The following is a 72,089-nucleotide window of genomic DNA, read 5'->3' as shown; positions in this document are numbered from 1 at the left end:
TTCGTGCTGTGACATTGTAGTACATATTGTTAATGATAAGATGAACAACAACAACAAAAAAGATGGTAGTGAGTAAGGTTCATTGTAACTCGAATACCTCCTAAGCTGGGGACTACCTGTACTTCATTAATTTAACAAATATTATATTAAGCATTTTTTGTTGGCTGGGCACTTGCTAGACATTTGACACAAAACAATGTAAAAAAAATTGACATTGCCCCTACCCACATAGAGAGTCCGGTGTGGTGAGGAATCTGAGCGTTAATCAAATAGTAATTTTCATAAAGATAAAATATAATTTTGATATTTGCTGTGAAAGAAAGATCTATCATACTGTAAAGTGAATAATTTGAGATATTTGCCAAAATTTAGTGGGCTCCAAGAAAGCTAAGCTATTATTACTAAACAAAATTATGATTAAATGCTCTTCTGCCAATGGCATTTTTCACATAACCAAATAACTTGAGAATATGTCCCATAAGTACATGTGAATCTACCTCATTCTATTTAATTCTATGAGGTATGCTTCTCTTATCCACCGTAATTATAACATTTGGGTGTGAGCAAACTGTTACAAAATTTGATCTTGGATTACAACCTGATTATAAGGATCTACCTCACCTTGATCTCTACTACCTGAACACTACCTGGCTCCTTCCTATATTGTTGATTCTGGTGCCCAGCCTGGGTTTTGATTCCAGTGTCTGACTACCCTCTAAGTGAGCTTTCACGTGAGGCACTCCTATGTCCAGTGCTCCCTTTTTAACAATCTTGTTTTTCTTTTTTTTTTTTAATAGTCTTTTATCATGTTTTCAGTACAAGTTTACACAGCAAATTAGGTCCCCATTTGACAATTTCAACACAAATTGTTTGGCGACATTGGTTACATTTTTCACAATGTGTGAACATTCTCTTTAAATGTGTTCTGGCTGTTCCATTTCCAGTACTCTAGTTTCCCTGCCCCCTTATCTTCTCATCTTTGCTTTAGAGTAATTGTTGACCTTTCAGTTTGCTTTGTCTTTTAATACCCTATTTTTCAATTGTCCACTAGCTGTGTTTCAAGTTTCATGAAAATGAAAAAAGCTAAAAGCAGAGAGTTTCAGAAAAAGAAAAAAAAACAAGAAAACAAACTTCCGATTTAATTTGTAACAGTCTTCCACACTGAATTCTAACAGAAAACAAAGGAATAAATACATAAAGAAATAAATATCCCCATGTCTCCAGTGTCCTTGAACCACTGTTATGGGCCACCTTTCTTTGTGACTGCCCAGCGTTTCTAGTTCAGTGACCACCATACGACAACTTGCTAATAGATACCTGTGATTCATTTTAACTGACTGTTTAAAAAAATAATATTTATTGAAATCACTGTCCCTGCAGCCACTGGGATCAGAGACAAACTACATTCAGTGTAAACTTTTCGTAGAAATATAACTGTTGCTAAAATCCAGCGTATACCACATGGTGATATTTAAAATGCATCAAGGCTTTTCCTAAAAATTTCATTGACTTGAGATCCTGACATGAGTTCAGAAATCCTCGAATCATTTTTCAAAAGTTTAATAGTTTAAAAAACATGCATGTGCCTACTATGAGTCACATACTATGTTTGAGGCCAGTTTTTCAAAGATAAATATAAAATAAATCACGCCCTTGAGGCACAGTTTTAGTATATAAATAAGTAAATACAACACTGTATGAAGGATAATTAATTTTATCAAAACAAGATCCAGGAAAACTCAATCCAGGAAAAGTGCCACCTTATAGTTCCAAAACATTCAACTATATTAGCTATCCGTACAGCTGTGCCAGTTCATATCACTACCTTGTACTCATGTCGTTTCTTCTGCTTGGAATGACTAATCCCCTGGCCTTTTTGGAAAATGAGTATTCACTTTTCTAAGTTACAAACAGGCTTGACCTATTCTGTGAGGAGACTGGAGATGGAAAAGAATATGGGGGGGGGACTATAAAGAACATAGGAGCCGGATTTTGAAAGGATTCATATTCTATAACGAAACCCGTAGTTGTTGAGTCAGTTGAGGGCAACTCCATGAGTTATAGAGTAGAGCTGAGCTCCGTGGTGTATTCTTGGCTTTAACCTTTATGGAAGCAGTTCACCAGATCTTTCTTCCACAGTGCTGCTGGTTAGGTTCTTAGTGTGGTAAAGATCTAACAAATGTTTATAGCCTGCAAGTGATATTTTCCAAAGGTAAGCTTGGGGGTAAGATTGGACAACATTGGAGGACAAAATGAGACTAGAGGCAGTCTTCTTGCAGTGTTTCAGCAATGTTGACATTCAGTAATGTTTCAGTAGAATAGAAATGAGCTGATAAATTTAGTAGAATTAAAGCAGTGATGGGAAGTTTCAGACGGAACATCAAGAGACATTCAAGGATAGTATCTTCATATTTTGAATTGTTTGAATGAGTCGTGTAGTTGAGAAAGCCTTCAGATAAGCATAGTTTAAGGTCCTATAACTAAAGTGACATTTGAGCTTCAAATATATTATGTTTCCTATCAATCTTAGATTGATATCATAATAACATAAGAGTGAAGAAAGTGACATTATACAACCATGTTATCTGAAAGGTAAGACTTCTTTTCAGAGGTGGCACTACTATGACTAAATGATGACTGAACTCAGTAATACACTAAATCATTAATAGGTGCTCCAAGGACATCTTTCTTCAGTCAGTTACTTTCATTCAAGAAATATGTATTGTGTTTACAATACGTCAGGGACTCTTCTAGAGATTGTGAGTCATAGAAAAATGAATAAGATGTGATTTTTACCCTCAAGTAAATTAATATCTATTAGGGGAATACAAATTAAACAACAAATTTGGGACAGAAGGAACTTCTGAAGAATTCCTTAAAAGTAATTCAATTTTATGACAAAAGAAAAAAGTCAGAAGTCATTCTCATTTGAAAACATCGTATTTCTTTAAGGTGAGTTTTGCTGAGTCTTCAAACATCCGTGAGATTTCAGGGTCAATGGAACATAGCAAGTGCATGGAGAAGAAGAACTAGGACCTGTGTTGAGTAACAGTGAATTGTCCTCATCAAAATTAATGAAATAATGTTTATGTTCATATGATTGAGGTTATGGGGCATGGACTGTGGAGTGAGCTAAATCTAGGCTCAAATCCTGATTCTCAATTACTAGATTTTTTTTTTTTTTTAATTCTTTAGTTTGGACACATTTCTCAAAGTCTTCAAATCTTCATTTTCTAATTTACTCACAAGATAATAATGCATATCTTGTATATAATGGAAACCCTGGTGGTGTAGTGGTTCAGTGCTATGGCTGCTTAACCAAAAGGTCAGCAGTTCGAATCCACCAGGTGCTCCTTGGAAACTCTATATACTCTGTCGCTATGAGTCGGAATCGACTCTATGGCACTGGGTTTTTTATATATAATATCTGTTATTGTTGCTCTTGGGTGCCATTGAGTCATCTCTGACTCTTAGCAACCCTGTGTGACCGAGCAGAACTGTCCCATAGGGTTTTCTTGGCTATAATCTTAAGGAAGCAGATTGCCAGGTTTTTCTCCCACAGAGACTCTGAATGGGTTCTAGCCTCCAACTTTTTGATTAGCAGCCAAGTGCTTAACCATTGCACCACTAGGGCTCCTACATGATGCATGGTTAACACTAAGTGAATGTTATAATTATATAAAACTACTGTAACTTATAAAGCTCTAAATATTCCAGATAGTATTGTCGTTATTGACATATTAAAGATGATTGATTCTAATAAAAGATCATGCACTTAAAAATTGTTGCTCTCAAATTCAAGAAATACTAGAATTAATATTTTGAATTGACTACAATTGTTATATATTTAATGACATTCTCTCTCTTTTCTCTTTTCTTATTATGAAAATATTACAGACAGGGGAATAAAAATCTGTTAAACTGTTACAAAGACATAAATTCAAATATTTCAATCCTCCTTTCAACCTATTTCAAGATGTATTAGAAATATTTCAAGTTACTGAAAGTATAAAAAAATAAAATAAAATAAAATATGACTGCCACTCTAAGTTTTTTCAAAGGATATTTTAGTCAAAATAAATATTTTTTTCTTTATGAAATCATGCAGGAGGACTATGTAACATGTTTTCCTCCCTACAAATTCAACCTGAGCTTGACAGCAGCAGAATTATTGATTAGATATCATCAGTGCTGACATATACAGAGAGAACATAATTTCATTTTATGAGCTGCTATGCTGTTAGATAGAATTCATTTTATGAAATGGCTATTACTAGGCCTTTCATTATAGACACTTTGAAGAATTTTGTTTTACATTGGAATAATATTTTCTTATACCACATTGGTTTTCTAACAGCTTATCATTTGTAAATAATTTAACAATGACCCGTTTTATGTACTATAGTATGGGGCACTCTGCAAAATATATCTGCTCTGCTCAGGTATGCATTTAATCTCTGTACTTGAAAGATAGTTTGTCTTACAGCTGTCTATATTCTCAGACCCAAAAGTCACTACTTTGGGACTTGTATATCATTTGGCATCATTTTCAATCGAGCCCTACGTATAGTATCAGTGTTTTATTTTACTTATTTATATCCTGCCTTTCTCCCCTAAGCTTTTGAAGTAGACCATTGTTTTGGTGCTTGGTATGTGCCAGGCAATTTCACATTTGTTTTCTTACTTACACAGAGATGAATAAAACCTGGTCCTATGCTCCAAAAGTTTGTAAACTAACTAAGGAAAAGCCAAAATCATAACACTATTTGAAGCAAGAAATTAAAATTTGTTGTTTAATGCAAAGAAAATACTCACTTCAAACATCTTGGGAAGTATAGCAACACAACCCTGCAGGCTGAATGAACATCTCCCCCTTAAGTTATAATCAGGTGAAAGAATGGGCTGAGTCAGGAGAGAAAGGCATTGTCAGTCTGATTCTAACAATCCAAAAACATAGCAGTGAGGCCCTTCACCTTTTAAAATTATTTTGTATTTTTCACTCTGTAGGGGAGATTATCGAGTGAGCAATATCAACATGCCAATGCTTGGAGTGATTTTTTTTCTGCCTTGGAAAATGTAAATTTCTTTTGGAGCAATCTGCACCCAAAATTCAGGAACATTCTTTGCTGAATGACTTGCCAAGTCAAGGCTGACACTTTCTCTTGTTTGTTCTGTTCTCCATGTGGGAGATTTCCTTTTCATGTTTTTAAAATACATGTCTCTGATTCTAATTTTTCACCTTCTCCTCACTCTTCCCCTCCTCTGCCTCCTCCTCCTTTCTCTTCTCTTCTTTTCATCCGTTCTTATCCTCTCTTAACCTTCTCTCTATTAAGCAGGCATGCACAAAAGTTCCCTCCCTTATTGTTAGGTCATTTGAGACTAACAAGGTAACCACTGAAGTTGTTGCCATTTTCCTTAATGTCAATGCCCTAAAATATGCTTTTACATATATTTAATTGAGTATAGACGTTCAAAAAAGAGTCAGCTACTTGGCTCTTAGGAATTACATTAATTTCATATCTAGGAATATATTAATGGCACATTTTTAGAAAGTATTCTTTCTCTTTAAATGTATATACTTACAATCTTGTATGCATGGGAGATAAAACATACATTCCAGAATTTCTTTCTTCTGTTTATGTTGAGTCTTTTAAAGAAAACTAAGCCAAGAACATAATGTTCTCCCTTTTTGATGAATAGCTGATTTCATTTTAAAGGGAAAATCCTTACTTTCAAAAAGCTGTAAAATAGAATTATTTTCAAAAAATAACTCCATCTGGCTCATTGCGGAATACCATTTAAAAATGTATGCTGAGTCTAAAGTATTTTATTTTGTCATGAAATAAGAATGTGTTCATATGCTACATATCTAATTAATTTAATTCTTTGTTTTGGGGTCCTGAGCACGTGATTTTATGGTTACAAAAATACTGATACTGATAGTACTCTCAGGAATATCAGTTTTGGACACAGGTCATCAATGTAAAGCCAGAAAGTGATAACTAGCCAAAGATGGCATTGTCCTTGATGTTACAAACTATGCAATAATTTAATTTTTTTATACTCTTTGGACTCTTTATGCCTCAACTTAGCCTTGTTTGCTGTAGCCTTTAAGCCTTGTACTTTTGTTTGAAGTATGTCAGGTACAATTAAACTTGAAGAATAATATTAGAACCTTCCAGTGATCTTTGCTTCTCACTCATGATCTTATGTTGCTTTTTACAGATGGGAACATCACCAGCAACTCCCAATACATCCTTGACCTTGAGACTCATGTAATTGATGAAGGGATGGGATCCAGTAGTATATTTCTTGGCATGGTTATCTGTTGGAGATAATAGACCAATAAAAATATACTGTGGATTCTGCTGTCTGGGTCCCTCTTTGCTCTGAGCATAGGCTGTTTAGAACTCAGTTTTCTGTCTCTTTATTTCTCATTACTTGACATAATAAAGAAAATGAAATATATTGAGTGGATGCCTGTCTGTCTCCCCTGCTCCCTTTGTTTTTCAATTTCTTCTATAAAAGGGGTAAAATGAGAGCCCAGTAAATATAGCTGAGGGAATGGAGCCTGTGTTGTTGCTACACTGCACATATTCTTATAGCCTTCTAAATCGTAAAATGTTAACAGCAAAACTAAATCTTGACATGTTGATAGCTGAAACCATACTGCAATATGGCACATCAATTGCCTGTTATGTTTTTGAAAACCAAAAAATATTCTCTGCTGTACCATTAACATAAATCAAACTGGTGAAATCGCTTGAATACTCCAGGTGTTGTCCCCCCTCTTTTTTTTTTTTTCAGATGGCACGTTCATTGATGTCAGTTCAGAAGGGGGAAGGAATATCAGATAGGTGGTAGATATGCTGTGGGGTTTTGCATACAAATCAAACTCAATAAGCTTGTCAGATGAACATTTCACATTAGCTAAAATAATAACCTGTCACAAGACTTTAAATAGTTTATTTTTCCCATGTTTCAGGAGAGCACTGTAGCGCCATAAGTATCACAGCTGCGTTTTTTAAGAGAACAAATAGTTTTAAAAGATTTCCATCATCCTATAGCTTTCCAGATGTGAGTTACAGCACTGCCGTGAGCAAGGAAAAGTACTAGGTTTAACAGAACTTAGGAAATGGTTCGTCATAGATACGTTTTCGAAACACTGAAGAACTGGAAAAATACTGGGAGTAATATTTGGTCCCAGGTGGCAATATTCATTAATTTTTAAACATACACATAATTGACAATTTTCCTGTTTTTGATATTTGGAAGGCTGAGCATAATACCCGAAGCAAACAGGGTCAAGACCTCAGCATCCTCTCTGCTAACCACAAGTGGTTGATTTTGTTCAAAGCTGCTCTATCCTCTCACTGTGATGAATATTTTAATCCCTAAAGGTGGCAGCAGCCCATATTTGGAACTCTTTCGTTTTGTAAATGAACAGAGCTCTAAAAAACCTCATGAGTTCAAATGAGGTAATCAGACTCTGAATTTGTTTCTCATGAGATCGCTTTTATATGTTGTACTAGTCCACTGGATGACTAATGTTTATTTTTTTGATGCCCATCTGTGCCACCTGGCACTGTTCTCCTCCCCAAGTCTTATCCTTCTACATGCTCTGTTTTCTTTTGTGCTGAGACATCTTTTGTTGCTGGGTTTGGGTATCGAACGAGGTATTAATGAATAATTATATTGAAGAAGTAGATCCACCATCTCTTAATCATAGGTCACTCTGACTCTCCTGATGATGCCTGGGACTCCTCCAGTGTGTAAGTCTAGGTTGTGGAGATATAAACAAACACCCAGTGACTTCACTGAAAGGCTTGTAATCTCTAGTTACATAGGGCAAATCACTCAAATATTCAGAACCCAAGATCATTAACATAAACCAGCTGCTCTTGGTTGATTCCGACTCATAGCAGCCCTGTAGGACAGAGCAGAGCTGCCCCATAGTGTCTTCAAGGCTGTAATCCTTGCAGAAGCAGATTGCTACATCTTATTTCCACGGAGGGTTGGTGTGTTTGAACCATCAATCTTTAGGTTGGCAGCCTCGCACTTAATCATTGCACCACAAGGAATCCTCAGTTACCATGTAAAAATGAAAATAAAACAGGTGGAAAGAAAACAGAATCTTGAAGGTTCAGAAACACACAATATGGCAGAAATGTAACCAATCGTGCACCCTGAAGAATGAACTGATTTTGCCATAGAAAGGTGGAAGTCAGACAGGGAATTCCAGGTAAAGAGAATATGAATAAAAGGCACAGTAATTCATCAAAGTTCCATTTGAGGCTGTGCACATAACATATCTTTGAAACGTGGGGAGATGACAGCAGGAAGTAGGAGATAAGTTTGGGAAGGAAAGTTAGAATAATATACTATAGCAGGCAAATGGCTGAGTGCAGAATTTAGATTAATTCAGATAACTAATAAAGTTTGAAATGAAGGCTTTTAAGAAGAGCACTAATATGAATTCATATAGAATTTAGGAAGTTTTTTAATATGGTATAAAAGATTAACAGGTAGAAATTTTTTTTTTTTTTTTTATACAGGATGCATAATTCTGTTGTTTTTTCCCTGCAGAGAACTGAGTTCTAAGAATTGCTGTTTTTTTTTTTTTTTAAAGAGCAGTAAAAAATTTTTCCATCTTAAATTGTGTCACTAACTAGTTGCATCATGTCTTTGAGCAAGTAACATGTCTATATTTATCCATTCGGTACAACAACTGGTAATATTCACTGGCAGTTTTCTAAGCTTTTAAATGATATGCTTCACACTGTATCCCTATGTGAATGGCCTGTCTGCACTTGATAAATAGACGTGGATAAATATAAATGGATTTTCCAAGGTGTCTAAATAACAGCATACTTTAAGTAAAGAAAAATATGACCACTGACAAACACCATGGTATGAGGGTGATACTGGCTATGTTTACTTAAAAACTGTTCTTACATTATACAGATTTTGAGCTAAACAACAAACAAACAAACACAAAGGGTATGTCTGATGTCTGTAATTAGAGAAGAGGGTTTCTATTATTTTGGGGTAAGGGGTACTTAGCATCTACCTTGACTATCTTTAAAACTCTATGCAAATTGAAAGTTTTAGCTCTTATTACAGGTAATGTCATTTGCCTACACAATATCAATTTTCCTTTGTCTTCTAAAATACTTGCTTGGGTCAGCAATACCCCAAGCTAATTTTATTTAATTATTTTCTATACCTCAGCACTTCATGTATAGCTATGAGTGGCCACTTGATAGATTTTTGGCCAATGAGATTTAAGTAGGTGACTTGTGGGGAGACTTCTTGTTCCTTTAATAACAGTTTTACTGAGATTTAAAACACTGATTAAAATTTTAAAATTCAGTAGTTTTTAGTATATTCCCATAATTGTACAGCTATTAACACAATCACTTTTAGAGCATTGTCGTCAATCCAAAAAGAGAACCTGTGTCCCTTACCTTCAAACTCCCCACATCCCTAGACAACCAGTATAGGTTTCTAAGGATTTCCTTCTCTATGTATTTGACTATTTTGGACATTTCATATAAACAGAGTCATACAATATGTATAATGTTTTCATTGCATCCCTATTGTAGCATGTACGAATATTTTATTCCCTTTTATTGCTGAATAATATTCCATTTTAGGAATATGCTATACTGTATTTACTTATCAGTTGGCAGATATGTAAGTCATCTCATTTTCTGGCTATTAAGGATCATGCTACTCTGAGCATCCTTGTGCAAGCGTTTGTGTGTACATAGGTTTTCATTTCTCTTGGGCATATCTATAGGAATAGAATTGGTGGGTCGTATAGGAACGCTGTATTTAACTTTTTGAGGAGACGCCGTGAGGTTTCTAATTTCTCTACATCCTTGTCAACACTTTTTAATGTCTTCTTTATTATAGATACACAAATTGGTATCTCATTGTGGTTTTGACTTTAATTTCCTTGATGCCTAAAAGTATAGCACACCTATTCATGTGCTTATTGACAATTTCTATGTCCTCTTCAAAGAAATGTCTGTCACATCTGTGCCGTAAGTGGTTGGCTCAGCAGGTCTGAGATGTTCAAACCTTACCCGTCTCATAGGAAACTCTGGACCTTAACCTTATCCTGGGAGATAATCTCTAGGCCTTACAAATATCCTGACTGATAAAAGTATTTTTGTTTACCTGATGGCTTGGGCTACACCAGATTATATATGCTAAAAATATAAGTTTTGGTGGTGGACCTCACCCATTCTGTTGGTTCTCTTCTCACTTTTTTGGTTTTGAGGCAGTCAAATTTATTTTTTTTCTTTTGTCACTATGCTTTTGGTGCTGTATCTAAGAAGGCTGTTCCTAACCCAATGTCAGGAAGATTTATTCCCATATTTTCTTGGAATGTTTTAGTTTTAGGTCTTACATTTAGGTATTTGATACATTTTGAGTTAATTTTAGGGTATGGTGTGAGAAAATTTTCCAACTTCATTTTTTTTGCATATAAATGTCCAGTTTTCTCAGAAACATTTTTTAGAAAAACTATTCTTTCTCCATTAAATTATTTTGACATCTTTGTTGAAAATCAATTGACTGTAAGGCTTATTTCTGGACTCTCATCTGTATTCCATTGATCTATATGTCTATCCTTATGTTAGAATCACATCGTGTATGTTTCTGTAGCTTTGTAGTAAGTTTGAAATCTGGAAGTGTTAGTCCTCCAACTTTGTTCTTCTTTTTAATAGTGTTTTGGCTATTGTAAATCCTTTGAATTCCATATGAATTTTAGGATGAATTTCTGCAAAAAAATAAAACTGAAAAAGGCAACTAGGACTTCTATAAGAATTGTATTCAATCTGTCGATTGATAGAACAATTTAGAGACTATTTCCAGCTCAGCAATTTTAAATATTTCAATCTATGGACGTGGAAATCTTTACATTCATTTACTTCTTCTTTAAGTACTTTCAACAGCTTTCTTTGTAGTATGAGATTGCACTTCTTTTCAACAATTTGATCCTCAGTATTATTTTGACTGCTGTTCTTAGTGGAATCATTTTCTTAATTTCATTTTTGCATTGTTAATGCATAGAAATACCACTGACTTTTATATTGATCTTGTACCGTGAAACCTTGCTTTTCACTTACTTTCTGTATATGGTGTAAGGTAAGGGTCCAACTTTGTTCTTACTCAGATGGATATCCAGTTATACCGGCATCATTTTTTGAAGATCCTGTTCTTTGGCCACTGTATGCCTCTGGCACCCTTGTCAAAAATCACTTCATCACAGATGTTAGGGTTTACTCCTGGGCTCTCAATTCTATTTCATCAGTCTATATGTCTATCCCTATGTCAGTACCATGCTGTTTTGATGAATGTAGCTTTGTAGTAAGTTTTGAAGTTTAGAACTGTAAGTCCCTGACTTTATTCTTTGTTTTTACAATATTGATTTTGGTATTCTATTCCTTTAAATTCTATATGGATTTTAGAGTGAACTTTTCCATTTCTGCAATGAAAACACCATTGGGATTTTGATAACCATGTCATTGAATGCATGTATCACTTGAGGTGTTACTGTCATCTTAGCAATATTAAGTCTTCCCATCCATGAACACAAGATGTTTCCGTTCATTTAAATCTTCTTTAGTGTATTTCAACAATATTTTGTAGTTTTATTTGTACAAGGCATGTGCCCCTTGGTTAAGTTTATTCCAAAGCATTTTATTCTTTCGCATGATATGGTAAATTGAATTTGTTTCTTCATAACTTTTTAGAATTTTCTTTTTTAGTGTATAGAAATACAACTGATTTTTCATTTTCATTTTGTATCCTGTAATTTTACTGTATTCATTTATTAGCTCTAACATTTTGTGTTTGTGTGTGTGCGTGTGTGTTTGTCTGTATGTGTGTATTCTTCAGGGTCTCCATATATAAGATCATGCCATCTGTGAATAAAGATTATTTTATCTCTCTAATTCTAATTTGGATGGCTTTTATTTATGTTTTATCTAATTACTCTCACTAGAACCTCCAGTACTATTTCGAATTGTCATTGTTGTTGTTGGTTGATGTTGGGTCAATTCCAATTCAGGGCAACCCCATGTGTGCAGAGTAGAATTGCTCCAGAGGGTTTTCACACCTGTGATCTTTCAGAAGCATCTTGCCAGGTTTATCTTCTGAGGTGCCTCTGGAAATGGCAAAACCAAGCATCTTTGCGTTTTTCATGATCACAAGGGAAAATATTTCAGTCTTTCACCATTGAGTATGATGTTAGTGGTGGGTTTTTAACAAATAAGCTTTGTCATGTTAGGGTAGTTCTCTTCTATTCCAAGTTTATTGGGCTCTGGCCCCATGCAGTGAGTTAGGAAGTGTTTCCTCTTCGTTTACTTAATTTTTTTGAAGAGTTTGAGAAAAATCAATATTAACACTTCTTTAAATATTCTTAAGTATGTTTTGGTAGTTTCTGTGTTTCCAGAATTTTTCATTTCATCTAAGTTATCCAATTTGTTGACATACAGTTGTTCATTGTAATGTCATTATCCTTTATATTTCCGTATTACAGGTAGTAATGTACTTTCATTTATGATTTTAGACCTTCGAAGCTTTCTTTTTTTCTTAGTTAATCTAACTAAAGATTTTTCAATTTTATTGATCTTTTAAAATAACTAACTTATGATTTTATTGATGTTGTCTATTGTTTTCCAATTTTCTTTTTCCTTTTTCTCCACTCAGAGTTTTATTATTTCTTTCTTTTTCCTGTGTTTGGATTTAGTTTGCCCTTCTGTTTCTAGTTCCTTAGAGTGTACAATTAGTTTATTGATTTGTGATGTTTCTTTTTTACTGGAGATATTTAGAGCTATAAATAACACTTTCAGCATGGCGTTCACTACATTTTACAAGTTTTGGTATGTTGTGTTCTTGTTTTCATTCATTTTTAGGTATTTTCTCATTCACCTTGTGATTTCTTCTTTTAGCTACTTATTTTCAAGGCTATGTAATTTAAGTTCCAATATTTGTATAATTTCAAACTTTATAAGATGCTTTAAAACTTGTTTTGTGGTTTAACATATAGTCTATCCTGATGAGTGCTCCATGTACATTCAAGAAGAATGTGTATTCTACAATTTTCAGGTACAGTATTCTCTAACTGTTAGGTCTGATTGATTCATAGTATCGTTGTTGTTATTGTTAGGTGCCATCGAGTCGGTTCCAACACATAGCGACCCTATGTACCACAGGATGAAACACTGCCTGGCCCTGTGCCATGCCCACAATCATTGTTATGCTTGAGCCCACTGTTGAAGTCACTGTGTCAATCCATCTCGTTGGGGGTCTTCCTCTTTTCCACTGACCCTGTACTTTACCGGAAACCCTGGTGGCATAGTGGTTAAGAGCTACAGCTACTAAAGAAAAGGTCAGCAGTTCGAATCCACCAGGCACTCCTTGAAAACCCTATGGGGCATTTCTATTCTGTCCTATAGGGTTGCTATGAGTCAGAATCAACTCGATGGCAAGTGGTTTGATTTTTGGCTTTGTACTTTACTAAGCATGATGTCCTTCTCCAGGGACTGATTCCTCCTGATAATATGTCCAAAGTATGTCAGACATAGTTTCATCATCCTTGCTTCTAAGGAACATTCTGATTGTACTTCTCCTAAGACAGACTGGTTCTTTTGTCAGTCCCCGGTATAACCAATATTCTTCACCAACACCACAATTCAAAGGCATTAATTCTTCTTTGATCTTCCTTATTCATTGCCTAGCTTTCAGATGCATATGAGGTGATTGAAAATACCATAGCTTGTGTCAGGTGCACCTTAGTCTCCAAGGTGACATCTTTGTTTTCAACACTTTAAAGAGATCCTTTGCAGCACGTTTGCCCAATGCAATGCATCTTTTGATTTCTTGACTACTGCTTCCGTGGATGTTGATTATGGATTCAGGTAAAATGAAATCCATCACAACTTCAATCTTTTCTCCATTTATCATATTGTTGCTTACTGGGCCTGCTGTGAGGATTTTTGTTTTCTTTATGTTGAGGTGTAATCCATATTGAAGTCTGTAGTCTTTGATCTTCATCAGTAGGCGCTTCAAGTCTTCTTCACTTTCAGCAAGCAAGGTTGTGTCTTCTGCATATAACAGGTTGATAATGAGTCTTCCTCCAATCCTGATGCCCTGTTCTTCTTCATATAATCCAGTTTCTTGGAGTATTTTCTCAGCATACAGCTCAGCATACAGATTGAATAGGTATGGTGAAAGGACACAACTCTGACGCACTCCTTTCCTGACTTTAAGCCATGCGGTATCACCTTGTTCTGTCAGAAAAACTACCTCTTGATCTAGATACAGGTCCTCATGAGCACAACTAAGTGTTCTGGAAGTCCCATTCTTCAAAATATTATCCGTAATTTGTTATGGTCCACACAGTAGAATGCCTTTACATAGTCAATAAAGCACAGTTGAACATTCTTCTGGTATTCTCTGCTTTCAGCCAGAATCCACCTGATATCAGCAATGATATTCCTGGTTCCACGTCCTCTTCTGAATCTGGTCTGAATTTCTGGCACCTCTCTGTTAATATACTGCCCCAGCCACTTTTGAATGATCTTCAGCAAAGTTTTCCCTGGATGTGATATTAATGATATTGTTCGATAATTTCTGCATCCAGTTGGGTCGCCTTTCTTGGGAATCGGCATAAATATGGATCTCTTCCAGTTGGTTGGCCTGGTAGTTGCCTTCCAAATTTCTTGGCACAGACGAGTGAGTACTTCCAGTACTGCATCCATTTGTTTACACATCTCAATTGAAATTCTTTCGATTCCTGGAGTCTTGCTTTTCACCAGTGCCTTCAGTGCAGCTTGGACTCCTTCCTTCAGTACCATCAGTTCCTGATCATATGCTACCTCTTATAACGGTTGAATGTTGACCAATTCTTTATGGTATAATGACTCTTTGTGTACCTTCCATCTTATTTTGACTCTTCCTGTGCCATTTAATATTTTCCCCATGGAACCCTTCGCTGTTGCAACTCAACGTTTGAATTTTTTCTTCAGTTCTTTCAGCTTAAGAAATCCTGAGGGTGTTCTTCCCTTTTGGTTTTTTATCTCTAGCTCTTTCTAAATGTTGTTATAATGCTTTGTCTTCTCAAGCCACCCTTTGAAATCTTCTGTTCAGTTCCTTTACTTCATCATTTCTTTCTTTTGCTTTAGCTGCTCAACATTCAAGAGCAAGTTTCAGAGTCTCTTTTGACACCCATTTTGGTCTTTTTTTTTTTCTCTCCTGTCTTTTTAATGACCTCTTGCTTTCTTCATGTGTGATGTCCTTGATGTCATTCCACAATGTGGCTTGTCCTCAGTCATCAGTGTTCAAAGCTTCAAATCTATTCTTGAGAATATCTCTAAATTCAGGTGGGATATACTCAAGGTCATACTTTGGCTCCCGTTGACTTGTTCTAATTTTCTTCAGTTTCAACTTGAACTTGCAATAGTATTGTTAGAGTCATTTATTTCCTTAATTGCAGTTTGTATGATTTTTTTTATTGATTATTATAAAGTGGAAGTTCCCAACTATTACTGTAGAACTTTCTATTTCTCCTTCATTCTACCAATTTTTGTTTTATATATATATACATGCATGTATATATGTATACATATATATCTCTTTCTATATTGGGGCTCTGTTGTTAGGTGCATAAAGTTTTATTATTGTTATGTTGCTATATCATCTTGATGGAGTGATTATTTTATCAGTATATAATCCTACTTTGATTCTTGTCAAATTTTTGGACTAAAAATCTATATTGTCTGATAATAATATAGTCACCCCACCTCTCTTTTGGTTGCAATTTATTCGGAATATATTTTATTCATTCTTTTACTTCAAACTCTTTGTGTCTTTGTATCTAAAATGAATCTCTTATAGACAGCATATAGATGAGTCATGTTTATTTATCCATTCTACCACTATCTCTCTGTTAATTTTAGAATTAATTTATTTACATTTAAAGTAATTCTTGATGAGAAAGGATTTATTCTATTATTTAGCTGTTTTATGTATGTATATCTTATATATAATTTTTGTTCCTCAATTCCTCCATTACTATCCCTTGTATATGATGAGTCCCTTCTCTCTTGCCATTTTCAAGGCTTTCTCTTTGTCTTTTGCTTATGACAATTAGACTATAATGCACCTCAGTGTGGATCCCTTTGAATTTATTCTGTTTAGAGTACACTACACTGAGCTTCTGGGATATTTAGATTTGTGTCCCAGGTGGATGGACTGAGATGCTTGCTTTTGTTTCAGCCCTCTCAGTCTGAAGCAACTCCCCAACAGTATCTATTGGAAGATTTAGAGACTTTTTTTTTTTTTTTAATTTTTTTTTGTTGCAGGCATTTAAGAAAATCTCAACAAGTATCAGGCTGACTGCTGTTAATGAAACAGAAACTTTAGTGACCACACAGAAACAGTAATACAGACTTTGCAAAAATCATTTGGAAAAATCACTATACAAACTGTTGTCTGCAGTACTCAACAAGTAACAAAAGTGATCTCTGAGGAGGGAGGGAATCTCTTTTCAGAGTTACAACATTATAAATATCTAAATGTTCAGTTGTCAACAAAAACCTAAAAAGCACAAAAAAAACTAAAACACATGTCTCATTCAAAGTACAAAAGAATTTGACAGTTTATCTCAGAAAAAGCAAAACTTTATAGTTACTAAAGACATTGAATTAACTGACTTAAATATGCCAACTGAGCTAAATAAAGCCACAGAAAAAGAGCTAAAATATCAAAAGAAAAAGACAAAGAAAAAAATCTAGAAAACCAGCAAGACAAAATAATTCAACAGATACAAGGGAACTGCAATAAAATTACAACTAACTTCTGATCAGAAACAATTACGGTCAGAAGGCAGTAGAATGATATATTTAAATGCTAAAAGAATTAAAGTTGTCTACAAAGAATCTTACGTCCAGGAAAACTGTCTTTCAGAAACTAAGGCAAAATAAAGATATTCCCAGATAAAACCTGAGAGAATGTTTCCAGCAAGTTGCCTTTAAGAAATACTAAAGTAGGTTCTTCATTACTGAGGGAGTGGCCCACTTCCATTGGAGTAATACTGCTTTAAGAGAATGTTGCTTGGTTGAAGCAGCAGATGCTGGCATTCTCAGCTTGTCTTTCCCACTGTGGAACCTAACCTTATGGGCAAGTTGGGAAAGGTTAGTGAAGGCCGCCCCATTCCAGGATAGTCTAAAACAAAATGTCTCATCCTTGGTCCATATGACTGTTACTGTGCATTCTGAGCCCTGTGGATGGAAGCTTCCACATTTCTCTTGCTTAATTGAAAGTTTGTATTTTCTCCAGAAAAAATTGCTGATAGGAGAGCTTATTTTGCCCTTCTCAGCTGTCACTGTCTCCCTATCGTGCATAGAATGTTCAGCAATTGACCATTCTTAACTCTCACATTCAGGAGCCCTGGTGGCACAGTGGTTAAGGTCTAGGCTGCTAACCGAAAGGTCAGCAGTTCAAATCCACCAGCCACTCCTTGGAAACTATATGGGACAGTTCTACTCTGTCCTATAGGGTAGCTATGAGTTGGAATTGACTCAAGAGCAAGGGGTTTGTTTTTGGGGGGGTATCCTCATATTTGGCTTGCAAGATTTCTATTTCCTTCCCACTGGTTTGTGGGAGAATAAAGAAAGGGTATTAAGAGTCATCTGTTTTTATTACATACAATATAAATCTCTGCTTCTGTATAAAGTTCTGCTTACTGAGGGGAAAAAAACCTTGTGCAAGTTTTGCTTCTAAAACTAAAAGAATTATCTATTACCATATATACCTAAAGGCCATAACTAAGCTAAATATAAAGGGCAAAGAAGTATGGAAAAGAGTCATGCCTGAGTGTCTTGAAGGTTTCACAGAGAAGCTGACATATAAGAAAAAAAAAAAAATTTTTTTTCAAGCAAAGAACTGCAAGGAAGGAAATTCCAGGCCAAAGAAATGGCATGTTTCTTGGTGTGGGAGATTGAAAAGTCCTGGCTGGAGTTAGACCTCTGGGGACATCATACAGGAAAAGGAAAGGGGATTGAGGATTGAGCACATTCAGGCCAAATTATAACTACTGTTGTCAGAAGATTAAAATTTGATAACAAGAGTGCTTTTCGTAGATGTCATTTTCCAATTTTGCTCAGTCCACGAGAAGCAGAGGGCTTTGCTGGTTCTATGACTAAAAACATTGATCTTTATTTCTTAATTCAACAAAGCTTTTGCTTGCCTCTCTTCTTAAATATTTGCTTCCTGAAAAAAATATTTTAATTATTTACAACTAGGTAGTTTATTCCAAAGGTATTTTGGTGCATAACCTCACATTATCAGTTTTTTTTTTTTTTTAATATAACTTTCTCATAAAATTAGAGGCATACTGCAAAAACAGCAAAGTGCTCAAAACAGGAAATTCTTCTTAAGCCAATGTGTCATTAACTCATGATATTCACCACTGCCTGAGAACATTGAAGTGGATCAGAATATTTTTAAATGAGATCATAAATTCCCATGAAGTAAACTAGGTATTAAGGTTATAACTTTATAACAAACTCAAACAAAACATAAATCCTTAGGCAGCAATAACCAAAGTGACCAGTAAGTATATCATGGACTAAATAGCCTTCTGAAATCATAGTATAATTTTATATTGTTTGCATAAAAATTGAAAAATCTTTGAAACTCACTTATTTATGGTTCCTGGTTATCTTTTTATTGCTTTATTAAAATAGTCAGCATTTGCATTGTAGTGTTTATAGCCTGGAGCGTTGGTGGCACAGTGGTTAAGAGCTACAGCTATTAACCAAAGGTCAGCAGTTCGGATCTACCAGCGCTCCTTGGAAACTCCATGGAGCAGATCTACTCTGTCCTATAGGGTCTCCATGAATCGGAATCCACTCAACAGCAACAGGTTTGCTTTGTTTTGGTTTGGTTTTGGTTTACAGTCTACCATGTGAATTTTTTACACAGAACAATTTTTATCTTTACAGTAACTTTGATTTGTACAGTAGCACTATAATATTTTTTATCATCTCCCTTTTACTAATGATGAAATTAAGACTAAACATGGTAGTGACTTACTCAGATGTAAACATTAGCATACACTAATAAAATGAATGAAAATTTTCAAAACAACCTTAAAATCTTTTATTAAAATTTAGATTTTTTTATATAAAAAACAAATAAAATATTACAAGACATTTAGGATAAAAATATATAAACTGGATGTAGGTTATATATTTTAACTAAAACTAGAAACTCAGAAGGCTATATATGACAAACAAATGTTTAAAAATTGTATGCCAAAAGTCAATAGACAAAATTTGAATTTAAGAAAAAAATGCTCATAATACGTATAACAAATTAGGGATCCGTATCTATTATATAAATGTAAACTGAAAAGAAAAATATCTAACACTTTGTTTATACTCATTAAAGCGGCAAAATTTAAAAAATAAGAACAATAACATCTATTACATGTTGGAATGTAATGATGTACTGGGATGTCTTATGTTTAAGCTCTTTTAAGAACTCTATCGGTGACCATTAAAACTAAGAATACATATTCGCTTCAGCACTATAATCATGAGGCTGTTGACTTATTCCATAATAATAAAACCAAAATTGGTAGATACAGGTACATAATCCCTATCATAGTATTATTTATAGTGGGGTGGGTAAGTGGAAAAGTGAATATCCAATCAGCAGGAAATGATTGAATAAAACGTGGAGCATACGTAAAGTAGAATGTTAGGCATCTATTAATGTATAACCTAAACTATTGCCACTGAGCTGATTCCGACTCATAGCAACCCTATAGAACAGAGTAGAACTGCCCTACAGTGTTTTCAAGGCCATAAATCTTGATGGAAGCAGACTGTCGCATCTTTTTTTCCCACAGAGCAGCCAGTAGAGTTTGAACCACTAATCTTCCAGTTAGCAGCAGGATGCTGTGCCCCAGTGCCACCAGGGCTCCTTCTTGGTAGTCTGCTCCTGTAAATATTACAGCCTAAAAAAAACTGTGGAGAGTTATACTCTGTCACATGGGGTCCCTAAGAATCAAATATAGACTCAATGGCACCTAACAACAGCACATTAAAGTAAAAAAGTGTATTAATTAGGGCTGTCTCAGATGACTCAGAGGAGTTTCCAAGTGTGTCGTTCAATAAGAAAATGAAGATGTGGAAAAGTTTGTTTGATTTTACCTCATTTTAGAGAAAAGTAATATTTGTATACGTGAATATACATCTGTGTACCTCTGTATATACTATATGAAAATAGAGGAGTGTATGAACATATATTTATGAGGATGGTGACATGGAAAATAGGGAGTGTGAGGGTTAATTTTGTGTCAACTTGGCTAGACCATGGTGCCAAGTTGTTTAGCCAAATACTAGTCTAGATATTTCTGTGAAGATAGATAGATAGCTTGTTTCTTTTTCTCTGGAGAACCTTCACTAATACAGGGAAGAAGAGACTGATTTGGGTAAAACAGGAGGTGGAAGTGTCCAAGTAAGACAGGAAAATGTTAAACAGCCTGCTTAAAAAAATTAAAAATTTTCAAATATAAAGAAATTTTGTGAAAAAAGGTATGAAAAAAATTAATATTATAATGATTAACACCATTACCATTGTTTTTAGCCAATAATGTTTTGTCTACTACTTAACGTATAACAAAATGAGCAAAGTTGACTTTGTTCAGAACAAAACTTTAATATCAATGCTCAGTTATAATTTTTTATAGAAATAGTAGAAACATATGAAAAAGAAGTGTGAACATGATTTACACAACTTCAGAATATTTCTGTCATTTGATATGATTTTGTTAGTTTCTTGTTTCTATCTGATATTAGATCATTGCATAAGTTTACTTACTACAAAATTAATACCATTCCCCATGCCTCCATATATGTTTTTCAGTTCCTGAGTGGTAAAAAAAGTTACACTTGCAGCTGCTAACTGAAAAGAGATGAGCAACACATCTACATGTACATTTCACAAGAGCAAGAATGGTGCTCTGAATAGTTTTCTTAAACCAAAAATGATTCAAGAGCTAGGATTATGTGATCAAAGGTAAAGTCATAGAGCTATGAATTTAATATTATTGTTAAAATCTATATACTTAAACTATATTATTTTTCAAGTACCTAAAAGCTAACCTTATAAACATTGCCAGTGGAATTTTAAGTTAGGAAAACTGAGAATAATTGTAATATAGTTCAGAATTTCAGGAAGTAAATACTCCATTTAAATTTGCTTTGGTCATTGACATTATGGAAAGCTTTAAACTTGTTGAGAAATGCATTGTTGAATGTCACACAACCTCTGTCAACCCTCTACAAAAATGAAAAAGGGCAAAGAATAATGAGGCAGAGAATAAGTGCACGCTATTAGCTATACTTTGCAACCTTTTCCCTAAGTTTTGTCACAACCTGGATATGCCTGGGGGGAATGTTGTGTGGATAAACATCATCCTCTATATGTATCACGACAGAAAGAAAATTGAGAACTGGGCATGAAAAGACTCACCTCTTAACCTTACCCCACGTTTTCAATGCTAGCCCTCCTTACTTCCCGGAATTTAATTAAGGCAGTGGTATGATAAATCATGGAGCCCTGGTGATGGCAGTGGTTAAAGGCTTGGCTGCTAACCGAAATGTTGGTGTTTCAAAACCACAAGCAGCTCCTGAGAGAAAGATGTGGCAATCTGCTTCTCTAAAGATTTACAGCCTTGGAAACCCTAAGGGGCAGTTTTACTCTGTCCAATAGAGCCAGTAAGAGTAGGAATTGACTCAATGGCAGTGGGGCAGTGGGTTTGGTTTTATGATAAATCAGGCAGTGTTTTTTTTTTTAAACTGTACTAGATAGAAATCTGCACATTTATGTACTAATTCCACGTAGTTCAGTCACAAAAGTAGGCTCCTTACAAATTAGGTCTGAAAAGTTTATCCAGAAAGAAGTTGCAGACTTTGCCACTATATTTTTAAATATAGAAAAAAAAAAAGATGGCTGACCAGAAGAATGGATATATTAAAAAAAAAAAAAAATTATTGGATGGAACCAAATATTTTAGTAATGGAAATAAGAGCTCTCAAACTCCATGAAATTCTTTAACTCCGTGAAATTAATCTTACCACATCTCAAAAATATTGATTAAACTGCAGTCATAAATTACAGGAAAAATACCATTTTCATTAAAGGGAGTGAAGTGACTATATTGAAGAACTTCTATTCATAAAATAAATTAATAGAGGTCTCCAGGCTAAAGAACTTTGAAGTTTCTAGATATATGGTCACAGTGAGCAGCACTCAGTTAATTTGTTTATTGCACTAAAATGCTCGCATGAATCTCAATATAGCAAAAGAAAAAGGGCTAACAGATCCATTACCCTTTTCAAGTGAATGATTAATGCTTAGAAGAAGAATAATTTAGATTATATATATATTTTACACTGTTTCTAGTTTTTACAAAACATGTAAATATAGACTCTCTAGTTTTATACTATGCAATGAATCTATGAAAGCCATGGCAATATAGAAAAAGCCATCACCTTAATAACTCTAGCATAGTGATTTGTAATAGACGTTTAAGGCCCATCAATCTTAAAATATTTTGTCAGCAAACCTACTAAATGATTTTCTTATAAAATACTAAATAACTGTTTATGCACATATGTGCGTGTTTAGGAGGAAGGGATATGGGTTGTAAAGTACAGTAATTCAGAAACGTTGCTTTTTTTCTGGTGTGCTGACAGGACCAGTAGATGTAGGTATTAATTAAAAATTGAATTGCTCATGTGCACCTTGATTGGCAGCGAGGGAGCAGAAATTCTGGCTTTCCCTCTAGCACATGAAGTTTTGTGTTATTATCAGTTTACCACAAAGCTTCGAGTGGTAGTTAACACTCATTTGGAAGTCTGTATACTCTTGTTCAGATTTACAACACAGAAAAAGGACTGAACTTGCTGGGAAAGTATACTATTTCAACCTGATGTCCAGCTCAAGCTCTAGTCAGACACTAGACCCAACAAATTCATCAAATTCTTACCCACAACAAACAAAAAACACTGGATTCTCAGAGGGTTAAATGACCATATTAGGTAGGGTGCATAAAGCTAAATCTTTCAAATAAATGATTTGTTAGAGAGAGTTTAGGTTCCCCTCACAGGATCACTTGAGTCAAAATGAGAAGAAACAGCTTCAAACATCCAGTAAAAATGAGAACATAGGATGTACAAAATTTGAATCTAGGAAAATTGGATATTGTCAAAAATGAAATGGAACACATAAACATTCATATCCTAGGCATTAGTGAGCTGAAATGGACCGGGATTGGCCATTATGAAACAAACAATCATATGCTCTACTTATGGCGGGAATGTCAACTTGAAGAGGAATGGCTTTGCATTCATTGTCAAAAAGAACACTTCAAGATCTACCCTGAAGCACAACCCCGTCAGTGATAGGATAATATCCATAGGCCTACAAGGAAGACCAGTTAATATGACTATTATTCAAATTTAATCACCAACCACTAAGACCAAAGATGAAGAAAATGAAGATTTTTACCAGTTTTTGCAGTCTGAAATTGATTAAACATGCAATCAAGATGCATTGATAATTGCTGGTGACTGGAACAGGAAAGTTGAAACAAGAAGGATTGGTAGTTGGAAAATATCACCTTGGTGACAGAAATGATGCTGGAGAGTGCATGACAGAAATTTGCAAGACCAACGACTTCTTCATTGCAAATACATTTTGTCACCAACATCAATGGTGATTATACACGTGGACCTTGACGGATGGAACACACACAATCAAGTCGACTACATCTGTAGAAACAGATGATAGAAAAGCTTAATATCATCAGTGAGAACAAGGCCAGGGGGTGACTGTGGAACAGACTGGCAATTGCTCCTACGCAAGTTCAAGTTGAAACTGAAGAAAATTCGAACAAGTAGACAAGAGTCAAAGTATGACCTTCAGCATATCCTATTTGAATTTGGAGACCATCTGAAGAATAGATTTGATGTGTTGAACACTAAAGACCAAAGACCAGAAGAGTTGTGAAACGACATCAAGGACATCACACATGAAGAAATCAAAAGGTCATCAAAAAGATACGAAAGAAAGAAAAGACTCTGAAACTTGCTATTGAACATGGAGCAGCTAAAGAAAAAGGAAGAAATGGTGAAGTAAAGGAGCTGAACAGATGATTCCAAAGTGTGTCACAAGAAGACAAAAAAGTGTTATAATGACATGTGCAAAGACCTGGAGATAGAAAACCAAAAGAGAAGAACATGCTCGGCATTTCTCAAGCTGAAAGAACTGAACAATAAATTTAAGCCTCAAGTTGCAATATGGAAGGCTTCTATAGGGAAAATATTAAATGACTCAGAAAACATTAAAAGAAGTTGGAAGGAATACACAGAGTCACTATACCGAAAAGAATTGGTTGATGTTCAACCATTTCAGGAGATAGCACCTGATCAGGAACCAATGGTACTGAAGAAAGAAGTCCAAGCTTCACTGAAGGCATTGGAGAAAAGCAAGACTTCAGGAGTTGACAGAATATCAATTGAGATGTTTCAACAAACAGAGGCAGCCCTGGAAGTACTCGCTTTTCTGTGCGAGAAATTTGGAAGACAGCTACCTGGCCAACCAACTGGAAGAAATCTATATTTATGCCTTTTCCCAAGAAAGGTGATCCCACCAAATAAGGAAATTACTGAACAATATCATTATTATTACACACAAGTAAAATTTTGCTTAAGATCATTCGAAAGCGGCCATAGCTGTATATCAGCAGTGAACTGTGAGAAATTCAAGCTGGATTCAGAAGAAGACATGGAACTAGGGATATATTGCTGATGTCAGATGGATTCTGGCTGAAAGCAGAAAATAGCGGAAAGATGTTTACCTGTGTTTTATTGACTATGCAAAGGCATTAGACTCTGTGGGTCATAACAAATTATGGATAACATTACAAAGAATGGGAATTCCAGAACACTTAATTGTGCTCATGAGGAACCTTTATATAAATTGAGAAGCAGTTGTTCGAACAGAACAAGGGGATACTGTGTGGTTTAAAGTCAGGAAAGGAGTGCGTCAGGTCTGTATTCTTTTACCATACTTATTCAGTCTGTATGCTGAATAAATAATTCAAGAAGTTGGACTATATGCAGAAGAACAGGGCATCAGGATTGGAGGAAGACTCATTAACAACCTGTGATATGCGGATGACACAACCTAGCTTGCTGAAGGTGAAGAGGACTTAAAGCACTTAGTGATGAAGATCAAAGACTATAGCCTTCAGTATGGATTACACCCCAGCATAAAGACAGCAGAAATCCTCACAACTGGACCAATAAGCAACATCAGAGAAAATATTGAAGTGGCCAAGGATTTCATTTTACTAGGGTCCACAAATAACACCCATGGAAGCAGCAGTCAAGTAATTAAAAGAGGCATTGCCTTGGGCAAATCCACTGCAAAAGACCTCTTTTAAAGTATTGAAAAGCAAAGATGTCACCTTGTGTACTAAGGTGTGCCTGACACAAAAAGCCCTGGTGTTTTCAATAACCTCATATGTATGTGAAAGCTGGATGATGAATAAGGAAGATCCAAGAAAAATTGACAACTTTGAATTATGATATTGGCGAAGGATATTGAATATACACAATATTCAATGTATTTTTGGACAGCCAAAAGAACGAACAAATCTGTCTTGCAAGAAGCATAACCAAAATGTTCCTTCAAAGCAAGGATGCGGAGACTATAGCTCACGTACGTTGGACATGTTATCAGGACATCATACTGAGAAGGACATCATACTTAGTAAAGTGAAGTGCCAGCAATAGGGGGGAAGACCCCCAGTGAGATGACTGACACAGTGGCTACAACTATGGGCTCAAGCATAACAATGATTGTGAGGATAGCATAGGCCTGGGCAGCGTTTTGTTCTGTTGTACATAGGGTTGCTATGAGTTGGAACTGACTCAGCGGCAGCTAACAACGACAACACAGGAAAGCTAACTTTTAAGGGGAAAAATATTTGATGCAGATGATATCTCTTGGTGTATTTTTAAAACCACAGTCATTACAGATTTTTGCAGGGTGAAAAATTGGTCTGAGTCTCTTGCTAGAAATTTCTTTTTTTTCTATTCTTACTCTTATAGTAAGATACTTTTAAAAACAGGAAATTGTTATGATAATACAGAAATAATTTTTAAACTCATTTAAAGAATTTTAATTAAAGAGACAGTAAAGAAAGAAAAGATGAAAATACATGTCAGAAGAGACTGAAACTTGTTCTTAAACGTAGTGTAGCTAAAGAGAATGGAAGAAATGATGAAGTAAAAGAGCTTAACAGATGATTCCTTAGGGCAGTTAGAGAAAAAATATATTTAAAAAATGTACAAAAAACGAATTAGAAAACCAAATGAGGAAAACAAACTCCACATTTCTCAAGTTGAAAGAACTGAGGAAAATACTCAAGCCTCCAGTTGCAATTTTGGGAGATTCTATAGGAAAAATGTTGAATGACACAGGCAGCTTCCAAAAAAGGATTTCGATAGATAGAGCCATTGTAACAAAAAGAACTTGTCGATATTCAGCTGTTTCAGGAGGTAGCATATGATCGGGGACCGATGGTACTGAAGGAAGAAGACTGAGCTGCACTGAAGGCATTGATGAAAAACAAGGCTCAAGAAATTGATGGAATAGCAATTGACATGTTTCAACAAACAGATGCAACAGTGGAATTGCTCACTTTTCACTGCCAAGAAATTTAAAAGACAGGCACCTCGCAGACCAACAGGAAGAGATACATATTTGTGCCCATTCCAAAGAAAAGTGATTCAGCAGAATGCTGAAATTATCAAACAATATCTTTAATATCACCTGACAGTAAAATTTTCTGAAGATAATTAAAAAATGTTTGCAGTAGTGCATCAACAGTGGACTGCCAGAAATTCATGTAGGATTCAGAAGATAATGTGGAACTAGGGATATCATTGCTGACATCAGATGGATCTTTTTTGAAAACAGAAAATACCAGAAAGATGTGCACCTGTGTTTTATTGGCTATGTAAAGGCATTTGACTGTGTTGACAGAAACAAATTATGGATAACACTGCAAAAAATGGGGATTTCAGAACACTTAATCACGCTCATGTGTTATCTAGATCGAGAGGAAGTCATTCAAAAAGAACAAGGGGATACTGTGTGGTTTAAAATCAGGAAAGGTGTGCATCGGGGTTGTATCCTTTCATCACATTTATTGGCTCTATGCTGAGCAAATAATTGGAGAAGCTGGAATATATGAAGAAGAATGCAGTATCAGGATTGGAGGAAGATCCATTAACAACTGGTGATATGCAAATGATATAACCTTGCTTGTTGACAGAGAATAGGACTTAAAGCACTGACTGATGAAGATGAAAGACTGCAACTTTCAATATGGATTACACCTCAAATTACACCTCAACATAAAGAAAAGAAAAATCCTCATAACTGGACCGGTAAGAAGCTTCATGATGAATGGAGAAAATATTGAAGCTGTTAAGGATTTCATTTTACTTGGATCAACAATCAACACCTATGGAAGCAGCAGTCAAGAAATCAAACAATGTATTGCAATAAGCAAATCTGCTACAAAAGACCTCTTTAAAGTGTTGAAAAGCAAAGATGTCGCTTTAAGGACTAAGGTGCGGCTGACACAAGCCATGGTATTTTCAATCGCCTCATATGCATGGGTAAACGGAACAATGAATAAGGAAGACCAAAGAAGAACTGATGCATTTGAATTACATTGTTGGAGAAGAATACTGAATATATCGTGGGCTGCCAGAAGAACAAACAAATCTGTTCTGCAAGAAGTAAAGACAGAATTTTTCTTAGAAGAAAGGATGGTGAGACTTTGTCTCATGTACTTTGGGACATGTTATCAAGAGGAACAAGTCCCTGGAGAAGGACATCATGCTTGGTAAAGTAGAGTGTCAGTGAAAAATAGTAAGACCCTCAACAAGACTGACTGACAGTGGCTGCAACAATGGACCCAAACATAGCAGCAATTATGAGCTTGGCTCAGGACCAGGTAGTATTCTTTTCTGTGGTACATATGGTCACTACGAGTTGCAACTGACTTAATGGCACCTAACAACAACAAAAGGAATTTAGAAAAATGGTGATTTCACAATGGAAGTGATGATTATATGAAGGAAAACCCCTTCTCATAAGCTCAAAATGGTTTACGTGTTGTTATCGTTAGGTGTCTTTGAGTCAGCCCTGTCTCATAGCAACCCTATGTACAATAAAAGGAAACAATGACCAGTCCTGTACCATCCTCACAAAGGTTGCCATACTGGAACATTTATTTTTTTTTTTTTCCAGCCGCTGTGTCGATTCATCTCCTCTAAGGTCTTTCTCCTTTTCCCGGACCATCTATCTTATCAAGCATGATGTCCTTCTCCAGGGACTGGTCTCTCACGGTAACATGTTCAAAGTACATGAGGTGGTCTCATCATCCTCTCTTATAAGAAGTACCCTGGCTCTACTTCTTCCAAGACAGAGTTGTTCGTTCTTCTGGCAGTCCATGAATATTTTTCACCAACACTATAACTCCAAGTCATCAGTTCTTCTTCCATCTTCCTTATTATTGTCCAACTTTCACATGTATATGTGATGATTGAAAATATTATGGCTTTGGTCAGGTGCACCTTAGTCCTCAAAGTGACATCTTTGCAGTTCAACATTTTAAAGAGGGCTTTTGCGGCAGATTTGCCCAATGCAACTATGTTGTTCAGTTTCTTGACTGCCGATTCCATGAGCATTGATTGTGGATGCAAGTAAAATGAAATCCTTGACAACTTCTATATTTAATGGTCCAATTGTAAGGATTTTTGCTTTCTTTATGTTAAGGTATAATCCACACTGAAGGTTGTAGTCTTTGATCTTCAACAGTAAGTGCTTCAATTCTTTTTCTCATTCAGCAAGCAATGTTGTGTCATCTTTGTGTCACAGGTTAATGAGTCATTCTTCAATCCTTATGCTAAGTTCTTTTTCATATTGTCCACCTTCTTGAAGTATTTGCTCAACATATTGATTAAGTATGGTAAAATGTTACAACCAGGAAGCACATCTTTCCTGATTTTAAGCCAAGCTGTATCCCTTTGTTCTGTTCAAATGACTGCTTCTTGGTCTATGTACAGTTTCTACATGAGCACAAATAAGTGTTCTGGAGTTTCCATTTTTGCAATGTTACCCATAATTTCCTATGATCCACACAGTTCAATGACTTTGCATTGTCAATGAAATACAGATAAACATTTTCTGGTACTCTCTGCTTTCAGCCATGACCTGAGTCCTGTCTGAATTTCTGGCAACTCCCTGTTGATGTACTGCTGCAACTGCTTTTGAATGATCTCTAGCAAGATTTTACTTGCATGTGATATTAATGATATTATTTGATAATTCTGTTAGATCACATTTCTTTGAAATGAGCACAAGTATGGATCTTTTCCAGTCAGTTGGCCAGGTAGCTATCTTACAAATTTCTTGGTGTAGACAAATGAGCACATTCAGCACTCCTTCCCTTTGTTGAAACATGTCAATTGATACTCCATCAATTACTGGAGCCTTATTTTTCATCAATGTCTTCAGTGCAGCTTGGACCTCTTCCTTTAATACCATTGATTCTTGATCACTTAACCTCCTAAAATGGTTAAATGTTGACCAATTATTTTTGGTACAATGACTGTGTGTTCTTTCCATCTTTTGCTACATTCTGCATCGTTCAATATTTTGCCCAGAGAATCCTTCAGAATTGCAACACAGGGTTTGATGGTTTTCTTCAGTTCTTTCAGCCTTTGGTTTTCCGACACCAGGTTTTTGCACATTTCATTATGATACTTTGTCTTCTCAAGCTGCCCTTTGAAATCTGTTCAGTCCTTTTACTTCATCTTTTCTTCCATTCGCTTTAGCTACTCTATGTTCAAGAGCAAATTTCAGAGTCCCTTCTGACATCCATTTTTGTCTTTTCATTCTTTCTCATATTTTCAGTGAACTTTTGATTTCTTCTTATATGATGTCATCCCACAACTCGTCTGGTATTTGGTCATTAGTGTTCAACGTGTCCAATCTATTCTTGATGTGGGCTCTAAATTCAGGTGGGATATACTGAAGGTTGTACTTCTATTCTCATGGACTTGTTTTAAATTTCTTCAGCCTCAGGTTGAACTTGCATATAAGAAATTGATGGTCTGTTCCACATCCAGCCCGTGGCCTTGTTCTGACTGATGATATTGAGCTTCTCCATCGTGTCTTTCTAGCGATGTAGTCAATTTGATTCCTGTGTATTCCACTTGTCAAGGTCCACATGTATAATCACCATTTGTGTTGTTGAAAAAAGTTATTTCCAATGAATAAGTCATTGGTCTCACAAAAGTCTATCCTGCGCTCTCTGATGTCATTTCTGTCACCAAGGACATAGTTTCTAACCACTAATCCTTCTTCTTTGTTTCTAACATTCAAATTTCAGTCACCAGTAATTATTAATGCATGTCAAATGTATGTATGATCAATTTCAGACTGTGGAAGTTGGTAAAATTCTTTAGTTTCCTCCTCTTTGACCGTAGTGTTTGGTGAGTAAATTTGAAAAACATTCATATTAACTAATTGTTCTTCCTTTTAGGCGTATGGATATTATCCTATCACTGACAGCATTGTAATTCAGGATAGATCTTAAAAAGTTCTTTTTGTCCATGAATATGATGCCATTCCTTTCTTATTTGTCATTTGTGGCATAGTAGATCATATTATTGTCTGATTCAAATGGCCAATACTAGTCCATTTCAACTCACTAATGCCTATAATATCAATCTTCATATTGTCTGCTTCATTTTTGACAACTTTCAATTTTCCTAGATTCATACTTCATACATTCCATGTTCCGATTACTAATGGATTTTTGCAGCTGTTTCTTCTCATTTTGAGTCATGCCATATCAGCAAATGATGGTCCCAAAACCTTTACTCCACCCACATCATTAAGGTTGTCTCTACTTTCAGGAGGCAGCTTTTCCCCAGTTGTATTTTAAGTGCTTTCCAATTTGAGGGGCACATCTTCCAACACTACACCAGACAATGTTCTACTGCTATTCAAAAGGTTTACTGGCCAATTTTTTCAGAAGTAGACCACCAAATCCTTCTTCCTATTCTGTCTTAGTCTGGAAGGTCAGCTGAAACCTGTCCACCATGGGTGACCCTTCTGGTATTTGAAATACCGGTGATATAGCTTCTAGCATTACAGTAAAACGTAAGCCACTATAGCACTACACACTGATAGATGCCTTGTACGTGGTTTGAATAAAAAAAAAAAGAAAAATTGTTTGAATAGCTCAGATAATTCCGCTGCGAAACAGAAAACTCTCTCGAAGCATAGTAGAATCCAAAAATCTGTGACTAAGTTATTTCCTAAAAATAGAAGTGACTTTGTAAAATTCAAGTAGGATTAGTAATCATGTCATCAGAACCTCTCTAACTTGAGGCAGTGGGAGGTGGTGGTAACAACCAAGGCAAAAGGCCACATAAATGAAGTCATCTCACCACAGACTCCAATTAAATTATTAGAGAGGCAGTAAGTCAGAACATTCTTAGAGTTCATGCACATCATATGATTTACATGAAGGAATATTTTAAAAATAGAAATCTGGCTTAAGAGAGGCGAACTATTCCGAGCGTTTGTTTATGAGTTTAGCGGTGGTGAAAAATCTATCTTCTGCCCTCACACTTTTTACTGTTTTGTTCGTTGTGTACATGCATACATGCATGCAAATCTGTGTGTTTGTGTTTTAACCTGTGGATTTTACTTTGAATTACACAGATCAGAGATGAAGCGCTACTGGTAAACCTAATGGAAATATTTTGTTTTATGACAGCTACAAGATTAAAGACCAAAGCCCATCTTTTTCACCCCATCAACTGCAGCAGAACCCTTTACCAGTGACTGAAATATCCATGGCTCTTTAGTTGAAGCATCTGAAATATTCTTATTTTTGAGCATACTATTTTACAGTAACATCTGCAGTATTGCTGTATACTACTAGGCAAGTTAGCATGATCTTATGTTGAGATATCTGGATGGAATATATTTTATGTGTCAAAATTTAATAAAATTAATTCACTTTAAAATACACTGAAATATAATCCAGGTAGGATTTTGACCATTCCAAAAACCTACTGTCGTTGAGTCAATTTCTACTTTTATATAATTCTATATATAATTATATAATTTCTATAGGACAGGATATAACTGCCCCACAGGATTTCCAAGGCTGTGAATCTTTATGGAAGCAGACTGCCACATTTTTTTCCCATGAAGCAGCTGGTTGGTTCTACCTGCTGACCTTTTGGTTAGCAGACTAGCACTTTAACCACTGCTCCATCAGGGCTCTTTTCGATCATCAGATGGTACAAATTGTTTGCATTTGACTGCTAACCTAATGGTTATTGATTTGAACTCACCCATCTGTACTGCAAAATAAAAAGCCTAGAAATCTGCTTCTATCAAGATTACATCCAAAAAACCCTCTGGAGAAATTCTACTCTGTAACGTATGGGGTCGCCATGAGTCAGAATTGACTGAACAGCAACTAACAACAATAGATATTTCATGCTCATTCAAAATTGGAAAGAAGATTCTCCTAAGTGATGACTGTAAACATTATACACTGGCAGCCCCTGGGTTACAAACACCCAACTTATATGCGATCAGTAGTTAGAAGCCAACACGTACAAAGCCTATTATATGAAAAATTTGAGGTACACACAGTGGTTTCAAATAACAAACGGGTGCTACTTTACAAAGTGCATCAAAACATTATTATTATTATTATTGGATTGTTATGTTAAAGAAAATTTAGTGCATCTGGAAGTGTTTCTTTCATGTTTTTGATGCCTAGAAAGGTACACTGTATTCTATATACTAAGACAAACCTTCGACTAATTGACATTCGACACGAACGGTACCTAACTGTTCCGGCTTACATACAAATTTGACTCAAAGACAGACTTAGGAATGGAACTTGTTCGAAATCCAGGGACTGCCTGTAATTCACAGACAAATCCATTAAATTAAAAATCAGCTAACTCTTTTTACTGTTCAGTTTCCCATGTGTGTTTATTTTCATAATTAATTTGATTCACTCAAGCACACATGCAGTGTGACTTGTTGGGAATTGGAGCCACAAATTCTTGCTTCTGAGAGTACAAGTCCTGGGAAATAACATTATTTGAACTACATCAAACAACATTGAGAAAAAAATGTCTTGGGAAGATTTAGCTCTCTTTGAGGAAGAGAAAGCCAAAAACATTGCAACTTTTCTTTTGTGTTGAGAGAAAAATCCAAGTTGTAGAGCCACAGGAAAAAAACATTAATATAACCATTTGAAAACAAAACATATGCTCAACAACCACTTACATGGTGAGTGTTACAAGAATCTACTTAAAGATTCTCTCTGAGATGAGCCTGAGACTCAATACCATTAAAAACACATTTATTTTATCCACTTCCAACTGGCGTTTATCAGCAAAGGGACCTTTTGAGTTACCATAATTTATTTTTCAAACCTATAGAATAGAATTTGCAGAGATTGAATATCTAAATGAAGAATGATAGCTCTGAAGGAATGAATTTCAATTGAACTGTATTAGAAAATAGCTCCTTAATTTTCACTTTTCTTGGTTATAAAATATACTACTTAAGTATATAGCTAATTAAGCCTCAACTTCTTTGGGTTATTATATGACTTCCTTTGAAATTTCTGATGATTTCAAATTTAAAGGAAACACCAAACAAATATTTTACTGTTTTATACCTTGGTGTATTAATAAATCTCACTGAAGTTATTTTAAAAATTGATTTTACTAACCCATAATTTAGATATTCATACAGAGCAAGGTCTGTATAATGCTAGTGGTAGGATAATGTTAACAGGGACTGTTAAACAACTGTACTGAAAAATTCTGGTGAGGCAAGGCTTAATTTACTACGTAGAAATACTTCAACTCTACCGCAAGAAGAAATCGAAGTAGAAAAATGGGAGATAATAACTGAAGAGTTGTTTTCTAAGTGGTAAGGAGCCAGCTTTTAGGCAATACTCAAATGAGAACTATCAAGGAATTTAGGTCTCTCTCTTAAACCTTTTTCTTAAACCTGCCAAAGACATTTAGAGGTAGATACAATATTTTGTATGAATTGAGAAGACAGGCTCCAAAATCCACTGGATGTAAACTCCATAGGAGACACAAGCCTGCATCCTGATATCCTTGAATAATGCTTGGCACAGCTAAGGCCCTCACTAAATTACTACTGAACAAAAAGGACTGAGATTAAGTCCTGGCTGTACTCCATACCAGGTGTGAGATCATAGTCTGTACACTAAACCTCTCTAAAACTACATTTCATTATCAAAGGATTGCTTGGAGGATTAAAGGCGATATTATGAGTTTAAATTTTAGCACAGTGATTAGTTGCATACCAAGTACTGAATAACTATTAGCTAGTTTCACAGGTGATTTACACCTCCTGTAATTTCTGCCTTATGTGGACACTTGCACTGCCAGTTAACCACGGACACCTAATATCAAGAAAGAGGATTCATGCTGAAATGCAAAAATTTCAACCAAATTGTTGCTGTTGTTAGGTGCCATCAAGTCGGTTCAGATTCATAACGACCCTATGTACTACAGAATGAAACACTGCCATGTTCACAATCATTGTTATGCTTAAGTCCATTGTTGCAGCCACCGTGTCAATTCATTTCCTTGACGGTCTTCTTCTTACTCCATGACCCTGTACTTTACCAAGCATGATGCCCTTCTCTAACGACTAACCTCTCCTGACAACATGTCCAAAGGATTTAAGACATAGTCTCACCATCCTTGCTTCTAAAGAGCATTCTGGTTGTACTTCTTCCAAGACAGATTTGTTAATTCTTTTGGCAGTCCATGATATATTCAATATTCTTCTCCAACACCACAATTCAAAGGCATCAATTCTTCTTCGGTCTTCGTTATGCATTGTCCACCCTTTGCATGCATATGATGTGATTGAAAATACCATGGCTTGGGTCAGGCATGCCTTAGTCTTCAAGGTGACATCTTGCTTTTCAACACTTTAAAGAGGTCTTTTGCAGCAGATTTGCTCAACGCAATGCATGTCTTGGTTTCTTGGCTGCTGTTTCATGGGTGTCGATTGCCGATCCAAGTAAAATGAAATCCTTGACAGCTTCAATCTTTCCTCCATTTATCACGATGTTGCTTATTGGTCCAGTTGTGAGGACTTTTATTTTCTTTATGCTGAGGTGTAATCCATACTGAAGGCTGTGGTTTTGATCTTCATCAGTAAGTGCTTCAAGTCCTCTTCACTTTCAGCAAGCAAGGTTGTGTCATATGCATAACACAGGTTGTTAATGAGTCTTGCTCCAATCCTGATGCCCTGTTCTTCACACAATCTACAGATTGAACAGGTGTGGTGAAAGGATACAACCCTTACCTGCAGCTTTCCTGACTTTAAACCACGCAGTATCCTCTTGTTCTGCCCGAATAACTGCCTCTTGATCTATGTACAGGTTTCTCATGAGCACAATTAAGTGTTCTGGAATTCCCATTCTTTGCAATATTATCCATAATTTGTTATGATCCACAGTCCAATGTCTTTGCATAGTCAAAAAGAAAAAAACACAGGCAAATATCTTTCTGGTATTCTGTGTTTTCAGCCAGGATCCATCTGACATCAGCAATGATATCCTTCGTTCCACATCCTCTTCTGTATCTGACCTGAATTTCTGGCAGTTCCCTGTTGATATACTGCTGCAGCCACTTTTAAATGATCTTCAGCAAAATTTTACTTGCTCGTATACTAATGATATTATTTGATAATTTCTGCATTTGGTGGGATAACATTTCTTGGGAATAGGCATAAATATGGATCTGTTCCATTCATTTGGCCAGGGAGCTGCCTTCCAAGTCTCCTGGTATAGATGAGTTAGTGCTTCCAGTGTTGCACTGGTTTGTTGAGACATCTCAATTCATATTGTCAATTCCTAGAGCTTTGTTTTTCACCAGTGCCTTCAGTGCAGTGTGGACTTCTTCCTTCAGTTCCGTCTGTTCCTGATCATATGCTACCTCCTGAAATGGTTGAATGTCAACCAATTCTTTTTGGTGTAATGACTCTATGTGTTCTTTCCATCTACTTTTGATGCTTTCTGCATCATTTAATATTTTCCCCCATAGAATCCTTCACTATTGCAACTTGAGGCTTGAATTTTTTCTTCAGTTCTTTCAGCTTGAGAAATGCCAAGCATGTTCTTTCCTTTTGGTTTTCTATCTCCAGCTCTTAGCACAAGTCATCATAATACTTTGTCTTTTCTAGCTGCCCATTGAAATCTTCTGTTCGGTACTTTTTCTTTGTCATTTCTTCCTTTTTCTTTAGCTTCTTCTGTTCAAGAGCAAGTTTTAGAGTGTCTTCTGACATGCATTTTGGTCTTTCCTTTCTTGTCTTTTTAATGACCTCTTGCTTTCTTCATGGATGTTGCCCTTGATGGCATTCCACAACTCCTCTGGTCTTCAGTCATCAGTGTTCAACACATCAAATCTATTCTTGAGATGATTTCTAAATTCAGGTAGGGTATAGTCAAGGTGTTGCTTTGGCTGTCCTCGACTTATTTTCTTCAGTTTCAACTTGAACTTGCATATGAGCAATTGATGGCCTGTTCCACAGTCAGCCCCAGGCTTTGTTCTGACTGATGATATTGAGCTTTTCCATAGTCTCTTTCCACAGACATAGTCAATTTGATTCCTGAGTACCCCATCTGGTAAAGTCCACGTGTACAGTCACTATTTATGTTGGTAAAAGAATGTATTTGCGATGAAGAAATTGTTGGTCTTGCAAAATTCTATCATTTGATCTCCAGCATCATTTCTACCAAGGCCATATTTTCCAACCACCAATCCTTCTTTGTTTCCAACTTTGCGTTCCAATCACTGGTAATTATCAATGCATCTTGATTGCATGTTCAATCAATATCAGACTGCAGCAGCTGATAAAACTCTTCAATTTCTTCATCTGTGGCCTTACTATTTGGTGCATAAATTTGAATAATAGTGTTATTAACTGATCTTCCTTGTAGGCATATGGATATTATCTTATCACTGACAGTGTTGTACTTCAGAATAGATCTTGAAATGTTCTTTTTGACAATGAATACAACGATATCCCTCTTCAAGTTCTTATTCCTGGCATATTGGACTATATGGTTGTCCCATTTAAAATGGCCAGTACTGGTCCATTTCAGCTCAGTAATGCCTAGGACACCCATGTTTATGCATTCCATTTCATTTTTGATGATTTCCAATTTTCCTAGATTCGTAATTTGTGCTTTTCAGGTTCCAATTATTAATGGATGTTTGCAGATGTTTCTTCTCATATTGAGTTGTGCCACATCAGCAAACAAAGGCCCCGAAAGCTTTACTCCAACCATGTCATTAAGGATAACTCTACTTTGAGGAGGCACCTCTTCCTCAGTCTTCTTTTGAGTTCCTTCCAACTTGGGGGGCTCATCTTCTGGCACTATATCAGACAATGTTCTGCTTCTCTTCATAAGGTTTTTACCAGTTAATTCTTTTCAGAAGTAGACTGCTGGGTCCTTCTTCCTAGTCTGTCTTAGTCTGGAAGCTCAGCTGAAACCTGTCCTCCATGGGTGACCCTGCTGGTATCTGAATACCGGAGGCATAGCTTCCAGCATCATAGCAACAGGCAAACCCCCACGGTAGGACAAACTGACAGACACGTGGGGGTCAATCAAATTGTAGTTAAAAAAAGGAAGAGAAAAAAGAAAGACCAATGTACAAGAATAAACTTTTCTAATAAATGTAAATAACCCTGAGGACTCAAGAATTTCGTCAAAGCCCAAGCATAAGAACTACAAAGAAAATTATACTATGGCATATCATAATTGTGGATTGGAAAACTCGACATTGTTAAGATGTCATTTCTCAAAAAAACCCAAAAAACCTCGTCTATATAGTTAAGATAATTCCAATAAAAATTCGAGCTAGATTTGTAGAAATCAATAAACTGATATTAAAATTTGTGTAGAAATTCAGTGAAGTAGATTAGCCAAAATCATTGGAAAAAAATAACAGAGTTTACAAACACAAAATCTGATTTCAAGATTTACTATAACAGTCTATATAAAATGTCTGTAGTGACTTTATTTGTAATCACCAAAAACTGTAAACCACTCAAAAATCATTCAGTTGACAATGGGATAAACTGTGGTATATGCTTTATAAGGGAACACTACTCAGCAATAAAAGGAACTCATACATGATTCACACAACAATATTGAGGGATCTCAAATGAATCATTCGAAGTGGAAAAACTCAGTCTCAGAAAGCTGTGTAACATGTGATTCCATTTATCTGACATCCTGAGACAAGGGAAAAGTTAAGTATGTAAACTACAGTTCTAGAGACATAATTTCATATGGTAAATTAAAAATAATAGTAATAAAATAATAATAATACCACTTTAAGTGTGTGTAATATTACATGGTTTTCGAAGTCATTTTATTTTAATCCTCTCATGTACTACCCACACCCCTGGGAATTTGTGTGCATGTCTGCATTCAGGCTATAATCATTCGTGCCATAACAAGGTCCACTATAATTCAACAAGTTGCCTCCATTGCTTCATTCCCAGGCTTGTCTCTGTAATTTATCACTTAGTAAAATCTCATGTCATCATTAATGATTAAAGTAATATCAGGGATAAAGATGGAAAGAATTGCTATGCTCAATATGTCTTCTTCTCTCACTGTTTGCACACCAAGTCAGGGGAGTGCCGATGCATTACAAATAAAAGTTATCTTTGCACTTTGAGTGAATAATAGAAAGTCACACACACACACAAAACAGCAAATTCAGTATTGCTGTCATAAACAAGTATTAAGACTAGGAAAATAATGCGGTGACTAAAGTAAGGTGGAAAATAAAGAACCATTGCTTTTTTAAAGTCCATAGATATGGGCTAACCTCTGACTGACCTATTCCCTGAAGCCATATGCATCGTAATATATTTTCACAATGTCAGATTTTCAATATCATATGGGTTATTAGACATTGTGTCTGCAGCAATCCAAATGTTTGAGAAAATACTAGATGAAATACTTTAATGAAGAAGTAAAGAGAGGCCTTTATCATTTATGATTATAACTGGTCCTTTTTTCAGCTATTCTCAGCTACTGTGTTTGTAAGATTTTAACCTTCCCTCTGATTTTTAATTTAACTATACTTTTCAATATAGTTCTCACAGAAAAAAAAAATATTATGCATCTGTCTTACATTTCTTCAACAAATGAGTTTCTGGCAAAAGCTGGAAAAGTGCCTGAATGTAGACATCTGGATGAACATAAACACATGGTATTATATGTTTTAAGTACTTCCATCTATTTTTTCCATAAGCTTCTATAGGATTTATAGAAAGGCATTGTTTTAAGGTTAGTAATAAGCAATGCAATGAAATCGCCAAATATGAAGTAACCTAACCAACAGAGTATTGCTACGAGGTAACTCTTCCAACATCTGCAGCTCTGAAGTTAATCATGACTCCAGCGAGAACATCTTCCTAATGTGCTGCAGAAGAGAGGCACCAATTAATCATTAAGTGGCTTTACATCATTCAGGGCTGCTGCTTCTGTTTCAAATCAACTGGAGTGACAGAGAGCAGCAATAGCAGTAGCAACAGCAGCAGCTCCAAACACTAAACATGACAGGTAAAGTGTGGGTTACTGAAATTCAGAGACGGCTGTAGTTTAGAACTGATACTTGAATTGTTTAATAAATAAACACCCAACATCCTGTTACTGATCGACGGGCTGTATTGGCCACTTGCCAAAAGTGTTTTCTAATTTGCACCAATAGGAGCTACATTTTCCTTGATGATGGAGATGTGAGCCATTGAGATTTTCCTCCTTGTATCATGATGAAATGTGATACGCTAAGACCATACTTTCCATCTACCTCACCTGCACAATAAAGGGCACAATTCAGTATTCAAGAGGTCATATCCAATTATCCTACACCGTAGCTACCCTCAGAAATATTTAATTGATTGAATCATCTATCATGGTGATAATACACTCTCTTAAAAATATTCTCACTTACTCATTCTATGTGCCTATTGCTAGAGATTTAGAGAATATAGAAGATATCTCATATGAAAGCAAAAATTTCAATAGCCACCAGTCAAAGAAACCCAGTGTTAGCATCTCAGTGCCATGGAAGAAAGACCTGGTGATCTGCTTCTGTAAAGATTATAGCCAAGAAAACTTATGGAGTTCTACTTTGTAACACACATGAGGTCACCATGAGTTAGAATCAACTTGGTGTCAATGGGTTTAGTTTTTTTTTTTTTTGGTTCAGTAATAGAATTCTCATTTCCATGCAGAAGACCCAGGTAAATTCCCAGCCAATGCAACACAAGCATAGCAATCACTCCTCTATCAGTGGTTGTTTGAGTGTTGCTATGATATTGAACAGATTCCAGCTGAGTTTCTAGGAAGAAAGTGATCTACATCTGAAAATAAGCCAACAAAAACCCTATAGATCACAACTACCCCATTCCCTGAGTTGTTTATGGGGTCACCATGAGTCAGGGTCTGACTCCATGGCAGCTAACAACTATAGGTACAGATATAGACAGAGCTATAGATTTTCTTTATAGAAATATAGATATATCCAAGTAGGACACAGAGAAGATTAGCAATTTTCCCAAGAGCATGTGGTTATTAAATGACAGAACTTGGATTTGAATTCACATAGGGAAGTCTTGCTATAGAATCTCATATAAATATAGATCTACATGTAACAGATACAACTAACCTGAGAACCACCAAGGCCAACATGGCAATGAATCTATCATTTTCCAGAGTTCCCCTGTGACTGCTTAAAGTGCTCCATTGAATTAGTCCTCCTTGATGTTACTGCTTCTACATGCTGAGAGACTGCAAGAACTCAGGTTTTGTTTCTGCCATTGTTGACTGCTGCACAGCTGTGCCTACTCTACTGGGTTTCATTCAACACCATCCTTGATTATTCTGTAAGTGGACCTATGGTTTCACCCATGAAAATTCTGAGATCAACCATACCACTCTGCTAAAGTAACTGTTGCAAAATCGGATGAAATCAGAGTAGCCTGGTAGTTTCGTCCAAGACCCTTTTCCATGAGCCTGCGCATGAAGCAGCAGGTCCTCAGGAAGTGAGCATATGTACTCGTTTCTTCTGGGTGAGCCTCACTTACTTGTGCTCCTTGCAAAAGGTGTCATGTCCCCAATATTATCCTTCTTGGTGACATGTGAGTTTACTTTGGAAAGAGATAGTCTAAAATATTGCTCAGCAAACTGTAGCCTGTGGGCCAACAGCCTACTGCCTGTTTTTATAGGGCTCTAGCTAAGTATGTTTTTTATATTTTTAAAGGCATGAGGAAACTTTGGGGTCAATGGCTATATTCACTATCTTGGTTGTAGTGATGGCTTCACACATGTATACGTATACTTAGATTGTATGTTGTAAATACGTATTGTTTATTATGTTTTAATTATACCTCAACGAATTTGTTTTAAAATATTTAAGAGGCAGAATTCATTTCATCCTTGGCTTCTCTGTCACTTATGACCCTGTTACACATCATTCCCTTGATATTTTCTTTATTTCAATGTCACAGCACTGGTTTAGTTTTCCTTTTGTTTTGGTTATCTCTCCTCTGCTAATACCTTTTATGCCATGCCAAGGCAGGCTAACAGTAAAGTTCATTAAGATTAAATTTCAAATATCCCACTTGAAAAAAATGCCCTCCAAATAACTGCACCTAATTTGTATTTATAGTTTTATATAGTTTTATTCATGAACTTCCCCAATATTATATAAGCTTAGATGTCAAAAATCCTGGATCTCTTCCTGGTTGAGCTTCTCTTGAATATTAGAGTGCATATTTAAATCACTGAGTCAAACGGAGTATTAATGCCTAATTTTATAAAATAATGACAAATTGTTTTTCAAGGTAATTTTTTTCAATTTTAATACTAATCACTGATATGAAAATGTATGAGAGATTTCATTGTTCCATATCTTCTCTAACTTTTGGTATTTTTAGACACAATTTTTAAGTCTATACCTGATAATTACCTGGATTCTCTAATAGATTTGTTTATGTAGTCTGTTGTTTCTTTTTATTATAGGGAACATTGCTTTGGCTCTTTTTATGCCTTTATTTTAAAGTGACAGGCATTGCAAATGAACATTTGTAGATAATATGAGGTTCCATATAAATTTACTCTTCTTAAGAGAGGATTCAATTTGCCGTTTGCAAATGATTAGTCTATGGGCATCAGCAATGGCAGATCACCTTAACCTAATCAGTATTTAATATGGTTCCAAGCTGAGCTTCAGTAACTTGGAGAGCTTGTTTATTTCCAATTCACCTTAATTCCTAATGTGCAGCCCATCATGCTCTGAAACCACAGCCAGAGATGTGTACTAGGGCCTCCTCTTATGCTAACTCTAAACTCCAATTTTTAACTCTAGTTTTCATCCTTAGTCCAGTGAGACTGTTGAAAGTTCTACTTCTCATTCTCTGTGGTCTCTTTAGGAAAAAATATATCTCATATTCTATGCTCAGCTCCACGGTTATTTTCTTCTCCAGTATGTTGTTGTTGTTGTTGGGTACCGTCGAGTCGGTTCCATCTCATAGCAACCCCATAGGACAGAGTAGAACTGCCCCTTACGGTTTCCAAGGAGTGGCCAGTGGATTCAAACTGCTGGCCCTTTGGTTAGCAGCCTGAGCTCTTAACCACTTAGTCACCTGGGCTCCCTTCTCTAGTATGTCTAGTGTATTGGTCTGCAATTCTCCATTGCTTTGTTATCTAAATTATGGCTTCTAATCGATGGCCACAATTCTAGTTGTTCCAACTTAGAAAATCAGTCTGAATTAGCTAGCCTGCCAGTAAAGAAAGATTAATTTCATTTAGTACCATTTTTGCAAGATTTTGTTTTTATAGAAGGATAACATATACATAAATCTGTCTTGGAAGAAGTATACCCAGAATGCTCCTTAGAAGTGAGGATAGGGAGACTTCATCTACATACTCTGGACATGTTATCAGGAGGAACCAGTCCCTGGAGGAGGACATCATGCTTGGTAAAGTAGAGGATCAACGAAAAAGAGAAAAACACTAGATGACATGAATTGACACAGTGGCTGCAACGATGGGCTCAAATATAGTAACAATTACGAGGATTGCGCAGGACAAGGCAGTGTTTCATTCTGTTGTGCACTTGGTCACTATAAGTTGGAACCACCTTGCCAGCACCTAACAACAACATATATACAGAAAAGTACTCAAATCATATACAGCCCTATTAATTTTTACAATGTGAGTATACCTGCACCTAAGAAATCCCCCTCATGTTTCCCCCCCACCATGGTCTCTACATCCCTACCTACCAAGGTGACCACCACCCTGACTTTTAATACCAAAGATTAGTTTCTGAAATTTTCAGTTCAGGGCAAAATATGATTGGGAGAAAACTTGACACTCTCAAGGTAACTCTCTTTTAATCAAGAGGTGTATATATACTAAGGCAGAAAGGCAGAAGAATAGAATCGATATGAGAATCATGGTTAGGAAAGTATTGTAGGGTTGTTACTAGCACATAGAATGGACTGGAATCATAAATAAAAAACTTATTATGTTTTTGAAAGAATTGACCTGCCAAACAAAATACCAGTCTTGACTGAAAAGTTCTGTGACTGCCAAAACTTAACCTTCTTGTAACAGGAAAAGATCTGAGAAGGCTGCTCAGTTCCCAAGGAGCTCATTTTCCCCAATGCTGATTTTAAATGGGACCAAGAAGGATAATGGAAAAAGAAACAATACTTCTGCAGTAGAAGCAGAGACCATTAAGAGCAATGGAGTAGTGACAAGACACTAAATATTTTCTACCCCCTAGTAATCCTCACAATATTTGACCAGCGGGATTTCAAAAAAATGTTTAACCAGTGACTACTTTGTGCTGTTCATTTTTCCTCTTCCCAGATGGGAATGTTTATTGTGGATCTTGTCATTATATTATCACATAACATAATCCACTATTTGGTGGAAAGATAACTTGTCTTTGGAGTTCATAGGGATCTAGACGTGGAGACACCAGTTCCAAACTTGGTATAGAGAACGAGGCACATCACCTAGCTATCCTAGACTTTGAGCTGAATTTTTTTACTGGGTTGGCTTTGGGATGTTTCCTTTAGGGAAGATTGAACATGTTCTAAGTGTAGAAACAAAGGATCTAAGGAATAATTTGTAATTAAAAGAGTAGTTTTTTTTTTTTGCAGAGACCATTGTTCTTACCCAAATTGCCATCTGATGTCCTAGTTTCTTTAGCCCTTATAAGATTAGATGGAGCAATAGACCTAGGTTTGGTCAATGTGATATAGGTGGAAGTGACAGATTACTTCCAAGCCAAAGTGTAAAAGGTCCTTATATCTTCTTCCATGCAGAGGTGATCCAGTAATCTCTGTGTTTCATATGATACAATTTCAAAATGATGTTGCCTATCTCAACCTGGGTCACTGAGGGAATTTAAAAGCACAGTCTTTTGTTAAGACAATGGGATTTGTGAGCTCTGTGTCACCACAGTACTATTTAGCCTATTATTTCTAAAAAAAAAAAAAAACTAGCACAGATAAAATACAAAACATGTCTCTCATGGCTGTTACAATTCTGCCTAGTGATTTTTAGATATTTCCAAGAAAGTATTTTTACAAGATATTTGTAATCCAAATGCCAGGCGAATGTAGATATGTAAAAGCTGTCTTTAAAAAAAAAAAGCAAAAAGTAAAAGCTGTCCTTCTACACAAATGTTACATATACTGAGAAAGTGACCAGAGTAAAGTGATATAAAATATCATTTTAAGGGTGTGAAACGGAGAACCACCACATAAAATCACAGCAACTGTTCAGGTATCCCCTGGTTTGTCTTCCTGTGCTATCAATGTGATGCTTTAAGTTTTCCCCAGAATAGAATTGCTTTTCCTAGTTCTAATGGTCTGCAGAGTTGGAAAAATTCTTAAGACTCAGGATTAGAAACTTATTTATTTATTTTTTTATTTCAAACAACTGTTTATCTACTTAACTTTTTTCTTACTTATTGTCATTGCCCCACTAGAATTTAAGCTCCATTGTGTGCACAATGAGAGATAGGGTGGTGTAGGAAAAAACATGGGCTTTCTATCCTGATGTCAGGGTTTCTATCCAGGACTCATCACTTCCATACCCTGGAGCACGTTGTGGAAACTTTTGTTGACTTAGTTTCAATATTCATAAAATAGGGCTAGTGTTAACACCTACTCCATAGGGTTGTTCTGAAGATGACACGAGTTAACAGATTTGAGGCATTTCGATCAATGTCAGGCACATGTTAAGGGCTCTATAAATGCAGCTAACTCAACAGACCTTGGATTTTCTCTTATCTTGTTCACTAAGGTCTCCCTAGTGACTGGTACGTCACCTTGCGTGTGGTACCACAAAGAGGCTCAGAGAAATAATGAATACATATCACCCTCAGAGTAAATAATCTTTGTCCACAAACTTGAAAATGGCTTCAGATACGTGTAAAAAACCATGAGAACCATAAATACATTCATAAAGGCTGTTCGATAACTGCCCCAGTAGCCTATAACAACATACTACAAACCAGCTATTTCAGAATAATTTACCTGGCTTATCTTTACAAGGATATTCTGGTATTAAGAGAAAAAAAAATTCAACCGACTATCTATTGCCTTATGATGTAAATAGCATAGTGTAAATATTTGTTTTCAAGACTATGAATGAGGAATAAGAGCAGCTCATCAGCCTGACGAGTAATAACTGATAATGATTTCTGCTACCTGTTATGGAACTGAAATGTCATTGCATTGTTTGCATAAGGCACGTGAAGTACACGGTGTTCACTTGTCCCTTATGTTTTCTACCTTGCTTTTCTCTAACCGGGTAAAATATTAAAAGCAAATCACGCACACACACACACAAACATGTCAGTGTTATTATCAGTGTTGTACACCACAACAAGCAATGTTTTATGCTGACATAAGTTAAATAAGGAAATCTTCATTTTCTGGTAGTGAATTATGCATTACATAAAAATGTATACCTCATATTTCACTTACTCCTTGCTACCACCACTCTGCTACTTACGCTCAATTAAAAAAGAGAGTGCTGAAAGAAAGGAAGATAGAGCAGGCCAAATGCTCTGCATTATGCTGCTTGTTTCAAGCTCTTGAAATCTGGGGGGAGAGGGATGAAGAATTGAGAGTTAAATCAGATACAAAGTGAAGCTTCAGGTTTTCTCTGGCTTCAAATTACCTGGCAATGCAAACCTCCATTAGGACAGACAATTAAGAGTTTCTACAGTGGGGATTCAGTTCATTTGGTGTGACATTTAAGATTTCTCAGGCTTTAAATTCTCCGATCTATACGTGCTCCTAAATGAGGAGAGAATGCAGTCTATTCTGTGGTAACAATTTGGGGTTTAGCTGGAAGACAAATTCGGAATGAAAAAATCATTTTCTCAATACTGCTAATGGCTTCAAGAAAAGGTGTAATTATAAGAACATGGCTGAATGTAAACATTGTATATGAGGCTTCTTGGCCAGGGCAACAGCAGCTTGCAGAAAACACCGTATTCTAATAGCCCCTGATCTTTATTGAAGACAGAAACTAATGTTAACTCAAAAGAAAATCTTAAGCTATAGTAAAACTGTAATTATAGACTTCAAGGCATTTGCTCTGAAACACAGTAACGTCTACAAGCTTTGGAAGAATTAGGTGTCTGTCTTATTTTCTGAGCTTTTATAACAGTTACGTCAAAGTTGACCTCAAATGACACTTTGGCACAAAAGGATTTCTCTCTCATTTCAATTTCCTTCTAAAAATTAAAAGTTTGAAAAGTCCTGAAATTGAATTTACAGTTCAATAAAATGGCATATTTTTAGTCAGAACTGGAAGAATTAGAGGGTGATTTATTTCCATCCAGGGAGCATCCATTCAATGTCTATGTCCTAAAAGCTCCCCTTTGCTGCAGGGACGATTGTTCTGAGTAACCAGACACGAGTCAGTTACAGACGTACTAAATTACCTCACACTATAACAATATCTAACATACTCCATTTTAGAAGAAAAGGATAAATCAAACAAAAATAACCAGGTAGGAGATTTTACTAATAATAATCACTTCCAGGTTCAGGAACGGTTCAGGCGTGACGGGATCATATAGGGCGTGTACGCGTGTGGTTAAAGTCTGGTCGCTGATACTGAAATGATGAACGACCTTCTCAGTCCAGTGAAAAACAAGCTGAGTCATGAAAAAAATACATTCAGAAAATAAAATGTACAAAATAAAAATACTACTATTTAAAAAATAGTAGCATTTTTTATTTTGTACATTTTATTTAAAAAAAGGAGCTACTATATACGTTTTAATTGAGCAAAACACTCAGTTGAATAGATCTTTTTTATCAACATGTGGTTAAAGTATTTTGTTGTTAAAGTACTAATTCCTATTTGTTGATTAATGAAACTCATTTTGAATTTCAGAAGTCACTTTTTTTACTAACAGCTGAGTTGACTTTAATTCAGTCACCATTTCATTCATTCTCACATTGAAAAAATAATAATAATCACCAGAACAAGGCAAATATTCTGCAGGGAACGAATCTAGTCCATATTTTTAACTAATGTCTAGCATTTTAATTTTTTTATTATAATAATTATATCATATCATTATTATAATACAAATGTTCAAATATTCACACAAGTGTGAAGAATAGTATAGTGAAAGCATCAATAAACTTAAATATTTACTGTTTTGCCATATCTTCTGCATCCACATTGTTTTACACAAGTATTTTAAATTATAGACATCATGTAGTTCCAACTTGAAATATTTCAGTAGTAATAGAAGACATTTTCAAACACAACCACAATACCATTGTCATATATAACAAATTAATAATAATCCCTTAATATCATTGAATGCAGCATCTGTATTCAGATTTTCCCAGTAGTTATCAAAATGCCTTTGTAGGTTATTTTCAAACCGGTACAAATCAAGGAACACACATAATATCTATATGTAATGTCTCAAGTATTTTATTAAAATTTTTATTAAAATAGAACCTACATACAAAATAGCACACGGTTCATTTTTGCAGAACCAATGAGCTATCACTAATTGAAATCTTTTAATTGCTACTTATATCAACCCTCCTACTTTGCTGCTGTGTGACAATGTCTTAGGCTAGGTTCTCTAGAGAAGCAAACCAGTGAAGCATCTCTCTCTCTTTCTCTATATCTGTTTTTCTGTATATATATAGAGAGAGAGAGAAGAGAGAGATTTGTATCAAGGAAATGGCTCACGAGGTTGTGGAGGCTGGAAAGTCCCAAGTCCATGAGTCAGGCTGGAGGCTTCTCCTGATGCACATAGCTGCACCATGCTGAGTTTCTTCCTTGTTCTTCTTCAAAAGTATCTTGTCTTTTCTTGGCCCTTTTAATAACTACATAAATTTTAAAACCAGCTCTTTTTTCTTTCATACTCACAAACAAAGCAAAAAAAAATCTCCTGAAATTTACATTGTTACTGTATTGTAAATATAGATTAACCTGGGAAAATAATTAAAAAAAAAAAACTTGAATTCTTACCTTTCCATCAATACAATATATTCCTCCATTTACTCTGGTCTTTTTAAAAACATATTTTTTTAATAATGTTTTGTACTCTCAGTATAGAGGTCTTAGATATATTTTGTTAGAGATATCCTTACATATTTGACTATTTTTATGTTAGTGAGGTGTTAGCATTGTTTCATTTTCTAATTGTGTTTGGCTAGTATATAAAAATACAAATTACTTTTTGTCTAACCAAACCAAACCCACTGCCATCGAGTGGATTACACCTCATAGTGACTTTACAGGACAGAATAGAACTGCCCAATAGGGTTTCCAAGGCTGTAAATCTTTACAGAAGGAGGCTGCCACATCTTTCTCTCCTGGAGCCACTGGTGAGTTCGAACCACAGACCTTTTGATTAGTAGCTGAGCACTTTAACCACTATGCAATGAGGGCTCCTATTTTCGTACACCAAACCAAAAACCAAACCTGTTTCCATCGAGTTGATTCCAACTCATAGCGACCCTACAAGACAGAGTAGAACTGCCCCATAAGATTTCCAAGGAGCAGCTGGTGGATTTGAACTGCTGAAAGCTTAACCACTGTTCAACCAGGACCCTATTTTTTTTTTTTTTGTATAGTTACCTTAAATATGCTTTTACTGATACTAATAAATAGCATATTAGTAGGCTTTTTTGAATTTTTCACAGTTTACAAAAAAATTAACATGAAATGAGTGTTTTATTTCTCCCTTTCCAATTCTTAGATCTTTTCTTTCTTTCTCTTGTCTTGTTGCAACAGCTGCAACCATCAGTACAATGCTGAAGGAAAGTAGCCATAGCAGACAACCCATTTTTTGCTGTTGTTTTATCTCAAATGAAATCTTCCAATTTTTTTTTTATCATTAATTGGTATATTAGCTGTAGGTATTTTGTAGTTATTCAGTATCATATTGAAGTTTTATTCCTGGTTTGTGAAGAGATTTTAGATATGTTGAATTGTAGCAACTACTGAGATAATCATATTATTTTTTTCTTTTATCCTGTTAACATGGGTGTTATTATCTGTATGTATTTTCAAACATTAAAATAACTTACACCGCTGAAATAGACTCAAGTTTCGTTGTGGTATATTATCTTTTGTCTATATCATTCTGTTTAATTTGCTAGTATTCTATTTAGTATTTTTTAAGCTATGTTCATAGATTCATTGACCTTTGCTATTTTTCCTTCTCATAAATTTCATGCCTTATTTTGTTATCAAGATTACGCCAGACTCATGTAATAAGGTGGGGACCGTTTCCTCTTTTCTTCTAGTCTCTGGAAGTGTTTGTGTGAGATTGCTAATGTTTCTTACTAGTGAATAAATATTTAGACCTGGAAAAGCCATCTGAACCTGGAGATTTCTTTGTGGGAAAGTTTACAGTTGCACATTTAATTTAATTAACATTTTAATTAATTTCAATATGAATTGAATCAATATGCCTAAGGAATTTGTCTAGTTTATCTACATTTTCAAAGACATTGGCATAAAGTTGTTCATGATCTAATTCTATTGTCATTTTATTATTTAGAATCCATAGCTGTATCTTTTTTCCTATTCTTAATATTGATTATTTAGGGATTCTCTCTCTATTTTCTTTTTTTTTAATTTCTTGATGTGGCTTATAAAGAATTATCGATTTTGTAACTATTATTAAAGAAGCAGCATTTAGCTCTGATGGTTCTCTCTGTAATCTGATTTTTGTTTCAATAAATTCAGTCCTAACATTTACCTTCTTCTTTCTTTGGGTTAAATTTGTTCTATTTCTAGATTTTTGAGATGACTTCTTATATAACTGCATTTTAGTCTTTCATCTTTATTAATATTGGCATTTAAGCTATAAATTTTCCTTTAAGCATAAGAGTAACTTCATCCCGCAAATTTGATTAATAGTAATTGCCATTATGATTAAAGTACTTTTCTACTTTCCACTGTGATTTATTCATTGACCTGTGGGTTATTTAAAAATATGTTTCTTAATTTCCAAAATATGGGTAGTATCCCAATATCTTTTTATTGTTAATTTCTAACGTATTTCAACTGTGTTAAGAGAATGGACTCAGTAATTTTTCAGTTTTGTGGAATTTTTGAACTTGCTAATATTAGTTCAAATTCATTAATAGTGTTATTCAAATCTTCTATATCCTTACAAGTTTGAGTCTGCTAATTCTATCCATTACGGGGAGAAATGTGTTCAAATGTACAACCATAATTGTGGATTTCTTAAATCTCTTTTTGGTTCTGTCAATTCTTACTTTATGTATTTTGCTTTATATATTATCTTGTGCATAAAAATTACTAATGATTTTAGCTCCTCAACCTTTTATCATAGTGAACATTCCCTCTTTATCTCTAATAATGCTTTATAATAATGTAGCTACAGCAGTTTTCACTTGGTTAATATTTTCAAGGTGTATTTTTACATTCTTTTGTATTCCATTAAAAAAAAAAAGACATCCACTATGATATTAATTTTGAATTTTTAATTGTTGCATTTAGCCTATTTGTATTTAATGTAAGTGTTGATACATTATGTTTAGAATTATTATTTACTTATAGTTTCATTTAAGTCTACTCAATTTAACTTAGGTTTCTTTCTATTTCCTTTCTTGCTAGGCTTTACTTTTACTTTCTTTTAATTTTCAATCTCTCCTTTTATTAGAGTATGAGTTATACATTCTTCTATATTTCATTTAGAATTTTATTCACCATGAATCCTTGAGTTATTAAATTCTAATATAAATTATTACTCCACATATTTACTTCTTAGATAAGCAAAGATTTTAGAACATTTGAATTCTTTGACCTAACCTCAACTTCTACTATTTTTACTGCACATTTTAATTCTATATGTATATTCTAAACCCCATAGTATATTATCATTTTATACAGTCAATATTCATCCAGATTTATTCATATAATTTCCATTCCTTTGGTCCGATTATTTTATGACTCTTGAAGCTTCCTTTTGGGTTCATTTTCCTTCAGTCTGAAAAAAAAATTAAGAAAAACAAAACTTATCTCAGTAATTTAATCAGTGCAATTCTACTGGTGGAAAATTTTCTGTTTTGTTAGTCTAAAAATGTCTTAATTATACTTCTATTTTTAAGTGGTATTTTTTATTGACGACATAACCTCGTTGGGTGTTGTAGAGTTGATTCTGACTCATAGGGACCCAATGTGACAGAATAGAACTGTCTCATAGGGTTTTCTTCACTGTAATCTGGACCAGAAGAATACCAGGTCTCTCTCTTACAGATCCAATAGGTCAGTTCAAAACATCGGTCTTTACGTTAGCAGCCAGTACTGTACTACCAGGGTTCCTTCTAGAATCATGTTGTTGTTGTTATGTGCTATCAAGACAGTTCTGACTCATAGTTACCCTGTGTATAACAAAGCGAAACATCACCTGGTCCTGTACCACCCTCACAAACATTGCTATGCTTGAGCCCATTGTTGCAACCACTGTGTCAATTGATCTTTTTGAGGGTCTTCCTCATTTTCGATTTTAGATTCTAGGTTCTTAGATTCTAAAGATTTTAGAATTTTATATAGGCATTTTTTTTTTCCCCTAACAACTCTGAAGATATTCCATTGTCTTTTGTTTTCAATTTTTTTTTTAAGCAATTAGATGTCCATTTTGTTGATGCTCCCATGAAGGTAAAATATCTTTTTATTCTCTAGCTATTTTCAATACTTTCTCTTGGCTGAGGTTTCAGCATTCTTACTGCAGTATGCAGAAATGTCATTTTTCTTTTTATGTATCTTGTCTGGGATTCCTAGTGATTTTTGAATTAATGGCTTGATAGACAACTCTCAGTCATTACCTCTTGAATATTTTTCTTGTTTCATTCTCTATTATCTCTCCTTCATGGGCTCTAATCACAGATTTTTAATGACTTTTTTGTACTCTCTTCTGAAGTTTCTTTTGCTCTTTTATATGTCAAATTGTACATTTTTTTCTTACCTAGATTTTAGTTTACCACTTTTTTTCTTCAACTCTGTTGGATATTATATTGAACTTATATGTTGCATTATTAATTTTAGAAATTGCATTTCACTGTGATTATTATCATTTAGTTAATTTTTATAGCTTTAATTTCTCTGCTGAAAGTTTCAATCTTGTCTTTTAATTCTTATAACATACACTTACGTGACAACACAATTGCCCATATCCACAAGTGGCACGCTCACTTCATTGTTTTCTCCTTTTTTTAAAAAAATAACAAATTGTTTTCATGTATATCTGGTTGTTTTAAATTGAGTACTAGAAATTATACACACAAAAAAATTACATGTCATTTAAGACTCTGGGTAATGTTATCTTCCTCCAGAATGGACCTAATTTTAATTTTAGTATTTACAAACAGGTAGGCTGATGACACTAAAAATCTTGATTGAATTAATAAAATCAGGAACTGAGAAAGTTCTGAGTTGGGCTTAGTTAGGACTGATCTATTTATGGTCTATTCTTAAACCTAATGTTCTCGCTTCCTGAAAACTCTGAGGTATTTCCCAAGGCCTTTCCTCCTTGGTGAGTCATGGGCTCCAATTTTTTTTTTTTTTTTTCTCCTCAGGATCATGAATTTTCCAAAAGCCCTGCTCAGTTTCTCATCCTCTTAGCTGTCAGCCTTCCTTCTGATCCTGCAATTTTTCTTTTTGTTTATAGCTCTCAGATACCTAAAACATTTTTTAGTGCATTGTTTATGTTTTCTAGTTGTTGTTAATGGTAGGATTAACCTGAACCACAGCCATCGTGATGCAAGTAAAACTACTGCCTTAAGTATCTCTTAGTCTAGAATCATTGTAAATCACCTTTTTTTCCAAGATTATTAACTTCCTTATAACTCTACCACAGTTGTCTTATAGGATGCCACCACTTCTGCATTTGTCAGATTGTTGCATTTTGGTAGAATTTATTTAGTTAAAGTATTGAATATATTTATATACAGTTAGTTCTCAAGTCTTTATTATATTCAGATTAAATATTTTTGGCAAGAAAACTTCATAGATAATTCTATATTCCTCACAATTCATCATGCTAAGAGAGAAATAAAGTTAATTTTGATCACATGGTTAAAGAACTGACAGCCATATCTTTTCATTGTAAAGTTGCACCAACCTCCCTTCAATCAGTAAGGAACCTGTCAGTTGCTACTCTGATATCATTAAATATCCAATTTCCTATCAATCTTTCGTTCAATGTTTTGGCATCAGTTGATGCTCTTTGCCTAAATCAATTATTTTATTAAGATTGCATAATGGAGATTTTCTGATCCTATCATTTCCTCTACATTTATTAGCTAGCATTCTTTGGAAAAAAAGAACATTTACTCATCAATTGGTGCTATTTTCTTATCCTGAAATACATTTCTTACGGCAACAGGAGTGTAAGTACTTAATTCATTCCCTTTGTTATCATTTTTCTTTAAAAAGAAATCAGTGAAATAGGCATTTCCAATAGTGATAAATCAGGTTTTATTTCATGTGGGCTCATGATTGTTGATTTGATTGTCAACATGGGCTCATGGATTTTTATATAATCAGCATGCTTCAATCTCAATGTGTTACTCCTTGCTTTTATGAAGCGTACAGTTCAGGCGAGAGGGTGGGGCAGAGAAGACAAAGACTAAAACTTAAATAACAAGAAAGATAAACTCAGATATTTATTAGCAATATGTAAATAAGTGCTCTTTGGGGTATGCTAATTGCAGCAAATAGACCTCAGAAGATCTAATGAAGACTCTAAACAGTATAATGTCTCAAACACAAAATTTATTTCTTACTCACATACCAGGACAGTACAGGTAAGAAGTTTGGTAGAGTGACCTCTTGCATGTGTCTTCCCTCATTCAGGGAACTAGGTTGACTGGGCTCCTTCATCTTCAATGTGTGGCTTCCAGTTCACCATGGGATTGTCTGCATTTCAGCCAGCCAGAATGTGAAAAGACTGCAAAGGACTCCCTCATGGAAGAATTTAATAGGCCAGCTTAGAAGTGGTGATCATCATTTTCACAATGCTCCATTGTCCTGAAATACATCACGTGGCTCTAATAAATGAAGAAAAGCCTGGGGTCCAGCAAGAAAAGAAGAAAATAAATTTAAGACAATTTCTTCCAAAAATATAAGTAAATAACAATTATGTGAGAGAGTGAGCTATGCAAAATTCTGGGGGAAGAACATTTCAACAAAAAGGACAACACTAATTCTAAGGAATGAACGAGCTTGACCCATTCAAGAAATATCAAGAAGGCAAGTGATAGCTTAAATAGAGCAAACAAAGAGGACAGAGGTTGGATAAAAGGTCAGAGAGTTATGCAGTCAGATCGCATTTTCCTTTTTTACCTTAAACCCTATGTTAAGGATATTACTTTTTTTTTCCCTAAGTGTAATGAGCAGTCATAGTAGATTTTTAACAATCTATGTTTTAGAGTACCCTACCTACTGTAAGAAGCCCTGGCTGCACGGTGTTTATAAGCTCAGCTGCTAACCAAAAGGTTGGCCATTTGAATTCACCAGCTGCACCTTGGAAACCCTATGGGCTAGCTCTACTCTGTCCTATAGTGTCATTATGAATCAGAATCTAATCTAATCTACTGTAATGAGGATAAAATATAGGGGTGTAGTAATAGAAGCAGGGGGAAACATTAGGAAGTTTTTCAGCATTCTTGGTAACAGATGAGAGAAGGTTGATCTAAGATAGTTATTATGTGTTAGTGAAAAGTGGAGATGGAATATTAGGTTTCCATTTGAAAGGGAAGCTAATAGTATTTACACATGAATTAGATATCAAAGACCAGGTGCTATGAAGGCAATTCCAACTCACTCATGGCAACTCCATGCATGACAGAGTAGAACAGTGCTCCATAGGGTTTTCGATGGCTTATTTTTCTAAAGTAGATCTCCAGGCCTTTCTCCAAGGCACCTCTGGGTGGACTCAAACCTCCAACCTCTCAGGTAGCAGCTGGACACATTAACCGTTTGCACCACACAAGGACTCCACTGGATATCAAATGTGTAGAAAAGAGAAAAGCCATACAAGACCACAAAATTTTTGGCTTATGCTTCTAAGTACAGACTGGAGCCTTAATCCGATATCAGCAAGTTTAGGAGTACAGCAGGTGTGTACAGGGCTTCATGAGGTGGGCAATGAGCTCCGTTGACCTGTCAACATTGAAATTTCTTTTAGACAAACAAATGGAGAAGTTCAGAACACCATTTACAGTTCAAAGGAGAGCACAGAGCATTACAGCCATCCAGAATTGAAGACCTTAAAAAGTAACATTAAAAGTGATTGCATATATAAATATAACTCCATAAATTTCATGATGCCTAATAGACATTGCTAATTGAACTTTTCTGATACTGAAATCATCTTCATCCCAAACCTGATCTGTCCACGCCTATCCCCGTTTAAACAGAAGGTAATTCTATTCTTCCATTTGCTCAAGTCAAAAAGCTTGGAGTCACCTTTAGTTTCCCTCTTATTCACAGGTCTCATATCCACTCTTTCAGGGAAATCCTATAGTCTCTAACAGATTCAGAATCCAACCACTTTTCACCACTTTGAATAACAAAAACGGGTGAAAATCTTCTCATCCCTCCCCGGTCCTCTCATAACAACATCCTTGTGCATATTCCTTGTCTCTCTAGAACCCATTCTCACACAGCAGCCAGAGCAAGCCTCACAGAGCTTAAGTTGGATGATGTCGCTTCTCTACTTAACACCCTCTGATTGTTCCCCGTTTTATTCAGAGCAAAATCCAAAGTCACTGCAATGACCTACAAGGCCTTCGATAACCTGACCCCTTTTACCTTTATGGTTTTACTTTCTTTTCAACACTTCTCCCTTACACATTCTATCTGGCTTCCTTGCTACTCCTCTGACATACAAATCATGCTCCCAATTTAGGGTTTTTTTGTTTTTTTTTTTTTTTCTGTTCCCTCTGCTTGGAATTATTTTCTCAACAAATCTACTTCCTTGCCTTGTCCTAGTCTTTTCTGACATCCCATTCTCAACTATTAAGTGCAGTGACAGGTGCTACCTCTCCCAGTTCACACTCACTCCTCTACCGTTTATCATTGTATATATTCACTTTCTAACATTCTTTATAATTTACTTGTTAAAAAATGTTTACTGTTATTGTATATTTTCCCCTAATCTCTCTCCCTACCCTTGGTAAAAAGTAAGCTCCATGAAGGCAGTGACCTTTCTCTGTTTTGTTCATTGTTATCTTCAAGTGTTTAGGATAGAGTCTAGCACACAGAAAGCAAAAAAAAAAAAAAAAGCGAAATTGGCTGATTGAATGAGTGAATGAAGGCAGGGAGCTATGAGACAGTTTAAGGGACCTAATTACCTCATTGAGGATGTAGCATTTTATCACAGATAATGAAAGCCAAGTAAGAGTTTGCTAGATGAAGAGTGGAGCAACGCGCTACAAAAGAAGCCTAACAGACATTATTGGCCAACATGTTTATCAGTCTGTAGTCATTCAAGAACCTCAAATTTAGAGTGAAAAAATATCATTTTATTTGATGCTTGCCTAATAGCAGAAAAGATGGAATGTATCCAAGAATTAACTAGTAGGTGATAAAGAGCTTCTCACTAAAGTGTTGGCCTAGACAATTCATGTGCAATTTTTTTGTAAGTCCACCATTTAGCCTATATAATGGCTAGCTCTCAGTTGTCACACTTTACATGAAATAAGAGCAAGGTTGAAGATACAAATATAAATTAAATCTTTCATTTGTATGAATTCTGTGCATGTGTAATTAATCTCTAGGTATGTTTTGGTGGTTGGCATGAAAGGAGTATGTTGTGTGTTCAAGGGTGAGAATTACTCCACATAGAGAACAACAATGATTATGCCCCTTGTTCATGCCCAGTTCTGCCAACTGGTATTATCAACCCATGGAAGGTAAGGAAATTGAAAAAGATTTCATCAAAATGACTGAACCAGAAAGGAACTGAGTACAAAGTGAAAGGGCCCAGATTCAGAATCAAACCTCTCTTTCTGTTTACCTTATGGGCATCTTCCTGTCCTACTCTTATCCTTCTTTTTTTTTTTTCCATCTTTTTTTATCAATAATCCAAAAGCCAAAATACCATGAGTATTTTTAGATCCTTACACTGAATGCAGTAGGAGTTGTATTCGTTGGAGTATTCCTTCCAGTATTCACTCAGGAACTTTTTCTGCTCTAAAAGTTTGAAGTTTGGAATCTTTATTTTATAGCTGCAGGACATTTTAGTCAATAAAAAAGGATGTCTTTTCTTTCTACCTACCATTGTGATCAAACAATAGAAAGAATGACGATGGCCAGTCTAACCAAGACTCACTCACAGTGTATTTGAGATTTGGAATAGAAAAAGTGACTGAAAACTTATTTCTATAGCTCTGTATAAAGGATTCACAACACATCCCCAGTCATTCATTCCTTAGCATTTAGTGCTATTTAAGCAATAGAGTCCATATAAATTTGACAATAGGAAATAAACATACATACAAAACATATATAATTGCAGTCTTATTTAAAAATGCAATGTAAATTTATGCCTATAGCAAAAATTCAGTTAGAACTTTACATAATATACACTGATTCATGCCAATTTAAGTTTTCCATTGAGAATGAAATGTTTCTTGTAGAAAAAGGAGTAACTTTTGTATAACAAAATTTTCACTTTCTGTGAAATACTGACTAATCACTTAAGACATTTTCCCTTACATTTAGGTCACATGGAAGCATAACCCAGAGATGATAAATGAAATTTTTAGTGTTTCACTTCTTTTTAAAATCTTTGTTGATATTTTCTGTTATTTTTGCAATACTGTATTTAACGTATTTGCTTACCTAAGAAGGTAAGTGTAGGGATACTTCAGAACAGCCATGGGGCTTAGTCAGCACTTAACCAAACCAAACCCATTGCCATCAAATCAATTCCAACTCACAGACCCTATAGAACAGCGTAGAATTGCTCCATAGTGTTTCCAAGGAACAGCTGGTGGATTCAAACTGCTGACCTTTTGGTAAGCTTCCAATCTCTTAACCACTGCACCACCAGGGTTCCAGTCAACACTAATCAGGAGACATACCTAAGTTATGTTTGTTGTTGTTGGCGGCCATTGAGTTGATTCTGACTCATGGTGACCCCATGTGTGCAGGTAAAACTGCTTCATAGAGTTTTTAATTCTGTGACCTTTTGGAAGCACATCACCAGCTGCCTCTGGGTGGGTTCAAACCTCCAACTTTTCTGCTAGTAGTAGAGCACTTAATTGTTTACACTACCCAAGGACCACTAAATTATGATTAAGAAAGCTAAAGAAGACTCTGTATAATGCTTTTGAATTTACTTTTAGATCAACAGTAAACGTGGGCAAGACAGAAGTAGGAATTCAAGACAATGTATAAGTAGTTAATTTTTCTCCTTGGTAATAAACTTTGCCATTTCTCATGGATGATTCCTAAAGTTTGAGAACCTTTCCTTTACAAAATGAATGGTCTGACATATTCTATATGCATATGTGAGTGATAGATGAAAGCAAACTTCTTAGCTTCTGCTTGTTTGCCCAACATATCATGGGCCATGGAGCTGCTCCTCCATTACCTCTTCCTTTGGTAAATATGATACACAATTCCCTGTCTGGAAAGGACCTAGCTTTATTACCACTCTAAAAACTATGCACATGTATTGAGGACATGATGATTTTTAGTTGTGTGTGCTTTTTCTCTTAATTTTTTTCTCACTTTATTTCTATGAGGTTACAATGTTGTAACATGTTTACAGACTGAGTACATGAATAACATCATTATGTTTCTCACTCTGGTTGATAAAATACATTTTTGGAGAGGCTGAATGACTTTTTCAAGGTCATATGGACTCTACCCAGCCCAGTATGGACTCTAAGTCATGGTTAAAATGAGTGAAGCCTTTTCACAGGAATTATTCAAAAAAGACAGGCTCCCAATCAGACTTTTTTTTTCAATTTTTTTTTTCACAGACTCACATAGTAAAAGGAAAAACTAAATAGATAGCAATACAAGCAATTAAATATAAATATTCCTCCGTCATTTTTAGCAAGGTATAAGGCATTCATATTGCTAGGTTTTGAGTTAAAAAAACGAAAAACTTCTTTCCAGAATGAATACATTCTAGAGGTTGAAAGAATGAATATGCAAAGAGAATATAGCTCTTATATGACAATAGAAATCCAGCCCACAGTCTCCACAGCTACAAGCCCAGGAAGTGAAACTACAACCTTTGCGGCAATCAGCCCCAAGTGGTCAGGACTTAGTCAATGTCTCCCAGCTTCGCTACGTTTTGCCCCACTTTCAACTCAAGAGCAATCAGAGAAAGCCAAATGTGCTCCCCAGACCAATCACATAAGGTGCCCTGCTTTTAGTCAACCCACCTCCAATTTCACCGTGCCAACAGCTTCCAATTAGGCCATACCAGACATCTTGCTTCTTTTCCATTATGAAGACTTCCTACTTCTCTGCCTCCCTTTTAGCCAAAGACAAGCAATGGAGGTTAGCTCCCTTACTATAGCAAGCTCTTAATAAATAGCCTTTGTTAGTTCTCATTTGGGTATTCTCTGTTTATTTCCACAAAATAAAACTTTCAAGAAGCAACAGAACTTCTTAAGGCTATGATAAAGTTTGAAAGAGTACTTTTACTAAACAAAACTTGCCCTGCTCTCAAGGCCTGATACAATAAAAGCCAACATAACTTCAAAGGCAAAAGTTGTTTAGCTGTAATTTGAGTAAATCGCCTAGCTAAGTGTTTTTGTTCTGTCTCTATGCATGCATGGCCTATATGAATGTATCCCAGGATGAATTTGCCTCAGTAGATTGAGGTCAGGTCGATACTGAGAGAAAAAAGATGAAAAAAGCTCTTCAGAGTCAAATAGGCTTTTTAAAAGTACCCAAATTACAGATAATACAAGTGAAACAGGAATGAACCAAGAATGCCTTTAAGCATGGAACAAAGGCCACTAGGAAAAAGAACCCAGCTATTGAAGAAATAAAAGTACCCATCCTTAGTGACATAAGTTGGTGAAATATTCAACTCCTGGGGCAATACAAAGCAAAGAAGAAATCATTTTTAGATAAGAGGACAGAACTAATGGATAGTCTCAGCAAGCCTAAAAGCTTTGTTGCCACAATAGTGCCAAGGTAATAGTTTCTACCTCTACAATTCCTTTCAGTGATTGTTTTGCCGATATACAGTGTAAAGGAAACAAAGACTAATAATTGCTTGTCAGTATTGACAAAGCATGACTGGCATCGTGAAGGAGAAGAGCTGGGGAAGGGGATGCCAATTCACAGCTCTGATGTATACTAACCAACTGTGCTGTGTTCACACTAAAGGAATGAGAAAGGAAGAAACACGCAAAGGTCAAAATGAGCTGTTTATATCTTCCTAGTTAACAAAACACATTTCAAAGGCCAAAGGATTTGAATCATTGAGAAAATTTTTTAAAAGTGAAAAATGATGCAAAAAATCACATTGAGAGTTAGAACTCTGTGCGTCACATCCAATTATAGGTGGGAGAGAGAAAGCCGGATTGTAGAATCTCAACAAAGCAAAACTGTTAAGTCACCAAGTATTTCACTACACAGGAAAAAGATCTACTTTATATTGAAGTCAATTCCTCAACAATATGTACTGTAAAACACTCAAACAGATTTGAGTGACTAATAGATTTTCTCAGAAAATATATTGCATAAAAATCAACATGTTTCACTTTCAAATAAAGTAGCCTCAAAGAAGCAAATACCACAAAGCTCACTATCTTTAAACATGTATTGAGTTATTGCTATATATATATATATATATATACATGGATTTAAAGACAGCCTGGTGCTGGAAGAATTTACAGCATAGGAAGAGTAAAAATAGACAATCGCAAGTGTTAAATGTATAGTTATAGACATTCCTGCACTCAGTAACAGGAATAGAATTTTGCCCAGCAAGACCTCATAACACAAAGAGCTTAAGTGAGATGGGTGAGTAGAGATAGAATACATAGAAGAAAGGTAGTTTGATACTCACATGTTCCAATAATTCTGTAAGGATAATATATAGATACAGACATAGACATCGATGTAAATATAAATATAGATAGATAGATATATATAAACCTATTCCCTGGGAAGTAAGAATTCAAGTAGTATTTTGAGCTGAAAATCTTTACATAACTCTAAGATTTATCTAGGCATGTGATTGTGTTGACAGCAATGCCCGAATATTTTGAATGTGAACAAAAATTAAAAATTAATTATGTCATGACCAGGCTTGTCATACATCAGCTTCACCATTATCGAGCCGCATTTCAGCAGTAAAGCTCATTTGACTGACATTTGCTCCTGGTTCAGCCCAGTTGAAACTAATTAAAGAATAGGTGAGCAATGGAAATGTTAACAAGCCTCACTCTTGGTAAACAAATTCGATGCTCTGTAAATTAATTGCTTTATTTGCATGGCTCACATTGTACTTAGGCTCTCCTCCCATTCAACAACCATCCAAAGCCAAGAATCTAACAGCTGTAGGTTTTTCTGCCTATAGAAGAATTCAGTGATAAGACACAGGTGGGGTTTTATACTCCTGAAAATTCTGCTCCTATCTTAATCAGAGATTTCTCTCGGCTGTCCTTTCAAACACAAACTCTCATTTTACTTGGTGGCGTCTTAAAACAGTACAAAAATGACATCACTCCCTTCATGGACATGTCCACTTCATGCCTACAAGCTCTCATCGGTCAGGTGGTTACAGCACAGATGACATGAGGAGTCAATATCTATACATATATGCCAGCTTCTTTATTAAACAAGCAAGTGCAACTTTTGCAAAACTGTCCTCTCCTTTTGCTTGAATTACTTACACATTTTCCTTCTTCTCTATTCAGTATATTTTCTCAAATCACAGCCTTTCTAAAGAATAAAAATCTATATTCTATTCTCTGTCCTTCAACTGGAAATGTCCTGTTCATTTTTAGCTATAAAATGAGTGGCCCTTTTTTTCTCAGTGCCATCTTCTGTAACACCTCTCCCACCCAGCGTTTAATTGAGACTATCACTATTATCTCATGGGGCTTTTTCAAATGCTTCCTAAACTGAGTTCTTTTGCTACTAGTCTCTCTCTACTCAAGTCCACCCCAGCACTGATATTTTCCTGAAACCAACATCTGATGATGATGTTACCTTCTGCTCAAAAACTATTTTTGACTTCTTACCAAGAAAAAAAAAAAAAAAGCAAAAGCCAAATCATTGCTGTTGAATCGATTCTGACTCACAGGGACCCTATAGGACAGAGTAGAATTGCCCCATAGTGTTTCCAAAGAGCAACCAGAGGAAGAACAGCCAACCTTCTGGTTAGCAGCTGAGATCTTAACCTTAATTCCAAAGGATATCCCCCAGCTACCATTTTCGTTGGTGTCCTTCCTTCCTGACACACGTACACTAAACTTCAGCCAATATAATTTCTCACGATGCCTATTATTTGGTAAACTGAAGATAGAAAATAGCTTGGTATATTCTGCTTGAAATATGTTTAGTGTCTCTTTCACATGGCAAGTCTGTACTCATTTTTAGGAATCCTCAAATTTCACCTCTTGGGGCTGCTGGCTACTCCTAGGCAGAGTCATTTTTATCTTCCTCTGAAATCTGAAATGACACTGTCCATATAACTACTATAAGCCTATTTCTTGAATATTTAATTTATATGTTTATATTTCTGTTTCTTTTTACAGATTATGACTTTTTTAAAGAGGCCTACTCACTTTTTGCATTTTTAAAACCTTGTTTATACCAGCCAACATGGAATAATTGTCAATAAAGATTTGTTAAATTATTGAAATGAATGGACACATGAATTAATTAATATTATTATATGATAATTCACCAAATTAATCTTTACACAGTCTTTAATCTCAGAAAAAAACTGAGACGTTAATGCAGATGGAACAATATAAGTGCATCTACATTTCAGGAAAAAAAAATTAGACATCTGAAGGTATGTGAGGCTCACTCAGATTATATAGGAAATCATGCAGTAAGAGAGAGTAACTTCAGTATCCTCCAGCATCTCTTGTAGGATCACCCTGTTTTAGGCAGTATCCTGTATCATTTTCCTGTTGAAAGACATTATTCATATTCCAAAACCAAACCCATTGCTATTGAGTCAATCCCAATGCATGGTGACCCCATGTGTTGCAGAGTAGAACTGCTTCATAAAGCTTTCTTAGCTGGAAGCAGATTTCTAGGCCTTTCTTCAGTGGCACAGTTGGATGGTTTGGAACCGCCAAATTTTATGTTAGTGATTTTGTTGTTGTTAGTGCCCTTGAGTCAGTTTTGTCTCACAGTGACTATGTACAACAGAATGAAACAATGCCTGATCCTGAGCCATCCTCATCATTTCGTTATGCTTGAGCCCATTTTTGCAGCCACTGTGTCAATCCATCTCATTAAGGGTCTTCCTCTCTTTCGCTGACCCTCTACCAAGCATGATGTCCTTCACCAGGGACTGATCCTTCCTGATAACATGTCCAAAGTATATGAGATGAAGTCTTGCCATCCTTGCTTTGTTTGTTCTTCTGGCAGTTCATGGTATATTCAATATTCTTCACCAACACCATAATTCAAAACAGTCAAGTCTTCTTCGGTCTGTCTTATTCATCCTCCAGCTTTCGCATGCGTCTGAGGCAACTGAAAACACCATGGCTTGGGTAGGCACATCTTAGTACTTAAAGGGACATCTTTGCTTTTTAACACTTTAAAGAGGTCTTTTGCAGCAAATTTGCTCAATGTAATGTGTTGTTTAACTTCTTGACTGCTCCTTTCACAGGCACTGATTGTGGATCCAAGTAAAATGAAATCCTTCACAACTTAAATATTTTCTCCATTTATCCTGATGTTACTTATTGGTCCAGTTGCAAGAATTTTTGTTTTCTTTATGTTGAGGTGTAATCCATATTGAAGGCTGTGGTCTTAGATCTTCATCAATAAGTGCTTCAAGCCTTCTTCACAACCTTTCAGCAAGGTTGTGTTATCTGCATAATGCAGGTTGTTAATGGGTCTTCCTCTATTTCCTACGCTGCATTCTTCTTCATATAGTCCAGCTTCTCAGATTATTTGCTCAGCATGCAGACTGAATAAGTATGGAGAAAGGATACAACCCCGATGCACACCTGGTGTGCATTAGGATTAGGTTAGTGGAGGAGTGGAAACCATTTGTGCCACCCAATTCCCCACTCTGAAATTCAAGGAGTGTCTGTATATTAAATAGGAATTCCTAATCATTGAGAAATCTTCCAACCCAAAGAAGAGCTCTGTATTGATGGCAGTGAGGTAGGGCGATAAGTTCTCCAAGCACAGTATGGTCAGACAAACCCTAACATCAGAGGGTTTTTTTTTTTTTTTTTTTGTCCTAATCATCCAGTTTTAAGATAAGCCTTTACAAAAAGATTAGAGGAATGACTTCAGCTACGCTTTGAAGTGTTTAACAGTTCCTTCATCACTGTGCCACTTGTATGGTATTTTTATTTATTTACTTTTTACTTTTGTTTTTATTTTGTTTTTTTAAATAACAGAAAAATTCTAACTGTAAACCTGTTGCCATTGGCATTAGGGTCCATGCTCTGCAATATGTAAATCATGTGATTTATTCACTGTGGTGCCAAAAAAATAAATATTGTAAAAAGTGATATGTAGACTGTTCTTAAAAAAAAAAAAAAAAACTAATGCTTCATTTCTTCTGGAGAAAAGAGGCATTTTCATCACTAAATTTATAAAAAACAAATGATGGTGATATTTTTCTAATTAAAAAAATAACACAAATATAAACACAAGTTGATAGTTGTTAGAAGTCTTCGATATTCCTCAAAGGGAGACGCTTTGCTATTGTCATGAAAAACGTGTGCTTTTTACTAAAAAATAAATTCTATCTCATATTATTAATTTTCAAAAAAGCAAATCCAAACGCTTTACATAGAATTCATTTTGTTCATCGGGAATCATGGGTAAGAAGGGGTTTTCTGACTTCAAAAACTAGACACTCTTAACTTGCTGTTACAACTTCAGTATATGCTAGAAAGTATCATAACCCAAACCTCTGGGTGTTTTTAGGAGATTATTAGTACAAGACAAAGTTTCTACCTACAGGTTTTGACTTGTTTTTAGCACAGAGCTGATTATTGTTGTATCACATGGGGTTTTATGTTATTCAGTTTCTTGGCTCCCATAATTCATTTCTTACTGCTCTAATTACGTTATAACTTATGAAGTTAGAGAAAATATTACTGTAGAAGAACTCTTAATAACTTTTAGGATTAAAAAAAATTCTGTTGCCATGGAGTTGATTCCGACTCAAAATGACCCTGTAGGACAGAGTAGAACCGCCCCATAGTGTTTCCAAGGAGCGGCTGGTAGATTCAAACTGCTGACCTTTGGTTAGCAGCCAAGCTCGTAACCACTGCACCAGCAGGGCCACTTTTAGTATAGGCCATTTAGATAAAATCACTTGATTCGGATATTTTCCAGAGGTGTTCTAAAGAATAGTAATCCTTAACAACAGCAACATAACAACAGTCATTGGAATTTTTGAAATGCATGTGAATTCATATACTCTTTTAGATAAATACATGAAGAAACAGAATACATCAAAAATATGGATACAACATCAAAAAAAGACTTAGAGAAAAATGGTGATCACCACTTTCTCATCAGGTGTGTGGAAGGGGAAGAGGAAAGAAAGCAATGAGAATACATTAATGTCTGATCATTTAAAATCAAAGTGAAATGTTTGCCCCTGGGCCTCACTAGGTCTCACTGGAGAGAGTGCTTATATGCTTTTTTTTTTTTTTTTTGTATCTGGAATATGGAATCTGATAAAGAGTTGTTTGGTGAGTCTAACAAAAAGTTAATTGCAATCTCATTTTCTGTAAGTTTAAATTTATAATTTTTACTTCCAATATCTTTTATTATTCCCCCGATTTCACACTCATGTTTCTCTAATTTCAATATCATGATGTTAAAGATAGCAAAATTAAAGTTATTTGTTGGTCCCTAGAGTATTTAAAGGAAATATTCATTTAGTTTCTTATACAAACTTGTTTTTGATGATGACTTAATCTAATGGGAGGAGTTGCCAAAGAGAGGAAACCTTATTTGAAAACATAAATCTAAGAATTCAAAATGATCTTTTCTTCATAACACCGCAACATAGTTTGTAACTCTTCATTAGCACATAGTGCTATCATCTTGGTACTATCTCCCAAAAGGCTTGATAAAGAGGCTACTTAAACAATTTGAGGATTACAAACAAGCATTATTCTGCACTCTCAATATGGGAGCCACTATGCAGGAGAGATTTGCTAACCCCAAAAAGCATTTGCAATAAAGCAAATAAAGAGCCATAGCCATGTTCATACAAATCTTCATAACTGAAAATTAAGCCCACCAATATGGGCAAACAGGCTAACAAAAAGAGAGAGAGAGGTTTCCTATGTGCAATGAGGAAATTCTACCTTCTCCCAAAATCTTTAAAAGAAATGAGGCTTAAAAAAAGTTGGGAAGGAAAAAGAACAGATAGGTGCCTCAGTGGCATCACTGAGTTGCAGGGTTGCTCATGGTGTCACCCCCTCCCCCACATGGGCCTCCTCCTATATCAGACCATACAGAATTCTTAGTCATGTTTTTGTATTAATACTACTTGTAAATGGCAATTCCCATATGTTGTTGTTATTGGTGCCATCAAGTCAGTTACGACTCATATTGACCCTATGGGCAACAGAACAAAACACTGCCTGGTCCTGAGCCATCCTCACAATTGTTATTATGCTTGAGTCCATTGTTGCAGCCACTGCATCAATCCATCTCATTTAGCTCTTCCACTTTTTCACTGACCCTCTAATTTACCAAGCATGATGTCCTTCTCCAGGGACTGGTCCCTCCTGATAATATGTCCAACGTATATGAGATGCAGTCTTGCCATCCTTGCTTCTAAGAAGCATTCTGGTTGTACTTCTTCCAAGACAGATTTGTTTGTTCTTTTGGCAGTTCATGGTATATTCAGTATTCTTCACCAGCACCACAATTCAAAGGCATCAATTCTTCTTCAGTCTTCCTTATTCATCATCCAATTCCCATATATAACCCTTTATTTTCCTTTAATTACTACCTCATTCTCAAAAAAGTTATTGCTATAGGTTCACAAATACTAATTACCACAATATTGTAGCTACAACATCACAAAATTTACCAAAATCAGTGACTATAAAAAAAAAAAAACAGGCAGCAAGGAAAATAACAGTGTGTGGTTGTAGTGCATACAGACAAAACCACATGATTCGAAGTGTCATTGTAATTGGTTAATCATGACAGCTCTGACCAGACTGCATTAAAAGGTTCAAAAAGTAGATTAGCGTAGAGTTTTAGCCTTGCAGGTATATTGATACATGTAAGCTGGTATTACAAACAATGTTTTGTTGTTATAAACAACTACAGGGATTTTTTTTAGACAGTCATTTCGGTCATTATAGACTCCCCCCGGAGAGTGTCACCCAGTGTAGTCTGCACTCCCTGAACCTGCCTAGTGACACCACTGGGGCTTGTAAGAATGGACCTTCAGTACTATAATTAAACCATAGGGTTGTCCCTGAAAAGGAAGGTCTTTGATACTTCTGTACAAGAGTTAATATTGAGAAAACTGTTTAGGATGATTCTGTCTTAATGGGAAGATTATTGTTGATTTCATTGTTATTTGTATCATGCTGTATTTCTCAGTGAAGTAAATAGTTAAATCATAGAGTTCATTCTTATTGTGAAGCTCAAATGAAATGTAGAAGCAAGTGATTTATAAACTATGAAACACGGTGCAAATATGAAACATATCAATTATGTAATGAACATTAGCCATTTGACCTTACAATATTATTGATTTCTGTTGCCTTAAGAAATCTGTATGGCCCATGCCCATTTCTCTCAACTTTTGTACTATATAGAGTTATTAAGGCAATGAAAATCAATAATGCCTATTCTCTAAACTTTTTTTCCTAGTACTTTCTAGAGCACTTGAAAGAGTCCTGCTGCTGTGGTGAATATCTCATCATCTTTTATTGAAAGATGGCTTTGTTTTCTGCTTTACAGAGAAAAATAATCCCTCAGACAGGAACATATCCACACCACTTGACATATTCTGTTAGCTTATGTCATGGGCACCTATTTATTCTCCCAACCTTCCTCCTGTTATATAACAGGGGGTGTTCTTCCTTCACAAAGTTAATCTCCTACTTTGCCCGTTTTTGGTAGATTCTCTTCTTTTCTGCTGTCCCTGGAACACTAAATTATAGACTATTCTTTCTCTCACCTATGTATTCAATTTCTCCCTTTTCAAAAGGCATTTCCCTTTAGCTTAAAAAAAATATACTCAAATGACTTCCATTAAAAAAAAAAATCTTGATTTTTCCTGTAAATGACACCCTAATCTTTCCTTCCATTCATGGTTACATTCTTGAATTAAAAATATGTGGGTGGTTTGGACATGTGTTTGTGGGAAACCCTGGTGGCGTTGGGGTTAAGGGTTGGCAGTTCGAACCTGCCAGGCACTGCTTGGAAACTCTATGGGGCAGATCTACTCTGTCCTATAGGGTCGCTATGAGTCAGAATCGACTCGACAGCACTGGGTTTGGTTTTTTTTTTGGTTTATATGTGTTTGTAGTATCCTTAACTTCTGTTATTCATCCCAGTCAATGCTATCTTTCTATGCCTTTCCCACATGGCTCTTGTTAAGATCATCAGTGACCTCCAAGTCCCTAAAATCAATGAGTCTTTTCTCTCCTCATGTAACTCAGTTTTAAATATATACTTCTCTGAACTTCTGTAACTACCACGTTTGTCTTCTATGACCATCTCTATGACAGATATTCCCAAATTTGTATGTCAAATTTCTGTTTGGAATTGTAGAGCCATACATTGAATCACCTACTCTCCTTGGGTGACCACAAAATGCCGCATTCTCTACACGTCCAAAGTAATTGTCTTCTACTCCACTCCACTGTCACTTTAATTTTTAAAAACATTGATATATTTGTGTATTCAAATACATATTTTTGATTAGTATAGTGATTAAGAACGTAGGCTTTTAGTAAGCTTCTGAGTTCATGTGCTAGCTCTGTCACTTTCTAGATGAAAGCCACAATTAAGTATAAGCTCTGTCTCAACTTTCTCATATGAAAAACAATTATGGATTTATTTTGAAGATTAATTAACTTAAACTAAGTAGAGCTGAAGACAGTACCTGGCATAGTAAACAATAAATATAGTTAATATTACTATTATTATTTCTTTGTTTACCTATCTTACAACTGCACAGTTATTTACTCTACATAAATATCACAATCATGTTTGAAATATGCTGATACTATACCTCCACAACCAACCTCCATAGTTTAAACTCCAAAATGGCTCTGAAAAATGTTCATCACACTCTATCACTCCAACCACTGTAGGAACAACCATTACACATCACTTTATACTCCCCTACCATTGCCAAACCAGAGTTCTCAATTTACTCTCTAAAAAATATTTTTTGGAGAAAATAAAATGTACGTATTGTCCCCTTTGAAATAAAACCAACATAAAGACTCAGCTTTAAAAACTGTGCTTTAAAAACTGTATTTAAGTGCCTTTAATTCATTAATAACGTATTATTTATTTATACAGATACCTACAAAGAAAAACAGGAGTTCCACAATTAAATAACTATGGAAATCATTGTGTACTATTTCCCTTTGTAGATAGACATTTACCACAAATTAGTCCTAGGAAAAATGCTATTTCTCTTTGTGTAATCTAGCATTTTTTAATGTATTTGGCTATAAAACTTTATTATGACATAGTATTATTGGAATATTTGGGGAAATGTCATTTCACATAATGAGAATATATGATTATTTTCGGAGGAAATGATCAGAAACATAGTTGTGTTTTAGAAAAACAACTGGCAGTGCAACATGAAAAAAAGACAACTTGATGTTATTATGTATACATATGTATATAACTAAGGATAGTATTCAATAAATTTCATTAAGTAATTTACATAAACTACCAATCCATCCTTTCCAAATGCTAACCTAAAACAGTTTTTAGTCATTCAAACTCAAAACCAGCCTGCGTTTATTCTCTGGATTCATATTCCCCAAATAATTTCCAATCCCACTTCTACCACGCCCTTCAGGTCCTCATTTTCTTTAAAAATGGAACAATTAAAATAGCATCCTTATGTCAATCTCTCCTATTTTCTATCCACATTGCACATATGAGCCACCGCGTTGTTGTTGTTAGGTGCTATCCAGTCGGTTCCAACTCATAGTGACCTCAAGTACAACAGAATGAAATATTGCTAGGTCCTGTGTTATCCTCACAATTGTTGTTATGCTTAGGCCCATTGTTGCAGCCATTGTGTCAATCCATCTCATTAAGGGTCTTCCATTTTTTCTGTGACCCTCTATGGAAAAATGATATCCTCTAGGGACCAGCCCCTCCTGATAACATGTTGAAAGTATGTGAGATGAAGTCTCACCATCCTTTCTTCTAAGGAACATTCTGGCTTTACTTCTCCCAAGATAGATTTGCTTGTTCTTCTGGCAGTCCATGGTATATTCAATATTCTTTGTCAACACCATATTCAAAGGAATGAGTTCTTCTCTGGTCTTCCTTATTAATTGTCCAGTTTTTACTGCATTTAAGGCAATTGAAAATATGATGGCTTGGATCAAGCGCACCTTAGGCCTTAAAGTGACATCTTTGCTTTTTAACATTATCCACCACAACTGATAATGCTAACATTACCTTAAAACCAAAATAGGACAAAGACATAAAAACAAAAGACCAATAGTCCTTATAAGAATGCAAAAAAGTCAACAAAATTTTAGTAAATCAAATCCAGCAATATATAAAGTCATAATATGTAATGATCACATGAGCCTCATCTCGGAAATATAAGGCTAGCTCTCTTAAAATAGTTATTAAACAAATAATTTCCCTACCAATGTTACAAACTGCTTTTCAAAATTGGGATATGGTGGAAAGGTAGGAGCAAGCTGTAGAGAAGGAGCTGAATAATGTCAAGTCTTCATTCCAGGGAACTGCAGTGAGGTTGACCAAGAATAGGTGATCCCTAGCAGAGGTAGAATCTCAGGTGTCAAGCAAGCTCCAGTTTGGAAGAGGTGAGGCA

This window comes from Elephas maximus, chromosome 1, assembly GCF_024166365.1.
Source record: "Elephas maximus indicus isolate mEleMax1 chromosome 1, mEleMax1 primary haplotype, whole genome shotgun sequence".
Classification (NCBI taxonomy): Eukaryota; Metazoa; Chordata; class Mammalia; order Proboscidea; family Elephantidae; genus Elephas; species Elephas maximus.
The sequence above is the reverse complement of the archived record's forward strand: the minus strand, read 5'-3'. Positions refer to the sequence as shown.